Source organism: Triticum urartu, chromosome 1A (assembly GCF_056163025.1).
Source record: "Triticum urartu cultivar PI428250 chromosome 1A, HENAU_Tu73, whole genome shotgun sequence".
Taxonomy (NCBI): domain Eukaryota; kingdom Viridiplantae; phylum Streptophyta; class Magnoliopsida; order Poales; family Poaceae; genus Triticum; species Triticum urartu.
In genome coordinates, this window is record NC_141873.1 from 347,347,079 (window position 1) to 347,419,167 (window position 72,089).

At 45.0% G+C, this 72,089-nt stretch overlaps 2 protein-coding genes and 1 long non-coding RNA gene across 29 annotated transcripts; 1 reads left to right on the forward strand and 2 right to left on the reverse strand.

The window, feature by feature from the left end:
- The first annotated feature begins 3,347 nt into the window (after positions 1–3,347).
- On the forward strand, positions 3,348–31,284 carry LOC125510496 (uncharacterized). Of its 27 annotated transcripts, none has more exons than XR_015602294.1 (9): positions 3,350–3,925; positions 4,159–4,533; positions 5,660–5,778; positions 5,978–6,101; positions 6,185–6,367; positions 6,457–6,496; positions 6,774–7,808; positions 7,895–8,103; positions 29,421–30,580. It is a non-coding gene; the product is annotated as an uncharacterized LOC125510496 (long non-coding RNA). The 27 variants fall into 27 exon arrangements; XR_015602293.1 differs by having other exon boundaries at positions 6,457–6,492; XR_015602278.1 differs by having other exon boundaries at positions 3,351–3,925; positions 6,329–7,808; positions 29,421–29,799; positions 29,884–29,926; positions 30,346–30,580.
- LOC125510489 (uncharacterized) lies at positions 24,894–27,793 on the reverse strand. Its single transcript, XM_048675692.2, has 2 exons — positions 25,931–27,793; positions 24,894–25,779 (listed from the first exon to the last, which is right to left on the reverse strand). Exons 1-2 carry the CDS (start codon positions 26,108–26,110, stop codon positions 25,606–25,608), a joined length of 354 nt encoding a protein of 117 aa, XP_048531649.1. The 5' UTR covers positions 26,111–27,793; the 3' UTR covers positions 24,894–25,605.
- A 6,272-nt stretch (positions 31,285–37,556) lies between the features above and the next one.
- On the reverse strand, positions 37,557–39,908 carry LOC125533065 (uncharacterized). Its single transcript, XM_087520989.1, has 3 exons — positions 38,287–39,908; positions 38,044–38,172; positions 37,557–37,950 (listed from the first exon to the last, which is right to left on the reverse strand). The coding sequence occupies exons 1-2, from the start codon at positions 39,736–39,738 to the stop codon at positions 38,062–38,064; spliced, it is 1,563 nt and encodes a 520-aa protein (XP_087377115.1). The 5' UTR covers positions 39,739–39,908; the 3' UTR covers positions 37,557–37,950; positions 38,044–38,061.
- Between the last annotated feature and the right edge of the window lie 32,181 nt (positions 39,909–72,089).

Genomic DNA, 72,089 nt, shown 5'->3' on the forward strand with positions numbered 1-72,089 from the left:
AGAATCTTGAAGTCTAGAACAGATGCCTTCTCAGTAAATGGTTGTATAAGTTATCAGGTGAGACGGAGGCTACTTGGGCGCAGATTCTCTGTAGCAAGTACCTGCATTCTAAGACTTTGTCACAGGCGACAGTGAGACCGACTGATTCGCCATTTTGGAAGGGGCTCATGAGAGTTAAAGTTGCTTTCTTTAATAGAGCAAAGTTTATTGTCGGTAATGGTAACAACACTCGATTCTGAGAGGATACTTGGCTTGGTGATACGCCCTTGGCACTTCAGTATCCGTCCCTGTATCGTATAGTTCAGCGACGTGATGCTCTGGTTGCAACGATCATGCAGTCAATTCCCCTTTATATTTAGTTTCGAAGGGTGCTCATTGGCCACCAGTGAAAAGCATGGCTTCATCTGGTGAGTAGACTGATGGAGGTTCAGCTAACTCATCAGCCCGATCAGTTGTGTTGGAAGCTTACTAGGTCTGGAGAATTCACAGTCAAGTCGATGTATATCGATGTCATCAACTCTTGTGTTATTCCTAGGTCCAAACATGTTTGGAAAGTCAAGGTTCCTTTGAAAATTAAAGTGTTTATGTGGTTTGTGCATAAATAAGTTATTTTAACAAAGGATAATCTGGTTAAGCGCAACTGGACATGATCTACTAGGTGTAGTTTCTGTGATCGGGACGAAACTATCAAGCACCTCTTCTTTGACTGCCCGTTGGCAAGAGTGCTATGGCACACGGTACAAATTGCCTTTAACATCACTCCTCCGAATTCGATCAGTTCGTTATTTGGAACGTGGCTTGTTGGGATAGAGTCCGAAACAGCTAGACACATTCGCGTAGGAATTTGTGCGCTGTTATGGGCAATTTGGAACTGCAGAAATGATTTGGCTTTTAACAGAACAACAACTATTCATTTTTTGCAGGTTTTATTCTAAGCTACTTCGCTGATCCGTATGTGGTCCTTACTCACTCCGACGGAGGCCAGGGAGCGTTTGGTTACTGGATCTGTCCGGTGGGAGATGGTAGCGTGGGATATCTTCAACCGGTTTGAATGACGGTCATGTAATAGGATATGCAATTAGTTTATCTATCTTTATTTTGCCAGTCGGTTGTGGCTTTTGGACCTTTTGTTTCTGGCATTGTGGCTCTTGGTGAGCTAGCCATTTATTCGTTTTCAGACTTTCAGACCTTGTTGAACATACTTTTTATTTTTATATAATTATGACCGCATGCATCGTTCTGATGCAGAGACCGAGAAGTCCCCTTTCGAAAAAAAAAGCAGTACGCGTGGTCTCGCCGGCGAACAACAACACACGGCGTGAAGATCGATCGTGCCTGCAGCCTTCCAGGTACTGCACTGTTTTCTCATGTTCCCTTCGCCACGTTAGGCCTGATATGTGGAGTCCACCGGTCAGATCTGCTATTAATTAGAATCTCTCTGCCCATAAGTCAATGAAAAATATTTTATCTGTCCTTACATTTCTTCATACAGTGTTGTGAGATTTGTGCGTGCGTGTAATGTGTGTGTGTGTTGAGTGAATGTTCGTGTGTGTTAAATAAAGTATTTCTTTGTGAAGGAAGAATACTTGGGTTTTTTTTTGAGGCATAGGAAGAATACTTGGTGAGCAACCAGGAGTAGCCCGGTACTAAAAAAAAAGAGCAGCCCGCTCCGGCCTTCCCACAATCCCACGTCGCAAAAAGAAAGAAGCTACGAGTCTCACAACTTAGCTAAGCATATACGATCTCTCAAAAAGAAAACTAAGCATATAGTACTAACTTTCAGTTTGGGTCGCCATGTATGGCTTTGTATAGCCTTATGATCACATAATAGTTCCTGTAAACATTTCTGATGATCAATAAGTTTTAGCAAGTTGTTCTTAAAAAGGGAAGAAGTGAGATGGCAACAACACATACAGGCGGGACTAATGCGCCAAAATATATAGGAAGAAGGTGGTCGCTGTTCTAGGGCCTTGCCCGATCAATCGAGTTACAGGTACTAATAGCTCTGATCTTTTCTTTGCCCCTATTTTTTCTAATCTCTTTGCTACTGTTGTTATTGTTTTGTGTGACAACTATGGCTGAAGTAATATGACAGGAACAAATTGCCGTCTCAAATTTTGGGCACAATTTTTTCTTTTAGTGTGGATTTTTAGGTGATCTGTCAGACGGCCGATTTGCATGTCCCATATGCCCATTTGCGAGACATGAAAGATGTAGAAAGTGAACTACTTACCCCAAATAAAGCTCTTGAGATTGGTATCAGTATAAATAGGATTATTTAATCATATCTACAAAGAATAAGATCAAGAAATATTTCCATACAACACCACACATTTAATAAGAAAAATATAAACACAGTGATAGTACTGATCATGAAGTAACGTAGACGGATCTCACTGTCTCTCTGTCTCTCTCTTTTTTTGCGGGAGAACGTAGACTGATCAGTGTCCCTGTTCTTCTCCTTGGCACTGTTACATTAAAGATAACAGTTTGTTAATATCGTTAGGAGCTAACGGTAATGTATATTTCTCAATTACAGGTTTCTATGCCATCCCATTTCTATTCAGAAACCAACCCCTCCCCACTAATCAGCTACAAAACTAGAAATATGCTGTTTTTAGAGGGATTATAGCAAACCAAATGTCGGCCAACTTTCTATATAGCCTCTTGGTGCTTCCACCAATATAAATTATTTGAAGTTCTAGTTTCATCCAAAGTCAAACTTCATTAAGTTCGATCAAGTCTATATGACAATATTTTCCAAGATTTTCCTTGAATAAGAAGTCTGGCTGACCCAACAAACTTGTTCAGGTCCATGGCTGCATGGTTGGCGGGTGGGACATTTTTGTCAAAATCCCAAAGGGCACCATGGCTGTTGAAGTAGCGATACAAAAGGAAGCGTGACTTTGTGAAACTATTTAATTCCTTAGAAATAAACTATTTTGCTATTTTGTGAACAACAACAAAAAATGTAACTTCAAGGAATTTACTAACCATGCAACATATTAAGCGACACCGCCAATGCTGAGTATGGCGCCGAACACCCAAATGGAGACGAGTAGAAGAACACTCCTGATCCATATACGGCGCCTGTAGGTGAGGCTAGACTGGCAAATCCAGAATGCAATGAAGACCTCTACGACGCTGAAGACAAAAATGATGGCGAGGATGACATCGGAAAACATTAACGTGTGCAGAAGGGGCCATCGATGGGCTATGCCAGGTGCCCCGTTTTACTGTGCGTCGCTGATATCTCTCCAAAAGGTAGCACCTTCACAGGGTAAAACATCCCCAGTAAAACGCATGGATAGAGAGAAAAGGGACATTCCTTCTCTATGAAGGCAAGAATCCTGGCGCTGCTATCCTTCCTCCTTCCCTCGCGCTGCCATCACATACTCCGTATCCTCTCCGTTGGCTCCCTCCCCCCAACCCAACCCGCGTCCTCTTCTCCCGTATCGCTCGGACCTGTAGCGTCGCCGCCGTCACCGATGCACCTCCCTTCCCCTTCTCCCTACCACCTTCGGCTTCAGCATGGAGCATTAGCTCCTCTTGCCTCACCGGCCGTCCTGAGCAAGGGCAGGGCGCCTCGTCCTCTCCTTCCCCGAGCGCGGAGGGAGAGAAGAGATGGCGACGGCTGGATCTCGGTAAGTGGCCAGCGAGGAGGACGGCTTGGCCCCGCAGCAACGCCAACAAGGCACTTCCGTCTAGAGTCGCCTATTCTTCCTCCTCTCGCTCCAATCCTACCGTGGCCACCACCAGTAGTAGCAAGAAGTCCAACTCTTCTGTGGTATGAACTATTCCTTGTGTTGTTGTTTGATGTATTTGCTTGCATCCTTGCTAATTCGGGTTGATCTGCTATTGCCCCACACGAGATTGTCCTCCTCTCTGGTTTTGCTGATTCCGACGGCGCCGAATCCACCTACAGGTTCGCATCCCTCTCTCTCACTCTGATCTGCACTTCTATATATGAGTTCCCTTTTATTTCGTCTCTCATCATCTCCACCAGAACTTAATCTTGAGGTCAGGATTCATGCCCTTTCTCCTTGAGCTGATTTGCTGCTTAATATCTGATGGGTCATGCATTCTTTTGGTTGAAATTTATATTGTTTTATCCTGTCCTTGGCAATTCAATACCAATAACAGGAATTTACTTTGCAGGATATCTTTGACATTTGTTGTTATTGGGGTGTAAATCCTGGCGATGAAAAGATTATCAATGTTCTTGTCAAATTGGGTTGCCAATGCTGGAAGCTGCTCATGGGACATATAACTTGAAGGTCGTCTCCAGTGCTACTTTTCTTTCTACTGATTTTCGTTTTAATCAAGAACGATAGAGAGTGATTCCACGCTTGTACTTGACTTCATGTGCTTCCTTGGACTTGATATCTTCTGTTTTTATTGTGTGGTGGTGGTGCCGTCGAGGTCGGGGATGGCGCTCAGCGGCTTGGATGCCGCGTTCGTCCTCCCCATGCACTTCCCTTCTCCCTCGGCTTCTTTCGCGCCTGATTCCTCCTCGACCGCCTGGTATCCAAGGTACGGAATCAACTCCTCTTCCTCCTCCTCACCGTACCTTCATGCTCCGCTCAAGGTGGTTCATGTCATGATCATTCTTTTCTTTTGTCACATAGTAGAGGGCACTAATGATGCGTGCTATGTAGTCTGAGTCTCCCTTGAAAATAACCATGAAAATATATCCAAGTTTTTCTTTACTAAAATCCTATCCAAGTTAGATGCCGCAGTGCGGATGAACTGCAGTTTGAATTTCTTCCACGATTTAGAGTACCAAGCATGCAGTTGTATATGAAAAAGCCAATCACACAAAATTAAACTGTTTGTAACCATTCCAACTTATGAAATGTCAGAACAATCGTAACACTCACAGGGAGCACAGGAGATTTCATGAGCATGTCTTATTAATCTTTTAAGCTCAACCATCAGGCACCCTCACGCTGAGGAAAAACACCATTGAAAGATGGAATAGAGTAAGTTATAAAAACTAACTGCCAAACTATGATTACGTGGCTGATAATGTTGATGATAATTAAGAAATGATGACCTTTCGATGGATGTTGTAAAATGACTGGGATAGTGTAGTGTCATAACTAATGAGAATGATAACTTAATTGAGACTTTGCATAAGACTCCAGAGTTGATGAAGGGGCAAATCATGTATGCAGGGAGGTGTGCGAGTAGTAAGAAGTTGTATGAGTCTGTTACTGGAAATGTTGTAGGCATTGATGTGATTAGAGCTGTCCAACCTGAACACAAGTTGGTGAAGGTTCTTTGTCTCTAAGCGTACAAGCTGTTCAATTAAAGTTCAACCAGGTTGTAGGGAAATATTTTACTCTCTGTAATGTTTATGCTCTGTTGTGCACTTACAAACAACAAGAGCTGAATGCCTCACTACGCCATCCGACTTCCATGAAAAAAACTTTTTCCTATACCATGATGCTTTGTTATTCCATCAGTCACAATTGGAGATCAAGTAAATGATACTGCAGAATGATGCCAATTTAAGTTTTTGCTGTACATGAAACTTGTCAGTTTTACTGTCACCTTTCATTTTGGAGACATGACTAACTGTTTTCTTCATTATTTGTCATCTTCCAATGTTTATATTCACAATCTGATTTATGGTGATCTTGTTTTCTATTTGCAGGAGCAAATGATGTTTCAATGATACAAAGGGCTGATGTTGGTTTTGGTACATTCATAGGTTTATGTACCTCCCTAGCTTCCTTGCCTTGCTGCTCTAGCACCAGCCTCGCCGCTGTTGAGGTTTGCTCTGATTTCCATGCCCCGTTGTTTTGTTTATGCTTGATTTGCTGTGTGGAAAATGTAATGTGATACTTGCATGATTGGTGGATGAAATCCTAATGTAGAAATACATATTTGGTTTAGGTAAATCTTATATAATTGTTCCTATTAATGGTGATCTTTGGATGAGTTTTTCTTTCTAACTGATTGCATACTTTAGTTGTATAGATCATTATGAAGTAAATAATTTGGGGGAATTCTCTGCTTCACCTATAAAGAGATGGGATCCATATGGCAGGGATGAAATCCAACTTCAATTGGCATGCAATAAGATCAAATGGCAGGTAATGAGTTATATTCTTTAGTTATGAGCTTGATTCAATGTCCCGCGTTATAGAAAGTTCAAACTTGAATTGCTCTATTTCAGGATTTAAACCTTCTTGAGTTACGCAATCACAAATATCTTGCACCTAGAGAAAGAAACTTGGATGTTTTGATCACACAAAGGTGTTTTTTACAAGTATGTGCTTTCTTTTAATCTATGCATGAGCCAGGTTTCTGTGTTGTGCAGTTTGGACCATGAGCTTGCGGATGCTAAACAAAATCTTAGGTAAGTCTGAAATAGAAGCATTCAAGAAGTACACTAGGCCAGAATGCTTCGAAGCCGATCTTGATGAACCTAACTTCACGTTTACTCAGCATGCTAAAATGGCTCGAGTTATTCATCTGTATGGTGTAGGTACCCTCCAACTCCTTTTTGTTTTAATGATTTTCACTAACAAATAATTCTTACATAAGACCTTGGAGTAGCAAAGATGTTCTCATTTGTCCAACATAATTTACAAAATTTGATGGATTAGAAAAAGATTAAAATTAATGGATGCAGGTAATACACAATTTTATATGTTGGCAAGTATGTATAATGTACGAGTCTACGCAAGTGTCAGTTCTGTATTATTGTCTGTTTTCAAGTATTTGTCACTCGAGTTTCTGATAACTGAAGTGGGTGTTTGTAGTTGCAATGCAGAGCAGATCGAGTGGTGTAAGGTGTTGTTGTTGTGGGACATTGCAACTGCTGCCAGATCGATTCAAGCTTCATTTTAATGTTTTTGTTCATCTATGCTTTTGATTATATTTTTACAGAATAATGGGGGTTATACTTATTCTCGAGGGCCTTGCAGAGAGTATTCTGAATTGTATTCATTGCTTCCAAGTAGTTGTTTATATTTCTTATGAGTATTCACCTACAACTTGATGTCTTACAACACGAGGAGATTTATACCTGTTTGCTTAAGCATTTTCACTAAACTACGCATACTGTATGTTAACAAATACAACAGCATTTGCTATTCAGTCATGCACATTATGTGGCTACCTTTGTACCAATCTTGTGTATAGGACAGGGTACATACGATTTTCTTGTTCATGCCTATAAAAAAATATATGATGATGATGAATGAGGTAAGTATCGGGGTTTTCTTCTTGGGTTGTGGGTAGTGGTGTTCTCCAAAAGCTCTTTTCATCCCATACAAAGCTTTTATAAAGGTAAGGTAAAGCTTTTAGAGACTCTTGCTTCTCTCTGGAGCTATATTTATAAACTTTGTCCCAATTCTTGTCGTTATATCGTAAATCTTGCTTGTGATTCAGAACAAATGGTGGATTATTATGTAGCTTTTCTAACATGTGATGCAGTAACATATACTAGAGTTCGATGTTAATCTATCAAAACAGAGGCTAACAGAGTCCTTTTCTTTTGCTTGATTTGCATATTTTACTTGTGTTGACAGATAGATTATTTTGGTTGCTTAACTCGGTATGTTTTTGTTCAAACTTCATGTTACTTGAGCTAACTGTAGAGCATTATATGGCTTAAGTAAAAAAAACTGATAGAATTTTTTTTACTTGATGTGTAAGTTCTGTACCAAATCATTTATACATAAGTCGAGTGCTAATTGTTAGAGACTTGTTCTGAGTTACACCAACTTGCTTAATTTCAGGGTAGCATGTGGCTGAGTGGCTCTCAATTCCTTCCTTTCTCCTGTAGCATGATGGTACGTTGAAGATCAAGCTTGCCAACAACAAGGTTCATGACGAATTAGAGACTTGTTCTGAGTTACACCAACTTGCTTAATTTCAGGGCAGCATGTGGCTGAGTGGCTCTCAATTCCTTCATTTCTCCTGTAGCATGATGGTACGTTGAAGATCAAGCTTGCTAACAACAAGGTTCATGACGATTGTTGCATCATGTTAGGAATGGACAATAAAGCCGCCATCACCACGAGCTGGTCAAAGTTTCGCAGCTATGCAAACATCCACCAAGGAGACATCTACGCCTTCTGCTTCAAGGTGACTGCAAATCGGTGCCTTGCTCTCGCTGTGCATCTGACACGGATCTTGTGTCTAGGCGATAGGATTTACTCTTAGATGATCAGATCGAAGATACAAGTAGCTAGGGTTTTTCAGCAAGAAAGGGGATCGGGGAATGAGAGCCAGAGGTGGGAGAGAGGATACATCGCCCTTGCGGCGCCGTTAGGTCTGATCTATCGATGCCCTAGTTCTCCACTCGTTTCGCCTTTAAGTAGTGTCACTTGCTCCACATGGGCCCGGTCACTTGGCGGTTGGGCTGGCTCTCTCTCCTGGGCCGGTCTGGTGGTGCTGGGCCTTGGCCTTCAGTAGTTCCCGTGACATTCCTCCCCCCTTGATTTTTGGCTTGTCCCCAAGCCAAGGCTCGAGGAAAACGGGCGCGAAGGGGCACTTCGTCCTCCCAGGTGGACAGCGATCGGGGAAACCCCGATCAGTGCACCAGTACTTGCGGTACTTGCCGGACTCCACGCTGCACGTCTCGACGCTGAAGGATGGCTGCCGGCACCTGGAATGGTAGGATCTTCATCGAGGACTGGCAACTCCGGCATGACTTCTGTGTCCGGAGGCACGCCCACGCGGAGCTGCGACACATGGATGACGGGGTGGATCTTGGCGTGCTCCGGTAGCGCCAACTTGTACGCCACCTCGCCGACCCGCCCGATGACCTGAAACGGACCAAAGTATCGAAAAGCCAACTTGTGGTTAGCTCGAGTCGCGACCGATGATTGCGCATACGGCTGCAGCTTGAGATACACCCAGTCCCCAACTGCAAACACCCGGTCCGTTCTCTTCTGGTCTGCCTTTGCCTTCATCACTTGACGAGCACGGTGTAAGTGTTGCTTCAGGGATTGCAGCACTGTGGCTCGGTCTTTCGTCCAAGCTGCCAGGTCAGACACCGTATCGTCTGCGATATTGGTGATACCAAAGAATCGGGGTTTGTGTCCGTACAGCACCTCGAAGGGAGAAGATTTGAGCACTGAGTGGTAGGATGTGTTGTACCAGAATTCTGCCAGGGCTAGCCAGTCGGCCCATTTGCTCGACAGTTGTGGGCGAAGCATCTCAAGTAAAGCTCCATGCACTGGTTCACCCTTTCCGTTGTGCCATCAGTCTGCGGGTGCCGCGCCGACGAGATGTTCAGTGTGGTCCGTGTCAGCTTGGCCAGTTCTTGCCACACCCGACTCGTGAAAATCCGATCTCTATCTGAAACCATCTTGTCCGGAGGTCCGTGCAACTTGAATACATTCTCCATATATGCCTTGGCCACTTGCAGCGCAGAGAATGGGTGCCGGAGTGGGATAAAATGGGCGTACCGTGTGAGTTTATCCACGACCACTAGGATGGAGTTGTAGCCCTTCGACCTTGGCAGTCCTTCAACAAAGTCTAAGGTTACCATTTCCCAAGCCTGTTCTGGAATTGGAAGAGGTTGGAGAAGGCCAGGATACTTAACATGCTCTGGCTTGGCCTGCTTGCAAATGGCACAATTGCCCACGAACTTCTTAACGGCCTGCTTCAGTTTAGGCCATGCAAACAGTCTGATGATGCGGTTGTATGTCGCTTGGACTCCTGAGTGTCCTCCCAGTGCTCCGGAGTGTAGTTCGTGTAGCACCTTGTTCTGGGCCTCTTTGTTTTGACCCAGCCACACTCTTCCTTTGTATCGGATGAGGCCATTTGTTACCTGGAAGGGCCCTTTTAGCGCAATCCCTTGTTTTGCCTTATCCAACATGTCCCTGCAGCTTGAGTCTGCACTGTAGCCTTGCTTGACTTGAGTTAGCCACGTAGGGACGCAGACCGTGATTGAACAGTTGGTCCCAGTCGGTCTGCGAGACAAGGCGTCAGCGGCCAGATTGGTTGCCCCTTTGCGGTACTCGATCTTGTACTGTAATCCCAACAGTTTCGACAGTGCCTTGTGCTGCCAGGGTGTGGTGAGTCGTTGGTCATCCAAGCACGTTAGGCTGCGGTGGTCTGTGCGAATGGTGAACTCAGACTGCATCAGGTATGGTCGCCATCTCTCCACTGCCATGAGGATGGCGAGGCACTCCTTCTCGTAAGTGGATAACATCCGATGTCGAGGGCCAAGCGCTTGGCTCAAGAAGGCAATTGGGTGGTGCCGTTGCATGAGAACAGCGCCTATACCCATGTCAGAGGCATCGGTCTCCACCGTGAAGGGTTGTTTGAAGTCCGGCAAGGCCAACACTGGGGCTGATGTCAAGGCCTGTTTCAGAGCTTGAAACGCCTGCTCACACGTGTCCGTCCACTGGTATGTCACGCCTTTCTTCAATAAGTCCGTGAGCGTGCGACTGACCACCCCGTAGTGCTTAATGAATCTGCGGTAGTACCCAGCTAGCCCCAGAAATTGTCGCAGCTCTTTCACTGAAGTTGGTGAGCTCCAGGATTGAACTTTCTCGATGTTTTTGGGGTCTGTATGCACCCCCTCCGCGCTGATCACTGTCCTAGATACCTGAGCTGCGGCTGCGCAAAAACACACTTTTTGATCTTGAGTTTGAGTGAGTATTTTTCCAATCTCTGAAATACTTCACGCAATAACTGTATATGTTTCTGGAGTGTTTTATTGAAGACCAAGATGTCGTCGATGAACACCAATACGCCATGGCGAAGTAGTGGCCCCAGAACAATATGCATCCCGTGCTGAAAGGTAAATGGCCCTCCCGTCACTCCATATGGCATCACCTTGAACTCAAAGTGCTCGTGATGAGTTTGAAATGCAGTCTTCGGTTCATCCCCTGGTCGCATCCGAATTTGATGATATCCTGATCTCAAATCGAGGCTGGTAAACACTGTTGCCCCATGCAGTTCGTCCAGTAGTTCCTCGATGACCGGAATTGGGTATCTGTTTTTGATGGTAATCGCATTCAAATGACGGTAATCGACACAGAATCTCCATTCGTCGTCTTTCTTCTGTACCAGCAAGACGGGTGAAGAAAAAGGACTGTGACTGCACTGGATGATTCCCTGACGTAGAATTTCTCGCGCTTGCGCTTCAATCTCGTCCTTTTGAACTGGGCTGTATCTGTACGGTCTCACATTCACTGGTTGGGCTCCTGGTATAAGGTCAATGGAGTGATCGAACTCCCGTGATGGTGGCAAGCCTTGCGGTTCCTCAAACAAGCCACTGAACTCCTCAGGTAGTGCTTGTACTGCCGGCGGCACTGGAGCCGTTTCTACATCTGCCTTGATTTCTGCTACCAGCAAAACATGAGCGATGGCTGTCCGTGCTTGCAACAGATTCAATTGGGGTAGAGGAGATGGGTTCACAAACAATCTCTGAGCTGTCTATCCCCTGGAGTTGCACCCGTTTGCCTTTGTGTTGAAAAGCCATAGATTTTTCAGTCCAATTCACTGTCATCAGCCCTCGGGACTCGAGCCAGTCCATTCCCAGTATAATATCATAACAGCCGAGCGGAAAGAGTTTGAACGTGGATCGGAACTTCTCTCCTTGGATCTGATATTCACAAACTTGTTGGGGAACGTTGCAGAAAACAAAAGTTTTCCTACGGTTTCACCAAGATCCATCTAGGAGTTCATCTAGCAACGAGTGATTGGATTGCATCTACATACCTTTGTAGATCACACGCGGAAGCATTCAAAGAACGGGGATGAGGAAGGCGTACTCGACGTGATCCAAATCACCGGAGATCCTAGCGCCGAACGGACGGCACCTCCGCGTTCAACACACGTACGGTCAGCGTGACGTCTCCTTCTTCTTGATCCAGCAAGGGGGAGGAGAAGTTGAGGAAGATGGCTCCAGCAGCAGCACGACGGCGTGGTGGTGATGGAGCTGCAGTACTCCGGCAGGGCTTCGCCAAGCACTATGGAGGAGGAGGAGGTGTTGGAGAGGGAGAGGGAGGCACCAAAGGCAAAGGTAAGAAGTCCTCCATCTCCCCCACTATATATAGGGGGCCTGGGGGGGTGCCGGCCCTAGGAGATGCAATCTCCTAGGGGGGGCAAGGGAGGAATCCCTCCTCCCCAAGGCACCTAGGAGGTGCCTTCCCCTCCTAGGACTCTTCCTTTAGGGTTTCCCCCACCCTAGGCGCATGGGCACTAGGGGGAAGTGGCGCCCCAGCCCACTTTGGGCTGGATCCCTTCCCACTTCAGCCCATGGGGCCCTCCGGGATAGGTGGCCCCACCCGGTGGACCCCCGGAACCCTTCCGGTGGTCCCGGTACAATACCGGTGACCCCGAAACTTGTCCTGATGGCCGAAATAGCACTTCCTATATATAATTCTTTACCTCCGGACCATTCCGGAACTCCTCGTGACGTTCGGGATCTCATCCGGGACTCCGAACAAAATTCGGGTTACTGCATATACATATCCCTACAATCCTAGCGTCACCGAACCTTAAGTGTGTAGACCCTACGGGTTCGGGAGACATGTAGACATGACCGAGATCGCTCTCCGGTCAATAACCAACAGCGGGATCTGGATACCCATGTTGGCTCCCACATGCTCCTCGATGATCTCATCGGATGAACCACGATGTTGAGGATTCAAGCAACCCCGTATACAATTCCCTTTGTCAATCGGTATGTTACTTGCCCGAGATCTGATCGTCGGTATCCCAATACCTCGTTCAATCTCGTTACCGGCAAGTCACTTTACTCGTACCGTAATGCATGATCCCGTGACCAGACACTTGGTCACTTTGAGCTCATTATGATGATGCATTACCGAGTGGGCCCAGTGATACCTCTCCGTCATACGGAGTGACAAATCCCAGTCTCGATCTGTGTCAACCCAACAGACACTTTCGGAGATACCCGTAGTATACCTTTATAGTCACCCAGTTACGTTGTGACGTTTGGTACACCCAAAGCACTCCTACGGTATCCGGGAGTTACACGATCTCATGGTCTAAGGAAAGGATACTTGACATTGGAAAACTCTAGCAAACGAACTATACGATCTTGTGCTATGTTTAGGATTGGGTCGTGTCCATCACATCATTCTCCTAATGATGTGATCTCGTTATCAATGACATTCAATGTCCATAGTCAGGAAACCATGACTATCTGTTGATCAACGAGCTAGTCAACTAGAGGCTTACTAGGGACATGTTGGTGTCTATTATTCACACATGTATTACGATTTCCGGATAACACAATTATAGCATGAATAAAGACAATTATCATGAACAAGGAAATATAATAATAATGCTTTTATTATTGCCTCTAGGGCATATTTCCAACAGTCTCCCACTTGCACTAGAGTCAATAATCTAGTTACATTGTGATGAATCGAACACCCATGGAATTCTGGTGTTGATCATGTTTTGCTCTAGGGAGAGGTTTAGTCAACGGATCTGCTACATTCAGGTCTGTATGTACTTTACAAATATCTATGTCTCCATCTTGAACATTTTCACGAATGAAGTTGAAGCGACGCTTGATGTGCCTTGTCTTCTTGTGAAACCTGGGCTCCTTGGCAAAAGCAATAGCTCCAGTGTTGTCACAGAAGAGTTTGATCGGCCCCGACGCATTGGGTATGACTCCTAGGTCGGTGATGAACTCCTTCACCCAAATTGCTTCATGTGCTACCTCCGAGGCTGCCATGTACTCCGCTTCACATGTAGATCCCGCCACGACGCTCTGCTTGCAACTACACCAGCTTACTGCCCCACCATTCAAAATATACACGTATCCGGTTTGTGACTTTGAGTCATCCAGATCTGTGTCGAAGCTAGCGTCGACGTAACCCTTTACGACGTGCTCTTCGTCACCTCCATAAACGAGAAACATTTCCTTAGTCCTTTTCAGGTACTTCAGGATATTCTTGACCGCTGTCCAGTGTTCCTTGCCGGGATTACTTTGGTACCTTCCTACCAAACTTACGGCAAGGTTTACATCAGGTCTGGTACACAGCATGGCATACATAATAGAACCTATGGCTGAGGCATAGGGGATGACACTCATCTCTTATATATCTTCTGCCGTGGTCGGACATTGAGCTGAGCTCAATTTCACACCTTGCAACACAGGCAAGAACCCCTTCTTAGACTGATCCATATTGAACTTCTTCAATATCTTATCAAGGTATGTGCTTTGTGAAAGACCTATGAGGCGTCTTGATCTATCTCTGTAGATCTTGATGCCTAATATCTAAGCAGCTTCTCCAAGGTCCTTCATTGAAAAACTCTTATTCAAGTAGGCTTTAATGCTGTCCAAGAGTTCTATATCATTTCCCATCAAAAGTATGTCATCTACATATAATATGAGAAATGCTACAGAGCTCCCACTCACTTTCTTATAAACACAGACTTCTCCATAAGTCTGCGTAAACCCAAACGCTTTGATCATCTCATCAAAGCGAATGTTCCAACTCCGAGATGCTTGCACCAGCCCATAAATCGAGCGTTGGAGTTTGCACACCTTGTCAGCATTCTTAGGATCGACAAAACCTTCCGGCTGCATCATATACAATTCTTCCTTAAGGAAACCATTAAGGAATGTCGTTTTGACGTCCATTTGCCATATTTCATAATCATAGAATGCGGCAATCGCTAACATGATTCGGACGGACTTCAGCTTCGCTACCGGTGAGAAAGTCTCATCGTAGTCAACCCCTTGAACTTGTCGATAACCCTTAGTGACAAGCCGAGCTTTATAGACGGTCACATTACCATTCGCGTCTGTCTTCTTAAAGATCCATTTATTTTCTATGGCTTGCCGCTCTACGGGCAAGTCAGTTAAAGTCCATACTTCGTTTTCATACATGGATCCTATCTCGGATTTCATGGCTTCTAGCCATTTGTCGGAATCCGGGCCCGCCATCGCTTCTTCATAGTTCGAAGGTTCACCGTTGTCTAACAACATGATTTCCAAGACAGGGTTGCCGTACCACTCTGGTGCGGAACGTGTCCTTGTGGACCTTCGAATTTCAGTAGGAGCTTGATCAGAAGTATCTTGATCATCATCATTAACTTCCTCTCTAGTCGGTGCAGGCACCTCAGGAACATTTTCTTGAGTTGCGCCATTTTCCGGTTCAAGAGGTAATACTTCATCAAGCTCTACTTTCCTCCCACTTCTTTCGAGAGAAACTCTTTCTTTAGAAAGGACCCATTCTTGGCAACAAAGATCTTGCCTTCGGATCTGAGGTAGAAGGTATACCCAATAGTTTCTTTAGGGTATCCTATGAAGACGCATTTTTCCGATTTGGGTTCGAGCTTTTCAGGTTGAAGTTTCTTGACATAAGCATCGCATCCCCAAACTTTTAGAAACGACAGCTTAGGTTTCTTCCCAAACCATAATTCATACGGTGTCGTTTCAACGGATTTCGACGGAGCCCTATTTAAAGTGAATGTGGCAGTGTCTAAAGCATAGCCCCAAAAAGATAGCGGTAAATCGGTAAGAGACATCATAGATCGCACCATATCCAATAGAGTGCGATTACGACGTTCGGACACACTATTACGCTGAGGTGTTCCAGACGGCGTGAGTTGTGAAATTATTCCACATTTTCTTAAGTGTGTGCCAAACTCGTGACTCAAGTATTCTCCTCCACGATCTGATCGCAGGAACTTGATTTTCCTGTCACGTTGATTCTCAACCTCACTCTGAAATTCCTTGAACTTTTCAAAGGTCTCAGACTTGTGTTTCATTAAGTAGACATACCCATATCTACTCAAGTCATCAGTGAGGGTGAGAACATAACGATAGTCACCGCGAGCCTCAACACTCATTGGACCGCACACATCAGTATGTATGATTTCCAATAAGTTGGTTGCTCGCTCCATTGTTCCTGAGAACGGAGTCTTGGTCATTTTACCCATGAGGCATGGTTCGCACGTGTCAAATGATTCGTAATCAAGAGACTCTAGAAGTCCATCAGCATGGAGCTTCTTCATGCGTTTGACACCTATGTGACCAAGGCGGCAGTGCCACAAGTATGTGGGACTATCATTATCAATCTTACATCTCTTGGTACTCACACTATGAATATGTGTAGCATTACGCTCGAGATTCATTAAGAATAAACCATTCACCATCGGAGCATGACCATAAAACATATCTCTCATATAAATAGAACAACCATTATTCTCGGATTTAAATGAGTAGCCATCTCGAATTAAACGAGATCCTGATACAATGTTCATGCTCAAAGCTGGCACTAAATAACAATTATTAAGGTTTAAAACTAATCCCGAAGGTAAATGTAGAGGTAGCGTGCCGACGGCGATCACATTGACCTTGGAACCATTCCCGACGCGCATCGTCACCTCGTCCTTTACCAGTCTTCGCTTATTCCGCAGCTCCTGTTTTGAGTTACAAATGTGAGCAACCGCACCGGTATCAAATACCCAGGAGCTACTACAAATACTGGTAAGGTACACATCAATTACATGTATATCACATATACCTTTTGTTTTGCCGGCCTTCTTGTCCGCTAAGTATTTGGGACAGTTCCGCTTTCAGTGACCACTTTCCTTGCAATAAAAGCATTCAGTCTCGGGCTTGGGTCCATTCTTTGGCTTCTTCCCGGCAGCTTGCTTGCCGGGCGCGACAACTCCCTTGCCGTCCTTCTTGAAAGCTTTCTTACCCTTGCCCTTCTTGAACTTAGTGGTTTTATTCACCATCAACACTTGATGTTTTTTTTTGACTTCTACCTCTGCTGATTTCAGCATTGCAAATACTTCAAGAATGGTCTTTTTCATCCCCTGCATATTGAAGTTCATCACAAAGCTCTTGTAGCTCGGTGGAAGCGACCGAAGGATTCTGTTAATGACCGCGTCATCCGGGAGATTAACTCCCAGCTGAGTCAAGCGGTTATGCAACCCAGACATAGTGAGTATGTGCTCACTGACAGAATTGTTTTCTTCCATCTTACAGCTGAAGAACTTGTCGGAGACTTGATATCTCTCGACCCGGGCATGAGCTTGGAAAACCATTTTCAGCTCCTCGAACATCTCATATGCTCCGTGTCTCTCAAAACGCTTTTGGAGCCCCGGCTCTTAAGCTGTAAAGTATGCCGCACTGAACGAGGGAGTAGTCATCGGTACGTGCCTGCCAAGCGTTCATAACGTCTTGTTCTGCAGGGAGAATAGGTGCGTCACCTAGCGGTGCTTGTAGGACATAATCTTTCTTGGCAGCTATGAGGATGATCCTCAGGTTCCGGACCCAGTCCGTGTAGTTGCTGCCATCGTCTTTCAGCTTGGTTTTCTCTAGGAACGCGTTGAAGTTGAGGACTACGTTGGCCATTTGATCTACAAGACATATTGTAAAATTTTGGACTAAGTTCATGATAATTAAGTTCATCTAATCAAATTATTCAATGAACTCCCACTTAGATAAACATCCCTCCTGTAATCTAAGTATAACATGATCCGAGTTAACTAGGCCGTGTCCGATCATCACGTGAGACGGACTAGCCAACGTCGGTGAACATCTTCATGTTGATCGTATCTTCTATACGACTCATGCTCGACCTTTCGGTCTTCTGTGTTCCGAGGCCACGTCTGTACATGCTAGGCTCGTCAAGTCAACCTAAGTGTTTGCATGTGTAAATCTGTCTTACACCCGTTGTATGTGAACGTTAGAATCTAACACCCGATCATCACGTGGTGCTTCGAAACAACGAACTGTCGCAACGGTGCACAGTTAGGGGAAACACTTTCTTGAAATTATTATGAGGGATCATCTTATTTACTACCGTCGTTCTAAGCAAACAAGATGCAAAAACATGATAAACATCACATGCAATCAAATAATAATAGTGACATGATATGGCCATTATCGCACAGCTCCGTTGATCTCCATCTTGGGGCTCCATGATCATCTTGTCACCGGCATGACACCATGATCTCCATCATCGTGTCTCCATGAAGTTGCTCGCCAACTATTACTTCTACTAATATGGCTAACGCATTTAGCAATAAAGTAAAGTAATTTACATGGCGTTTCTCAATGACACGCATGTCATACAAAAATAAAGACAACTCCTATGGCTCCTGCCGGTTGTCATACTCATCGACATGCAAGTCGTGATTCCTATTACAATAGCATGAACATCTCATACATCACATATAGATCATTCATCATTCATCACAACTTTGGCCATATCATATCACAAAGCACTTGCTGCAAAAACAAGTTAGACGTCCTCTAATTGTTGTTGCAAGTTTTACGTGGCTGAAATAGGGTTCTAGCAAGAACGTTTTCTTACCTACGTGAAAGCCACAACGTGATTTGTCAACTTCTATTTACCCTTCATAAGGACCCTTTTCATCGAATCCGCTCCAACTAAAGTAGGAGAGACAGACACCCGCCAGCCACCTTATGCAACTTGTGCATGTTAGTCGGTGGAACCGGTCTCACGTAAGCGTATGTGTAAGGTTGGTCCGGGCCGCTTCATCCCACAATACCGTTGAAGCAAGATAAGACTAGTAGCGGCAAGAAAGTTGACAACATCAACGCCCACAACAAATTGTGTTCTACTCGTGCAAGAGAACTACGGATAGACCTAGCTCATGATGCCACTGTTGGGGAACGTTGCAGAAAACAAAAATTTTCCTACAGTTTCACCAAGATCCATCTAGGAGTTCATCTAGCAACGAGTGATTGGATTGCATCTACATACCTTTGTAGATCACGCGCGGAAGCGTACAAAGAACGGGGATGAGGAAGGCGTACTCGACGTGATCCAAATCACCAGAGATCCTAGCGCTGAACGGACGGCACCTCCGCGTTCAACACACGTATGGTCAGCGTGACATCTCCTTCTTCTTGATCCAGCAAGGGGGAGGAGAAGTTGAGGAAGATGGCTCCAGCAGCAGCACGACGGCGTGGTGGTGATGGAGCTGCAGTACTCCGGCAGGGCTTCGCCAAGCACTATGGAGGAGGAGGAGGTGTTGGAGAGGGAGAGGGAGGCACCAAAGGCAAAGGTAAGAAGTCCTCCATCTCCCCCACTATATATAGGGGGCCTGGGGGGGTGCCGGCCCTAGGAGATGCAATCTCCTAGGGGGGGGGGCAAGGGAGGAATCCCTCCTCCCCAAGGCACCTAGGAGGTGCCTTCCCCTCCTAGGACTCTTCCTTTAGGGTTTCCCCCACCCTAGGCGCATGGGCACTAGGGGGAAGTGGCGCCCCAGCCCACTTTGGGCTGGATCCCTTCCCACTTCAGCCCATGGGGCCCTCCGGGATAGGTGGCCCCACCCGGTGGACCCCCGGGACCCTTCCGGTGGTCCCGGTACAATACCGGTGACCCCGAAACTTGTCCCGATGGCCGAAATAGCACTTCCTATATATAATTCTTTACCTCCGGACCATTCCGGAACTCCTCGTGACGTTCGGGATCTCATCCGGGACTCCGAACAAAATTCGGGTTACTGCATATACATATCCCTACAATCCTAGCGTCACCGAACCTTAAGTGTGTAGACCCTACGGGTTCGGGAGACATGTAGACATGACCGAGATCGCTCTCCGGTCAATAACCAACAGCGGGATCTGGATACCCATGTTGGCTCCCACATGCTCCTCGATGATCTCATCGGATGAACCACGATGTTGAGGATTCAAGCAACCCCGTATACAATTCCCTTTGTCAATCGGTATGTTACTTGCCCGAGATCTGATCGTCGGTATCCCAATACCTCGTTCAATCTCGTTACCGGCAAGTCACTTTACTCGTACCGTAATGCATGATCCCGTGATCAGACACTTGGTCACTTTGAGCTCATTATGATGATGCATTACCGAGTGGGCCCAGTGATACCTCTCCGTCATACGGAGTGACAAATCCCAGTCTCGATCTGTGTCAACCCAACAGACACTTTCGGAGATACCCGTAGTATACCTTTATAGTCACCCAGTTACGTTGTGACGTTTGGTACACCCAAAGCACTCCTACGGTATCCGGGAGTTACACGATCTCATGGTCTAAGGAAAGGATACTTGACATTGGAAAACTCTAGCAAACGAACTATACGATCTTGTGCTATGTTTAGGATTGGGTCGTGTCCATCACATCATTCTCCTAATGATGTGATCTCGTTATCAATGACATTCAATGTCCATAGTCAGGAAACCATGACTATCTGTTGATCAACGAGCTAGTCAACTAGAGGCTTACTAGGGACATGTTGGTGTCTATTATTCACACATGTATTACGATTTCCGGTAACACAATTATAGCATGAATAAAGACAATTATCATGAACAAGGAAATATAATAATAATGCTTTTATTATTGCCTCTAGGGCATATTTCCAACAAAACTGGCATCTCCTTGTCGCATAAGGTGACAGCTCCATCCGCCACCTTCACCTTCAGGGGTTGTTTCATTGGCTGCACTCCTGGCCAATTCCGAGCCACCTCCGAATTGACAAAACTATGAGAAGAACCTGAATCGACCAGCATCAACAGCACTTGGTTCCCCACTTTGCCATGCAGCCGGAAAGCTTTAGGCGCCTCTGTACCCGTGACAGCAGCCGCCGACAGCAAACATAAGTCCTCTTCGGAACTATCAACCTGAGCACTTGGCGAGGGGTCTGGTGATGTTGGTGGCGACAGCATGCCCACCATTTCCTCCACAACGTGCAACTGCACCGTGGAAGCGTAGGTATGCCCTGGCCCCCGTCTCTCTCCGCAAGTGAAGCAGAGTCCCCGTGCTTTTCTGAAGTTGCGCAAGGCCTTGAGCTTCTCGTCCACTGACGGAGACGAGCCCGCGGGCGCCTTGGCGATGTCGAGCCCGCGGCGTGTCTCAAGTGGCGATGGTGTTGGTGAGGTACGCCCCGCAGTTGTGGGCGCCGGCAGGGTGAGGGCCAACGGGGGCCGTGAGGTGAATCGCCCCGCTCGCGTATTGCTGCTCCCCGGCTGAGGCGGCGCATTGTTCTCCTGCTCCAGGCGCACCAATTCGACCACCTCTTCCTGCAATTCAGCCAAAGAGACAGCAGTTTCCAAATCTTTGGGTCGATGAAGCATTACAGCAACCTTAATCTCATGATGTAATCCTTCTATAAATTGGGTAGTAAAGAATAGGGGATCCCACGAGCTATGATGAGCTAACAGACTGTGCATGGACAAATTTAATTGTTCAGCATATTCGAGAACCGAGCCTGTTTGCTTCAGCTTCGAAAACTTGCGCAGAAGTAATTGAAATTCAGAGCGGCCAAATTTGTCTAGCACGGCTATGCAAAACCTTTCCCAATTATCACTCTTAAGATGCATTTTGGACCACTCTAACCACAAAGCAGCCGCCCCCGTGAAGTGAACGATAGCTGTGTCCACCCACACGTGCGGATCGAGCCCATTCACACGGAAAAAGGCCTCGCAGCGGAGACGCCAACCCGTGGGGTTGTCGCCGTCAAATTCAGGACACTCCATGAGTTTGCTGCCAAAACGACCACTCATGCCTCCTTGGTGACCACCACCGCCCAACTCAGGGGAAGGGGGAGGGGGAAAAGGAGTTCGGAACATACCATTGGCCGGGACCGGCGTAGTGAGGATCGGTCCCTCACTAGCCGAAACCCGTGGAAGTAGAGCCCTGCGGTGACCAATTTGCCCGTGACCGTCGTCACTTTGCTCGAGTGTGGATGATGGCGCGTCCGCCGTACGGAGATCTGGCGCCGTCTTGTTGGCTTGTGCGCCCCCTGACGCGATTTTCTCCAACTGCGCCCGGATGTCGCCAAGATCCGTCTGGAGCTGCCCCACCGCGGCGTCCACGGTGGGCCGCCAGGTCGCGAGATCCTAGACGACCGGCTCGAGAGCAACGAGTGCGGGCTCCATCTTCGCTACCGTGGGCTCCATGCTGGCAACCGCAGGGGCTATTCGATCCAGCGTCTGCTGAATCGATAGGAGGGCCTTGGCGATGCCGCTCCGCTCCGCCGCCGCTTCCTCCAGTTGCTTCTGAACATCCGCCCCCGCCATGATCTCCTTGATGCTGCGCGTCTTCGGCGCCAGAATGCGCTACGGATGAGGAATTTTTGGTAGGATTTATGGCTCTGATACCAAATGACACGGATCTTGTGTCTAGGCGATAGGATTTACTCTCAGATGATCAGATCGAAGATACAAGTAGCTAGGGTTTTTCAGCAAGAAAGGGGATCGGGGAATGAGAGCCAGAGGTGGGAGAGAGGATACATCGCCCTTGCGGCGCCGTTAGGTTTGATCTATCGATGCCCTAGTTCTCCACTCGTTTCGCCTTTAAGTAGTGTCACTTGCTCCACATGGGCCCGGTCACTTGGCGGTTGGGCTGGCTCTCTCTCCTGGGCCGGTCTGGTGGTGCTGGGCCTTGGCCTTCAGTAGTTCCCGTGACAGCATTGCCTCTAGACGCATCATCAACAGCAACAAAAGCTTCGTATGGATATAAATCCATCAATCTTGGAACCTCCAAGTACCCTTTACGAGGTGTTGAACCATGCCTCCCCTTTTGGACGCTGCAATGTGCTGCCTTTGAACAGCTAGTGTATATGTTCTTGCTATGTAGGCTCTAAGATTGCCACCTATCAGCTGCAACTGCACATGTTTATATCTATACTAAGACTCTTATCTACTCCCTCCGTTCCTAAATACTTGTCTTTCTAGGCATTTCAACAAGTGACTACATACGGAGCAAAATGAATGAATCTACACTCTAAAATATGTCTACATACATCCGTATGTAATAGTCATTTGAAATGTCTAGAAAGACAAATATTTAGGAACGGAGGGAGTATCTCTGTTTATTTCTGTTGCTCTGTTTTGTTTCAAATATCAGCTGCTTAACAACAATCACATAAGTTAGTAAGTACATACATGAAGGAGGAAGGGGCGCACCCTACCTGGCACCGCCCAGCTCCGGCTCAAGAGGCGCCACCGGGTGGCGCCCCAACCCCTAATAGTAAGCAAGCTTGTTGTGGCCGAAGACCACTCCGCTGGGCGACTTGTGGAGCATCGTGTGCACGTCCATAACCAGGGTGTGGGAACCCACTGTTCCCAGCGCACGTGCGATTAACTGCAACGCAGACTCCTGAGTGGGTACATTCACGTGCCGGTCTATGTTGATTCTCACTTCGTGGTCGTCGCCGCCCTATACAATGAAAGAGCCTCACGTATCATCAGCAGTTCAGTAGAGCAAATATGAGGAAATAAATATATAGCTACCAACGTACAAACTATTCTTTGGATTGGACCAGCGTACAAACTAATTCGAGTGGATTGTTTTTCTTATGAGAACATGGGACCAGATGTAGACTCAATAGAGGCTGTTTTTTTGGGATCATGATACTCCCCATTTTGAAATGGACGAACATGGAATATGTGCCAGGAGGTGGTAGTGTATTCTATTGGACTGGCCATGAATTGCAATACCTTACCAATATTGCTTAACAAAATTAGCTTCATTGAGTCAAACAAGTATGCATGTCACAATTCCCTATGCGAGATCCAACGGTGATTAATTTGGGTGGGGGGGGGGGGGGGGGGGGGGGAGATATTTTCAAAGAGAAGGTGCACTTCATGTTAACTAGATTGGCTTGTTTTCCTCCTCAAACTAGTTTTCAGCTCATTTTACCTTCCATAATTAATACTACTATGTGAGAAGCATTTTAGCTCTAGCCCTTCTTGTTAGTAAAACATAACCTTTAAAGGCGTTCTTTTTGAAAAAAAAACTCACATCATGTAGCTTATATGGAGAAGTATATCTGTGGAAAGCTAAAAAAGTATATCTGAGAAAATTTTCATCTCAAAATATGCAATTTTGTAACTCGTGAAAAACATCAAGTAGCCCATTTTTTAATATTTTGTCGAGGTTTTTTTGCGGGAAATTTAGAGAGCTTTATTCAAACAAAAGAGCTCCTGAGACAATCAGCTAGAAGGCTGGTCACCAGGAAGGGAGGTTAAGAATCCAACCAACTCTTGGTGACCATCAACGAGTATAGGCACGCTTAGCGCTTAGATGGGCTAGGAAATTAGCAGACTTGTTTACATGTTGAATAACTAAAGAAATAAATGACGAAGCAAGCTCTCCAATCTCTAAGAGTATCGGTGCCAAAACAGAACGTCAGTTGCCGGCAAGTGTTCCAGAGGTTCACCACCTCCAGGCAATCTGTTTCCATTATCACATGTGAGTATTCTCTCAATTTTGCAAAGATGATGCCATCTCTCAGTGATAAGGCCTCAACGATCATCGGACCAGTAACCCCCAACATGGGGTTTGCACCAAGCACCCAACAAAGCTGTGGCAGATCGAGCCACACCACCAGCCCCTGCCGTGCTTTTCTCAGAGTTCAGTGTGCCATCCATGTTAACCTTCACCCAGCTCTGATCAGATGGACGCCATCCATGGCCAGAAAGACCAAACACTTGGGGTTCAGGTATATCAAGCAAAGGAAGATCCTTCCTAACGCACCGTTGGAGTTGCAATTCTTAAAGCTAAATGTATATGTACGTGATACTCCAACCAACCAGCCTCACATATGTATTTTTGTAGAATTTTCAACCATGTGTTCTCCCATAAACCCGGTGAAGGGTTACGGATCGAGTTAAATGTGCCCAAGAATAAATTGGGGAAGAAAGTGAATGGAATCAATAGTTTATTGGAAGAAGAGTTCATAAATTTGTATAACGTACTCAAGTGAGCTCGTTATTTTATGTAAATTTCATGATAATATATTAATCGGAAAGTTACGAGACGTTTTGATGTGTACTAGTACATGCCCATGTGTTCCTCATATCTCGGCATAATATCATATAAAATACATAGGCTAGAAAAGATAAAATTGTGAATCTGTAACAGGATTTCCAGATGTTTGTGCTGTTTACTGTATAGCTTACAAATGAGAAGCTGCCCAAACAAAAGTATTCACATGCATAGTTCACATCTACACGATGAACATTTTCTTAATTGTCTCTGAATTTATGAAAATTAAAAATCTGTTTTTGATTAACAAATAGGTGTTCACACAGTCCTGGATTATACCATGAGAAACTACCAGGAACAAACTATGTGCCGGCCGGGTGGGATTCAGGACTGTCATTCGATTTCTAGCAAATTATAATTAGATCATAATCAAGTGAAAAATGAAATAAAGAACGGTTCAAAATATTAACAATCACAAAAATTGCACGTATGCTGGAGGATCTCAAGAATCAATCAAGCCAAGAGAGGCTGAATTTCGTGTTTTGACCATTTCTGAAACCTATTCAAGATTTGACCCTAGTTTGAAAAAATTTCAAAATCTGACCCTTTTGCTACCGCCAGGGACCATGGCGGTAGGGCATAACAGCCTACCGCCAAGGTCCCTGGCGGTAGGGTTGCATGCCCTACCGCCGAAAACCTCCTAAGTATTGAACACAGTGTGTGCTCGTGCCTACCGACAAGCACCTTGATGGTAGGGTTGTGCAGGCTACCGCCACGGTAGCGATGTTTCCTACCGCCAAAGTCCCTGACGGTAGGCTGTTAGACCCTACCGCCATGGACTCTGGCGATAGCAAAAGGTTCAGATCTTAAAAAAAATTAAACTAGGATCAAATCTCGAATAAGTTCCAGAAAAGAGTCAAAACACGAAAATTTGTCGCCAAGAGAAGTACGTCACGACGAAGTAACTGGTCTCAGGTAGTACCTCTGGAGGCGCAGGCGCAGGCGCAGAGTTGATGGGAACCACGAGGCCGCCGCTCGTCTGCTCGCCGGCCTCCACGCCGGTCAGCTCAGTGGCCACGACTCCAGCAATCTGGCATGCGCAGGATGCATATGGAGGACAAAGCTAATTAAGCTAGATCTCGTCATAGCTAGCTAGGGCGCCCTTGTACTAGCTCGAGAACGTATGTTATGTTCTACACTGTATGTCGACAGAGTGGCTGTGGCATGATCTCGTCAAGTACCTCGTAAATGTCGCCGCCGAACAGGATGGAGAAGGTGTCCTTGATTGGCTGTGGCATGATCACGGCCTCCATGCGGTGGTTGCCGTGGTCTTGGGCGATGACGTCGTCCCTGTAGATGCGCTCCTCGGTCTGCCCCATCGCCACCCGCCCCATCGTCACCGTCGGGAAGCGCTCAGCCATGGGAATGGGATGGTTTCTGCGTACAGCGTATCTACGCTTGCTGCTGCTGGCGCTGGCCCAAGAACGGGACTTGATCGATTCTTTTTCGAATCAAAAAAATCCTTTTCGGACGGGACCTGATCGATTCTCTGACTTCAGTATCAACAGCTTTGGGTCGGAAAAATTTGCAAGGTGATTGAGCGATAATGAAGAGCGGGCTCGCGGTATCCTTATATAGTGTGGCTGCGGCGAGAGTGCAGGTGGTGCTTGACGCGTCGATCGCATGTGGGCCCCATCAACAGCTTTGGGTCTGGTCCCACGATCCTGACGTCCATCTGGTCCGGCGATCCGTCCGTCTGCCTATTTTTGCTTTATTATATGACGAGTGCCTGATGTTTTGCAGTTAGGTCCTTCCCTTTGTTTTACGCTGTCCAGCCACCACGTGGGCGGTGGGCCCCATTTGCTGGTTTTATGGTATTTCCCAATCTTTCTTTTCTGAACACATTACAAACAAGTATGCTCACATATACACACATACACTCACTCCTATAAGCGCACATGCACACACTCTACCTCTATAAGCATCTTCAAAAGACTAAGTCGGCATATCATTTTGAAACTAGCGAAATTGCCACATACGCCAATCTCGTGAGGGCTGACGATGGAACATCCGGTCCGGATGACTTTAAAACAAGATATTGTATAAGCGTAAATGTTCAGATACACACACGAACATACAATCATCTCTATAAAGACAGAGTTGAATATAGGGAGCGTTTACACCATTACGAAAAAGGGTTGTCCCCCGCTTTTATATTATAAAGCACCAACACCAAGCATCCGACAACAACAAGATTCGAGAATAGGAAAAAGAAAATAAAGCATAAGTCACAACAAGGAAAAGGAAGAGGTCTCACCGGGGGCACAACAGAACAAGCCCCAATACAAGCTAAGAAAACAGAATCTAATCTGGCTCCGGAGGAAGAGGCGGCGGTGGTGCCATCGCGGCTGCAGCGTTTACGCCATTACACGTACACAAGCCGACGCGAAGGTGATAACCGGAGTAGGAGACATGGGTTGCTCAGCCGGAAGCATATGCAAGCTGACTACTCAGATAACATGTTAGGTAACCCTATGGTGCCCGCCCTGGCCCACTGACGAGCGTCTTCCTGGGTCACTTGGACGAGGCGCGAGACACAAGGTCGTTGGCCATCGAAGATGCAACCATTACAATGGTTCCGTAGTCATCAGGTGGTGAGTATGATGATGGAAGACCGGTGGTGAGCAAGACGGCTCAACTCAAAAGACGGCTCAACTCAAAGGAAGTTGGGGAATCATGCTAGAGTCATATTACAAGACCGGTGGTGAGCAAGCTCAACTCAAAAGACCGATCGATCTTCAGTCCGGTGGTTGAAGACGTGAAGGGTCTGCTCCAAGCTTTTGTAGTCCAATGTTACTTAGGTTCGTAGGGAGGCTAATTTTGTCGCCCGTAGGCCGCCATAATGATTAGTACACAAAATTAGAGGACATAGACTTCGGATTTTCACAGTGTTTTGAAAAAAATATAGGGTAATGAAGATTTACCATGGCTTGACAGCTGCTTTGCTACAGTTTTTTATAGACAGATTGAGGTGAGTTTTAGAGGGTGCTTAGATACGATTTAGTCCTATGACTAAAAGTACTGGGACTAAAACTTGCTAGCCTCACCCATGCTAATACATATTTATTATCCTCCAAACCCTTCAATCTAAAATTTGCATGTGTTCAAGGAGAGGAATTAAATGACGAAAGAGAGGGTTAATACATATTTTAGTAGGTTTCCTATAACTAAAATTTTTTAGCCTCAAAACTAGTCCTAGCCTCTCTTTAATCAGGGGTACTTCAAACTTTAGCTTTTAAAATGATCCAAGCATGCTCTTAGACTGCTTTTGACCGGTCTACTCATGTTTTTCTTTCTCTTTTTTTATTTGAAAGCATACTCATGTCTGTATTTATAGGAGCAGGAAAACAGTACACATAGTATGCATTTACAAATACAGATAACACACCATACGACGAGGATACACCCAATGGCACCATCGCAGACAACTTGCACAGAAGACCCTCACACAAAAATGTTTTACACAGTAGCCCCTTGGATCCTCCGCACGAACGACGCCTGCCGTGTGTCGACGACAGGCGACGTTGTTTTTTGAGCATCAGTACAGACACAAGCGCTCATATACACGCGCATACACTCATCCTTATGAACGCACAGACGCACACCCTACCCCTATGAGCACCTCCGAAAGACTGAGCCGGCATATCATTTTGAGATTTATGAAGTTATCATAGGCGCCTCGTCGTCAACGGGAACGTCTCCTCCCACTGAAATCGCATCGCCGAAAATTTTGAAATAAATTCAGAAATAATGCGAGCACCAGGATTTAAACCCTGATGAGTTGGGAATACCACTGTCTACCTAACTATCTCAACCACAGGTTGGTTCACTACGACAAGCGGCGTTGAACGAACGCTTCCGGAAGTCTCCTAACGAAAATATCAGTAGTTGGACCGTACCACCGCCAGTCGCTCGCCGAAAATTCTTTTTTTTTTAAATGCTCGCCGAAAATTTCTATACCTATAGGAAAGAAGAAACGTACGGAAATCAACTTGCGTGCGGACGCTCCTCGCCCGCTCCTCCCTTCTTCCGTAGAGTCAGAGAGGCGACGGGAGAGAGACTGAGAGAAACGGCGCCCGCTCCTCCCTTCTTCCATAGAGTCAGAGAGGCGACGGGAGAGAGACTGAGAGAAACGGCGAGGCCGTTGCTGCCTCCACCGGTCCACCCCTCGATGCTCTGCGCCCACCGTTCGTCGCCGCCTCTCTCTCTCTCTCTCTCTCTCTCTCTCTCTCTCTCTCTCTCTCTCCTTTGGTTCATGTGGGTCAAACCCCCATATTTGAAGTGCGGCTGTACAGAAAAGATGAACTTCCCCTTTCACCGCACATAAGTTGTTTGTGTTAATGTGTACTAGGAGAAACCAAGCTGATTGTGTTTATCAACTTTATTTTTCCACGGCAATATATATTATCTATTTGAAAGGTAAGCATAATTCAATTTTTTGCATAGTTATATGTAAATTTTAAAGGTAGTCAAAATTTTGTGTAGTTAGATAACAGAGTGGAGATTTTTGTTGCTGTATTTCCCAATCGTGCACTCAGTCCCGATAAAATTCACTAGCACATATTTCTTGCACTTATGCTAAATTTGGTTTACATCCTGTTTTCTTTCCGTTTGGTGGAACCTAATGTAAAAATCTCATAAGACCTCACTTTGATCTTTTTGACATTACAGTTCACATATTGATGTCATCGAGCACTACATCCGGTTTTACTTCGGTTAAATGCTGATTTCCAGAGAGGGTGTTTGCATCTGAAAGTTGTTGCCGGTCTAGCATAAGGAAAATACAGATATGGACTTATGAACAGTATGATGTACTATTTACCTAATTCAGTTTCTTTTAACTTTTTCAGCCAAATACATCAGAGAACTATAACTATTCATTGATGGGTCTGATTTCGAGATTACTTTCAGTTTGTCAAACTAGATTAGTCAATAGTTTTACTATAATAATTTGACCCAGATTTAGGGCCTGTTCGGATTCCCTCCCCTCCGTGACTCTGCTCCTGGAGCAGCCGGAGCTGCAGTTCAGATTTATAGATCGGGGAAACAGGTGCTCCTCGGATCCTTGGATTTGGTGGAGTTGGAGGTTTCCCGAACAGCTCCTTAAACATACCCCTTTTTGTTCCGATTGCAGGTGCTCCCGCGTGTCGACACCAACTTCACCTTCTCCTGCTTTGGTAAGTGTTTTATCAACTTGGTCTCCTGTAGAAAGAGATCTATTTTTCTTGTACAGCAGAATTTGTGGGTTTTCCATGGGGTATGCAAAATTGTAATCTGAAAAATTGAGGCCTTTTGATGCTTGATGCTGAAACCAGTTATGTTCTGTGACGAGGAACTGTTTATCTCCTAGAATTTATAGTCGTTTAGATGATATAGTACATAACGTGTCTCACCATGCTGGCCAATCGTCACTTTTGAGCCATTAAATCAGCACAAAGTTTGCTTTTAAGAATATTCGTATTTCAGTTCTGCTTGTTTTCATTGTTTCTGAATCTTGATCAAAACAACGAGATTTATAGCCCCATAACATGGATAAATGGCCTTTGAGTTGCATATTTAAACCTTGCAAGTTCCCGTAAATTTGATGCTGTGTCAGGTTCCATCTACTTGTATGCTACTGGAAGCATACAAACTCTACATGTAATGGATCCTGACACGGTGAAGGGGCTGGCCAATTGCAAGTCTTTGGATCTTGGAAAGGTTGCTACTTGCAGAAAGAGCATAGAGGGGGTATGAGAATTTTGATGGCAAATGGTGACATGGGTGTACACTAACGGAAGGTCATTTCACCTGAATTATTCATGGATAAAGTTAAGGTAATTGTGTCTTCACCGGGATATTTTTCATAGTTTGCGTGGTATAGACACATTTTTTTCAGGCAGATAATTGCTTCAAACAAAACTGTTTCTCCATGATGACGTTCAACGATAATGCTTGCTTAAAAATTGCTTAGGGCATCTCCAACGTCGATTCTCAAACTGCCTGCCTACGTCCGGACTGTGGAAGCCATCCCACGCGGGCCGGGCATGTATCATCCACAAGGCGGTCTAGATGTACTTTCTCCCGCAAATCGGAGGCAAATGTGAGGGCTTTGCGGGCGTCCGGACATCTCTCACTCCCGCTTCTGACCACACTGGCCCACCCAAACCCTCTTCTCGCTCGCCCGCACACATTCCCGCCCGGCGCTAGCTGCCTGCATTAATGCCGCTCTACAGCGCGCCGCTCCACATTGAAGACGACTTAGCACGCCGCCCGTTGTCCATCGACTGCCAAAACCGAACAAATATGGCCGGAGAGCATGGGCACGTTGCCGCCCGATCTAAGTCCACCACAGTCGCCGCACCGCAAACGACGCATAGACCTTCGACGAGACGCCACCAGGCTCCCCGCCATCGCCCGGGAATGGGCCACCGTGCCGCAGCCAAGCGCCACCACTCGACCGACCGCCCTGCACCAGCCATGGAGCACGAGTGGCTGAGAAGCGAAGGCCCCGCAGCCGCCCCTGCCGGCCGGGCTTTGCCGGCGGCGGCGAGGGAGGAGGGGGAGGAGTGGCGGCGTGTTAGGGTTACGCGGGGGGGGGGGGGGGGGGGGGGGGTGGACATGTTGCAAATACACAGATAATAGAACTTTTGATCATCATTGATGCCACCTTTGCGTGATCAGACAAGCAGCAAAGGAGCTCTTTCCGATGAAGAATCAAAAGGATCAGAAAGTGTGAACAGAGACAATAAACGACTTCTCGTATGAAAGACTAAAAATGTGGTCCGCCAGGGACAGCGGCTGTTGTGTTCCTTACTGCATTCCTTAGCTTAGACTGCAGGCACCGTAGTTAAGAATCCAGTTTACTCTAGATCACCCGGGCCGTGTCAAGGTTATGTATTTTGTGCTATGTCACGGTTATGTGTTTTGTGTCTCAGACTTAACTGCCGTAAGTTCACGCTTCATGGAGTACTGAAATGATCAATATCGAACAATCTATGTATTTATGTTGTTTTCTGCATAGTTCATGTTAGCTTATACCTCCTCCGTCTCAAAATAAGTGACTCAACTTTGCACTAACTTTAGTATCTCCATCCCAAAAGCTTATACTTTCTCCGTCCCAAAATAAAGTGACTCAACTTTGTACTAACTTTAATACCTCCATCCCAAAAGCTTATACTCGCTTCGTCTCAAAATAAGTGACTTAATGTTGTACTAACTTTAGTATGAAAAATACTATATTTGAATCTTGACAGGTCAAGCGACAGGTAATTAATAAATCATCTCAAACAGATGGATACAACTCTTTGATCCAAGGCCCTGTTTGGTTCAGCTTTTATCGATGGATTCCGTTGACACGCAGCAGAATCTGAACCAAAGGGCGAACCCAGCAAAATCCGATTTCAGAAATCCGCTGCCAAAATCTGAACCAAAAGCGGAAGCAGCCCAGGACGTGCTTTCCAAAATATGATTCCGCTGTGGGCCAAAATCTGAAAAAGCTGTATCAGTTGCTTTGTCAAATGACCTACATCTTTTTCACATCAAATTTTCCACAGTTGTTTTTCCGTAGCAGATTTTTCACAGCTACTTTTAGAAATCTACAGCCGAACCGAACAGGGCCTAAGCATGACCGTTGTGGCTTTGCTGCTGTACCACCAGACCAACGTGGCAGTATAACACATATCTAAAGACAATAGAAGACACTTCCAAAAGAGCTTATAAATGAATGAACACAGACAAAATCAGCCATAAGCGCAGCCGACTAATCAACAGCCATATAATCATAAACACAACGATAAGCTCTACTGAATCCGTCACACAAATTAGCCAACGGCCAAACCAGCAACAGGCCAAACCTAAACAGCAACGGGCACAGACAAGGGCACGACGTGAGCGTGACGCCCCGCAGCCCGCACCACCAGTTTAGTCGAGGAAGGTTGCCGAAACAAGCTGTGGAAAACCTCCCGAATTATGGAAATGATAAATACCGATGACAAAATTGAACGTTTTCAATGACAATTTTAGTGACACGATGATGACAAGTTTAGTTGACATGCACGTCAATTTCTTGACAAAAAATACACTAAGCACGGATTTGCCATACATATGAACTAAACTTTCCATTCTCGCTCATTACAATTGCCATCGAAAATTGCTTTTAAAATTTTTGTCATAAAACATTTGATTTGCCATTGAAAGTTGCTTTTAAAATTTTTGTCATAAAAATGTTTGATTTGCCATGGTCAAAAAACGTCCGTCGGGGCATTATCGGGGTCCGAGAATTATTGTCGACGTTTTGAACTCAGACATGTCGCCGAGGCTATTGAACAAATAGCCAACTATTCCAAGTCGACATAGGGTCCACTGGTCAGCACACACACCTCTATATTTTTGATAAAAAAAAACAAGCGCACTCACCTCTATAATGCAATGTGTCGTGCACCTCGTGTGCGTGGATGATGCACATCGTCCACCGTCGCTCGAGCCATGCATCGAAGATCTCTATTGCATGTTGCCTCGCATGCCTGATGGCTGGCAGAGCATCTTTAACCATAGTACTTTCCTAATTTGACTTTGTATGTCCACGGATGCGTCCACAGACAACAAGGGTTCGACCCTTATTTGTTAGTCCATGCAACTGTATCCCATATCCGAACCTTCAAAGCCATACAAAAACATGCAATGTCGATTAACACACGTAAACACATAAGACATTTCGAATTCATAGACATATCAAGTTCATACACACAATTTAGGCAGGACAACTTAGGCAGGACAACTGGACATAGCAAGTTCATACACAACTAGGATAGGATGGACATAGCAAGTTCGTACATACATAGGACTAGGTTCTACTAAATACTAGGGCTAGAAAAAAATAAAACTAGGATGGGATCTTCAGCGCTTCACCTTGCCCACTTTCGGATGCTCTAATATGGCGGGTGGCGAGCTCCTATGCACCCTCATTCAACAGTACATTTGAAAAAAAAGTAAGCAGAATATAAAAAATCCAAAAGTTTTTGTTAACAAACATTGACAAATGTTGTAAGAAAAGTTGTTCCAAAATGCTCCCGTAAAAAACAAAGTTGATGCTTCAAAATGCTTTCAAAAACAGACTTTTTGGAGTATCAATTTTTTATGGAAATATTTTGGAATGTTGTTTCTTCATGAAACTTTGGAGGCGTGTTGAAAATTCGTTAATGTTTGTTCCCAAAATATTTCAGATTTCTTTTGATTTGTTTACTATTTTTTGATTTTACTGTTTATGAGGGAGCATGTTAGCTCATGAGCATAACTTCATGTCCCTATCATCCATACTGCATTAGAGCATATACATTTTTTTGGAAACGAAAGCTCAAGAGGAGCCCGACTTTGAATTAACAAAGCCAACAACCGGCCAGGAATTACAACGACACATACAACGGGAAAGAAAAAATATAGAAACTGGAAACGGCAGATACAAGGTGCTCCAAAAACATCTTACATGCACCACAACAGAAAGCACAAGGATATTCTACAGGAAGACTAGCTAAATGTTAATGGAGCTCTTTGACGTGAATGAAGCACCAAAGCAATGACAGCAAGCGTTCAAGGGGGAATCGCACGCAGCGAAGCTGAACATGCCCTGGTCTAACCCAAAAGGAGACCACCACCATCGAACCTTCCTTCTTCAATTCCGAAGGGGACCCCTGCCCCTCGCCCTGGATCGAAGGCCGCCGGACCGTCGCAAATTGAAGCAGCTCACCCTAGAGCAAGGAGCGGGAGATGCTGTAGCGCCTTGGGAGATTCTCAGCGTGACCAACCCACTATGCAAGATCACCAGGAGAAGAGCCAAACCACAGCTCAATGGTCCATACACGAAGAAATGAAGCTGTTGAAGGACGAGGGCAATGAAGAAACAATCGCAGAGTTGATAAACACCTGAAGCTGAGACAAGAATAGCTCGGATTAGGATCCATGCCCGAATCGCCTACGCCGTGCTGCTACACACAGGGGAGAGGAACCCTATCCCCTCCCCCACCATGGCAACACACAAACGACCGGCCTACGGACAACCACATGGAGCTAATCTTGCGAAAAATCCCAGTGTTATCTCCAACTGTGATGTCGTTGCACGCCGGAGAACCACATCCAAACGCCAATGCATACCCCAACTCATCCAAGACGACACCTTCAGGAAGGTGACAACGCAAGCCGCGTGGCTGGTGCCTAGACCACAACTGGCAAAGGTTTTCACCCGGGAATGAGAGGGGAGGGAGAGGGGATCGAACCTCGACGGCGCCTCTGAGAAGGGGAACGACGCCAGCTGACGTCGCCGCCGTGACAGGAAACAACCGGCCAAAAATTTCTCCCAGTCCGAGCTCGCAACTCCGGCAACCCACCTTCAACGGATCTGTCGACCGTCGCCCGCCACGACCCAGATCTAGCGGGGAAAAGGCGTGGGAAGGGGGAGGAAGAAGGCCTCCAGATCTGACGTGCAGCCAGGGGCACAAGGCCACCCACCTCGACCATCGCCTAACGCCTCCACCACTTGCCGCCCGCACGGCCAAGTGGGGAGGAGGAGCACCAGCGAACGCCACTCGCCGCAAAGCAGGCGCCGCCGCACTACCTGAGGCCGCCGCCTCGGCTACAGGGCCCCTCCTTGCGGATATGGAGCAACATGGCCTCGCCGCTACCTTCCTTGGTAGCCGCGCGGACTTCGCCGACGACCCCTCTGGCGGCGGCAAGGCGGGGAGGGGGTGGGGTGGGGAAGGTGGGTTGGCGGCTAGGGTTGCATCCTCGCCCGCGTCGCCCCAGGTGGAGCGAAGCGGGGGCCTTTTTTCGTTCGGGGCTAGTGAGAGTATCTACATCCGCGGACCAAATCCAAACCGACAGTGACATGTCACATCTCAAATTTTCCTTTGCTCAAGCGGGCACCTCAAATCCATGCAGAGACATGCAACGTAAATGTAAACTCAAATCCATCACCTAAATAAGCACATGCCATCGGAGTGCCAAAATTTGGCATGCTTTACCTACATACTACTATGGATCATCCACGGCTGACCTTGCCCTTGCTCTTCCTATCGCCCTTGTTGTCTTTCTCATGGAAGTAGCACTCGAAAGCACAAAATGGATCAAGCCAGATTTGCTCTTCGTGGGAGTTGAGCGACCTGTCGCTGTCCTCCCTCTCCTCTTGGGGGGGGGGGGGGGGGGAGTTCGCCCATGGCACAAACCGCCTGATTTTGCTCTCGGGAGAGGGCGCATGTGTTTCCTCCTGTGCCGCTTTTTTTGGATGCGGACACGGATGACTTCCTCCTCTACGGCAGCAAGCGTTGCTACATTTGCCACCTCTGCCATGTCAGGCACACCGGTCCCTGCAGCACTGATACTTCGATGGACCGGAGATGGGAGGCTAATGGACTGTGATGCTCTAGCCTTGTGGATCCGAGCGCCCATTCCGCCGACTCAATGGATGCGTGTCAAACTGATCCCGTCATCGGTTGGGCGCAATCCTCCTGGGAGCGACGAGGGAGCGACGAAGGGCAATGTGAACAACCATAGTCTCCTCCACCCTACATGAAACTTTGTAGGTGTGTTGAAAATTCGTTAATGTTTGTTCTCAAAATATTTTAGATATCTTTTGATTTGTTTACTATTTTTCGATTTTACTGTTTTTATGACGGAGCATGTTAGCTCGTGAGCATAACTTCATGTCCCTATCATCCACTGCTACTGCATTAGAGCATCTACATCAGCGGACCAAGTCTAGACCGACAGTGACCGATCACATCTCAAATTTTCCTTCGCACAGGCGGACACCTCAAATCCACACAAAAACATGCAACGTAAATGTAAACTCGAATCCACCAGCTAAATAAGCACATGCCATCGGACTGCCAAAATTTGGCATGCTTTACGTGCATACTACTATGGATCATCCACGGCTGACCTTGCCCTTGCTCTTTTTTTCGTCCTTGTCGTCTTTCTCACGGAAGTAGCGCCCGAAAACACAAAATGAATCAAGCCAGATTTGCTCTTCCTTGGAGTTGAGGGACCTGTCGCTGTCCTCCCTCTCCTCTTGGGCGGGGGGGGGGGGGGGGGGGGGGGCAGCTCGGCCATGGCACAAACCGCCTGAGTTTGCTCTCGGGAAAGGGCGCATGTTTTCATCCCGTGCCGCTTTTTAGGATGCGGGCACGGATGGCTTCCTCTACGGCAGCGATCGCTGCTACATTTGCCACCTCTGCCATGTCGGGCACACCGGTCCCTGTAGCACTTATACTATGATCGACCGGAGATGGGAGGCTAATGGACCGTGATGCTCCAGTCTGGTGGAGCTGATCGCCTGTTCCGCCGACTCAATGGATGCACGCCAAATTGATCATGTCGTTTGTTGGGCGCAGTCCTCCCGGGAGGGACGGAGGGCAATGTGAACAACCATAGCCTCCTCCACCCCGCATGGGACGACACCCAGTCGGCGGACCCGGAGTGGCCAGAGTTAGATCGATTGTTCGGCATGCCGGAGAAGACCGGAGGTCATCGAAAGTGAGCTTGGGGGCGAAGCGGAGTGGAGTGGCATCGCTAGGGTTTGGTATGGCAAAAGGATGGGGCGAATATATGTGGGGTCGAGGTGAGTCGGATCAGACCTGGCGAACGCTCCCGGCCCTCCCATATTCAACCCAGATTTGGGCTGGATATGAGAGGCGTCGGTCAGCCGGGCGTTTGAGATTGGTTTGAGGCGTCCAGGTGAGTCACGTTTTTTTGAGGCGTCCGGGCGTTTGAGATTTGTTTGAGGCGTCCGGATGAGTCCGGGTGAGTCCGGGTGAGATTGGTTTGAGGTGTCCGGCTGTAGATGCTGGTATTATCCAAGTCCTTTTGTTTTCCTCAATCAACAATTAAACACAATTGTTTCTGCTAATTCAAGCCGGCCGTGCTCCTCTGCACGATGGAACATAGCTTACACCAAAAGCACAAAGGAATCTCCCGCCACTTCCTATTTCTACACAGACGCCGTCGCATATCATCCTCACATTTCATGTACGCGCCGTCGCGGTGTGCTACTACTAGTCAGCAGTTCAGCACCCCGAGCGATCGATCGATCGATCAGCTAAGGCTAATTAACGGGCTACTTTTGTCCCGTCCTGTGAGTAACAATCTTGGCTGGGCCTTCGTTTCCCGCTCCGGCCGGGACCTATTCCGCCGCCGCTATCACCTCGCCTCCTCCCCTATTTAACCAGTCCCACTGCATGCACAAGCAACATGGCCAAAGGTCAACAAGGTACGTACGCACGTGCAGGATATGAATGAAACTAACTAAGCTGAGCAGAGCACCAACCCAATCCCGGCCAGTCAGTTAAATCTTGGCGAACTCGCCTTCTCTGCACACCCCGACGTTGATCGTCATCGACCGGTTTTCCCCCTTCTTCGGCGACGACAGCACCTTGCAGCAATTTCTCCTCGGCGACTGCGCAATGGCAGCAATGAAATTGTGAATTAACGACCAAAACTGCCGTACTATCATGTTCCAAGATGGAAAGGAAGAAGAAGAAACAGCGTGTGTGTGTGTGTGTGTGCTTACCCTTTTCCAGAGATCGGGGTCGGGCTTCTTGAGGACGACGATGTGGTCGAGGAGCGCGGCCGGGTCGGCGATGCGCCACCGGCAGGGCGGCGGCTTCACGCGGTGCCGCTCGTACTCCGTCACCGTCACGTTCCGGCGGCGGTCCATCCGCGAGTCGCGCATGTAGTACACGTTGGGCTTCTGGCACGGCTGCCGCGCCACGGGCCGCGTGTTGAAGGAGTAGGCCGTGTAGTCGGCGCGCCGGTACCAGTTGAGGAACGACCGCACCGGTATCTCCATCTCCCGCGGCGACAGCACCCCGCGCACCACCATCACCGCGAACCCCCACGACACCGACACCGTCCACTGGTGCTCCCCGTCGTAGCACACCGACTGCTGGGCCACCGCCGCCGAGTCGAGCTGCACGGGCCCGTCGTACAGCTTCCGCAGCGCCCCGGCCCGCGACGGCGTCGTCGGGAACACCGGCTCCAGGAAGTCGAGGTGGTGCAGCGTCACCAGCGGCGCCACGGGGTGCGCGCCCAGGAGGCCCAGCACGTCGCCCCACAGGTCGCACTGGTGGAACCCCGGGTGGCGCGTCAGGGGCACGCCAAGCTCCGACATGCACGCGTGGATGCGGTCGTCGCTGCCGTACAGCGCCGGGTACCGGTGCAGGCACCCGTCCTGCATCTTGGCCAGCTCCTCCGCCAGCGCGCGGCTGATGGCGAACCCGCCGCCGCCGAACGCCATGCCGTAGGAGAAGATGAGGTTCTGGATGTGGCTCTCCGACGGCGACCCGATGTAGTACGGCTGCGTGTGGTCGTACCGGGACAGCACGTGCACCAGGTTCTCCGGGAGGAACACCGTGTCGTCGTCGCCCATCACGAACCACCGGACCCCCGGGAGGCCCAGGCGGTAGCTCTCGGAGACGATGCGGGAGATCCGCAGCGCCGACCGGCTGCCGGCCCCGTGCGTGTACGGGAACTTGGACGTGTCCGAGCTCACCATGATCGCCGGGAGCCCCGTGCGCGAGCTCTTGGAGTAGAACTCCTCCACGGGCTTGTCCATCCACACGAAACCTCGCATCCTCCCCGGCCGCCACCACAGCTTGATGTACTCCTTACGGCTCTCCCACAGCGCCGACGAGGCGCCGATGCCAAACACGATGTGCCGCAGCCCGGTGGGCGCATCGTCCGCCGACACCATCGGCGGCCTCATCGAAGTGTTTGACGAGGACGCATTCGGGTTGGCCACCACGAAATGCACCATGGCGCCGGCGCCCTCCGGCGAGCACCGCGGGTTGTAGATAGGCGAGATCGCGGCGACGACCATGTACAGGAACAACACGGGTAGGACGGCGTAGAGGAGGATGCCGTAGAGGAAATAAGACCTGGGCTTGCCGGCTGAGGCACCGCCGGCGCCGCCATGCATGCCGTTGGCCGGCTGCTTATCGCCGGCCCCTCCTCCGCCCCTCATTCCAACGCCCTCGTCGTGATCGATCGCAATGGCCAGGCTTGATCGACGAGTTGCTAAAAGTGGATAGTGTGCTAACGGTGGTCAGGTCGTTTTTTGTCTGAGAAGGGCAGGTGTGCGTTGGACGGCAAAGGAGCAGTCGACACATTTGCGCCGGCGCCGTGGCCTGGTCAATGGCATGTTCGCCTTTCTTGGATCTTATGTTTCCCGGTGGCCGGTGGTGTTGTCCGGGTTCATATACCGATACCGATGCAGCGAACAGAAAGGAGATTTCATTGGGGCGTATCTATGCACTTCGTACATACTCATGCACGACACGCCTTATCATGCACGCACAAGCGATAGGACACGTTATATGTGATTTACAAACGAGTAGCACATATGCCCGTGCGTTGTAATAGAGAAAAAAATAGCGCACATTTAAATTTAATGAGAATTATATGTGCTAGCAAAATCCTGTGTGTAGGCCAAGAAGGAACATTTAGGTTCTGAGTTTCGCCGCGTGTGAAAAAATCAATCCGCTATTTTCTTGTTAATTGATCGATGGAATTTAAGGGTTTTGTTAGATCATCGCACACCAAAGAAGGCCTGTGAATTATTCATCTATTTTTTTCCATTCATTCGAGGGGGTTCTAAGGCATGAAGTTTCATAATATGAAAGTGAGGCGGGCTTCGGATATGAGGCCTTTTGGCGAAGCCAAGTCAATTTTGGGCCACCAAACCCTACAACTCTTTTTCATGTACAAGCCAGATATAGTACGATGGAGTTAATTCTACTTTGCTATTTTTTCATTAATTGATCGAGGGGGTTTAAGGTGTGAAGTTTTATAATATGAGAGTGAGCCGGGTCTTCTCTTTTCCATGCATCTAGTTCACATAGTCGGGTTTTCTCTCTTTTTTTTGAAATGAGACAAAAGACTTATCATTTGCATTGATTAAGAAGAGTGAGAATTGGCGGGTTAAATTGATGGAAAACCAGGCTAAAACCGATACAATCTAGCTCACAAAATGGGCACTACGGGCCAACCTGGCCACCGACATGGAACACAGAGTTGCAGAACAGATGCACAAGCCATGACGGCACATGCCAACAGATGGACACACGCACAAACAACCGACAACTCCGACTTTGACGATGAGCATCGCGAGGGAAATATGCAGGGCTTGCGCCGACCGCGCCCACCGCAACGACCACCGAGCGTCTGTCATCATCACCACCTGGACTCGCTCCATCGCACCTCCGACTTTACAGCAACCAGGCAACCCTCGGAAGAGCACCTCGGACACGCCGGAAAGATCCGACTACCAAAGCCCGATCCGCAACCCAAGCTCCTCTCGACGCCATGATCGTTGCCAAGCAGAAATCATCGCCCCGAAACAGCCTCCTTAGCAAACCACGCGGCGACGATGCCTCCAACCAACGTGGCGAAGATGCTGCCAACAACCGGTCTCCGGATGTAGCCGGCTCCGAGACGATGCCCCCAAGGAGGAAGAAAACGTGAAGGTGCCTTCATTGCCTGATCCTGCGGATCTGAGGTTTCTCCCCAGAGCCAAGGCCGCGGGGAGAGGGAAGAAGCAACACACTGCAGCGACGCTTCCAAGAAAGAGTGCGGCGCCCGTGGGCATCACCATCGCCGCATCCGACAAAAGGCTAGAGATAGGATCTCTCCCTGTGAAGCTCGACCACCAACTACCCGAACCGGCCGGCCACAAACCGCCGCCCACCAAACCTTCTAGAGCACCGAGCCCGCCGTCTGACTCCAACTGAATGCGAAATCCCTCGATCTGCCATGTCCACGCACGCACCGCCCCTTGGCTGAAGTTGCCACCACCAAATCCGGGGCCGCCGCCCCGGCAACCAAAGACCTCCATCGCGTGGTCGTCTCATGCTGCACAACCAGAGACGAATCCTGAGCAGGGAGGGAGGGCCGCCACCCCACCCCAACTCGCAAGACGAGCTGCTAGATCCGCAGCCCGTCAGCGGAAACACCAGCCGGCACCACCACGGCGCCAAGCAAGGGAATGCATCAAGGGCCCCTCTAGGATGCACAGTAGGGGCCCGAGCCTCCCTCCATCCCAGCACTACCATCCGCCCTAGCCGCAGCTCGCGAGGGTCTAGATCGGGCCCGTGATGTCTACTACGCAACCTTTCTTCTTGTAGATTCGTGTTGGGCCTCCAAGCGCAGAGTTTTATAGGACAGTAGCAAATTTCCCTCAAGTGGATGACCTAATGTTTATCAATCCGTGGGAGGCGTAGGATGAAGATGGTCTCTCTTAAACAACCCTGCAACCAAATACAAGAAATCTCTTGTGTCCCCAACACACCCAATACAATGGTAAATTGTATAGGTGCACTAGTTCCGCGAAGAGATGGTGATGCAGGTGTAATATGGATAGCAGATATAGGTTTTTATAATCTGAAAATATAAAACAGTAAGGTAACTAGTAACAAAAATGAGCAAAAATGGTATTGCAATGCTTGAAATCAAGGCCTATGGTTCATACTTTTACTAGTGCAAGATCTCTCAACAATGATAACGTAATTGGATCATATAACAATCCCTCAACTTGCAACAAAGAATCACTCCAAAGTTTCTATCGGAGAACGTAGGAGGAAAACATGCATTAACCCCTATGCATAGATTACCACAATGTCACCTCAGGAATCCACGAGTTGAGTGCCAAAATATACATCAAGTGAATCAATATAATACCCCATTGTCATCACGGGTATCCATATGCAAGACATACATCAAGTGTTCTCAAATCCAATATTCAATCCAACATAACGAAACCTCAAAGAGCAAGACTCAATTCATCACAAGAAGGTAGAGAGAGAAGAACACCATAAGATCCAAATATATTAACAAAGCTCGCGGTATGTCAAGATCGTGCCAAATCGAGAACAGGAGAGAGGGAGATCAAACACATAGCTACTAGTACATACACTCAGCCCAAGGGTGAACTACTCCTTCCTCATCATGGTGGACTATGGGATGATGAACAAGGCCTCTGTTGATGATTTTCCCCTCCGGCAGGGTGCCGGATGATGCGGCTTGAACTATGTCGGTATTTTCCCAAAGAGGAAGGGATGGTGCAGCACAACTACGGTAGGTATTTCCCTCAGTGATGAGAACAAGGTTATCGAACCAGTAGGAGAACTACGCAACACTACGTGAACGACATCTGCACATAAAGAACAAATACTTGCAACCCGACGTAAAAGAGGGGTTGTCAATCCCTCTCGGGTATAAGATAGGTAAAATTTGTAGTAGATTGGATAAATAGATCTCGCGGGAATGCGAGATAAAGTAAATAAATAAAAATAGAAGCAAGGTATTTTTGGGTTTTTGGATCAATAGATCTAAAAATAAAAGCAAGTAAAAGTAAATCTCGAAGGCCAATATAATAAAGAAGAGACCCGGGGGCCGTAGATTTCACTAGTGGTTTCTCTCGATAAAAATAACATACGATGGGTAAATATATTACTGTTGGGCAATTGATAGAACTTCAAATAATTATGATGATATACAGGCAATGATCATAATATAGGTATCATGTCCAAGATTAGTAGACCGACTCCTGCCTGCATCTATTACTATTACTCCACACATGGACCGCTATCCAGCATGCACCTAGTGTATTAAGTTCATGGAGAAACGGAGTAATGCAATAAGAACGATGACATGATGTAGACAAGATCTACTCATATAGGAATAGACCCCATCTTGTTATCCTTAATAGCAACGATACATACGTGTCGTTTCCCCTTCTGTCACTGGGATCGAGCACCGTAAGATCGAACCCATCACAAAGCACGTCTTCCCATGGCAAGAAAAATTGATCTAGTCGGCCTAACTAAACCAAAGATTCAAAGAAAAACACGAGGCTATAAGTAATCATGCATATAAGAGATCAAAAGACTCAAATAACTTTCATGGATAAAAACATACACTATTGCAGGATGCTGATAATGCGACACTACGATCAGAGACCCTTCAATGAAACTGTGTGCGATGCAATAATCGCAAACGGTGGTGTAAAAAACCAATCAAAGAAGGTGCAAAACGTTTGAGATCACGGATGCATCAAACACGATTCAGATTTTAGTTGTGTGTGCGATGCCGGGCATACGGTCTTGTTTAATGAACTGTTTGCGATGAGGAGGAACAAAAGAAACGGGCAACCAGATGAAGGTGTGTGCGATATATAGCATACAGTTCACTCGGATGAACTGTTTGTGATTAGACAACACAAAAGAAACGGTCAGCCAGATCAAGGTGTGTGTGATATACGGCATACGGTTCACTCGGATGAACTGTTTTCGATTAGGCAACGCAACATAAACGGTTCAACCAGATCAAGGTGTGTGCAATGGAGGGCATACAGTTCATTTCGATAAGCTGTTTGTGTTCAGCCCAGAGAACAGAAATGTTTCACATAAACAAGATGTGTGTAATGCGTTGCAAACATCCAATTACATAGGTGGCTAATACACACATGACATTTCCACACACCAAAGTAAACTATTACATGCATAATTAACTAGGATAAACAATCATCTGATTATCATCTACTTCTTGTGCTAGCTCGATGTTCCTTCTATGCTAAGTTTCCATTAATTGATGGCATTTTATGAACATGCCACTGTTTCCCGTCATTTCTTCATTCGTTTCCCGCCACCCAGCGATATTGCGCATAAACCTAGGCGGCGCGCGACGCACGGAGGCAACGAGCGCAGCATGTAGCGCATCCACCTTTTCCAAGCATGCCAACCCACCGAAGCGCTGCCTCTGCCATCAACCTCGTCGACAAGGAAAACGAGCAGGCACCACAGCCTGTCGAGGCCGAGGCACTCCCCGGCAACGCGATGGACGACGCCGTGATGCGCGTCATCGCCAGGGTTGAGCAGACCCTTGGCGCATGGTGCTTCAGCACCGTGGATCAAGATAGGCATGTCAGCTCCGACAGGCTGCAGCTCGCCGCACAACATGATCGATGGCGCGCCGCAGAGCAAGCTAGGCGTGTCCGTGCCGATAGGCTGCGGCTCACCGCATGGCGAGACCGTTGGAGGACCACAGAGCGAGAGGCGCGGCGTGCCGCATAGCAAGAATGGATCCATCGGCGCTTTCTTGCTGTTGACAGGGCATCACAGCTGGGTACACGTCCCATCAGTACCCCCATTCCTCGCCAGGAGTGGGCAGAGGCCCTCTATGCCGTACTTGCACCAGAGGCCGGACGCGCCGTACTTGCACCGGATGCCCGCTGCGCAGTTCGCATGGGTCATGCCGTTCACCTTGTCCGCGGCCAGCTCGATGCGAACGCGCTGGTCGGTAGGCTCGACAGCCTCCTTGGCCCAGGTCTCCACCTGGGTGCAGTAGAGGAACATGGTCGTCGCATCCTTGAGCTGGTGATCTCTAATGAAATAGCCAACTTGGAGCTCGAGATCGCGCTCCAGATGTACCGCGAGCGTGTTGACCGCTTGGACGAACGCCTACATGAGTTCAGGCAGAGCCAAGAGCTACCGTAGGCAAGGGCTGTTGGTCATGGTCTCATGGACGCGTTTTATTTTGTTGAGTCGTTTCGACGTGGATAGCTATGTATTCAAAGCAATTATAGTATTGCTCTGTTTCAATGTGTGTACTCTGTTTTCCGTTTTTATATGTTCTGTTTCAATGTGTGTGTATACGCTTTCCATTCTGTATATGTGGATGATAACAGCTAGATTCAAATTAGTATACACAAATAGATAGAAAATGGAATTCATAATATATATATATATATTAATTGTTCATTAGTTCATTGATAACCCACAAGTATAGGGGATCGCAACAGTTTTCGAGGGTAAAGTATTCAACCCAAATTTATTGATTCGACACAAGGGGAGCCAAAGAATATTCTCAAGTATTAGCAGCTGAGTTGTCAATTCAACCACACCTGGAAACTTAATATCCGCAGCAAAGTATTTAGTAGCAAAGTAATATGATAGTAGTGGTAACGGTAGCAAAAGTAATGTTTTTGGTATTTTGTAGTGATGATAGCAATAGCAACGGAAAAGTAAATGAGCGAAGAACAATATATGGAAAGCTTGTAGGCAACAGATCGGTGATGGAGAATTATGCCGGATGCAGTTCATCATGTAACAATCATAACCTAGGGTGACACAGAACCAGCTCCAGTTCATCAATGTAATGTAGGCATGTATTCTGAATATAGTCATACATGCTTATGGAAAAGAACTTGCATGGCATATTTTGTTCTACCCTCCCGTGGCAGCGGGGTCCTAACGGAAACTAAGGGATATTAAAGCCTCCTTTTAATAGAGTACCGGAACAAAGCATTAGCACATAATGAATACATGAACTCCTCAAACTATGGTCATCACCGGTAAGTATCCCGATTATTGTCACTTCGGGGTTAACGGATCATAACACATAATAGGTGACTATAGACTTGCAAGATAGGATCAAGAACTCTCATATATTGATGAAAACATAATAGGTTCAGATCTGAAATCATGGCACTCGGGCCCTAGTGACAAGCATTAAGCATAGCAAAGTCATAGCAACATCAATCTCAGAACATAGTGGATACTAGGGATCAAACCCTAACAAAACTAACTCGATTACATGATAGATCCCATCCAACCCATCACCGTCCAGCAAGCTTACGATGGAATTACTCACGCACGGCGGTGAGCATCATGAAATTGGTGATGGAGGATGGTTGATGATGACGATGGCGACGGATTCCCCTCTCCGGAGCCCCGAACGGACTCCAGATCAGCCCTCCCGAGAGGTTTTAGGGCTTGGCGGCGGCTCCGTATCGTAAAACGTGATGAATTCTTCTCTCTGATTTTTTTCTCCCTGAAACCAAATATATAGAGTTGGAGTTGAGGTCGGGGAAGCTCCAGGGGGCCCACGAGGTAGGGGGGCGCGCCCTAGGGGGGCAGGCGCGCCCCCACCCTCATGGACAGGTGGTGGCCCCCCTGGCCTTCATCTTTTGCAAGGATTTTTTATTATTTCCGAAAAGTTGTTTCGTGAAGTTTCAGGTCATTCCGAGAAATTTTGTTTCTGCACATAAATAACACCATGGTAATTCTGCTGAAAACAGCGTCAGTCCGGGTTAGTTCCATTCAAATCATGGAAGTTAGAGTCCAAAACAAGGGCAAAAGTGTTTGGAAAAGTAGATACGACGGAGACGTATCAACTCCCCCAAGCTTAAACCCTTTCTTGTCCTCAAGCAATTCAATTGATAAACTGAAAGTGATAAAGAAAAACTTTTACAAACTCTGTTTGCTCTTGTTGTTGTAAATATGTAAAGCCAACATTCAAGTTTTCAGCAAAGATTATGACTAACCACATTCACAATAACGCTTAGGTCTCAAGTTTACTCATATCAATGGCATAATCAACTAGCGAGCAATAATAATAAATCTCGGATGACAACACTTTCTCAAAACAATCATAATATGATATAACAAGATGGTATCTCGCTAGCCCTTTCCGAGACCGCAAAACATAAATGCAGAGCACCTTTAAAGATCAAGGACTGACTAGACATTGTAATTCATGGTAAAAGAGATCTAGTCAAGTCATACTCAATGCAAACTAACAATAATGAATGCAAATAACAGCGGTGCTCTCCAACTGGTGCTTTTTAATAAGAGGATGATGACTCAACATGAAAGTAAATAGATAGGCCGTTCGTAGAGGGAAGCAGGGATTTGTAGAGGTGCCAGGGCTCGGTTTTGAAATAGAGGTGAATAATATTTTGAGCGGTATACTTTCATTGTCAACATAACAACCAAGAGATGGCAATATCTTCCATGCTACACACATTATAGGCGGTTCCCAAACAGAATGGTAAAGTTTATACTCCCCTTCCACCAACAAGCATCAATCCATGGCTTGCTCGAAACAACGAGTGCCTCCAACTAACAAGAGTCCCAGGGGGAGTTTTGTTTGCTATTATCTTGATTTGATTTGCATAAAGCATGGGACTAGGCATCCCGGTGACCAGCCATTTTCTCGTGAGTGAGGAGCGGAGTCCACTCCTCTTGTTAATAACCCGCCTAACATGGAAGATACGGACAACCCTAGTTGATACATGAGCTATTCGAGCATACAAAACAAGATATTTATTTGAAGGTTTAGAGTTTGGCACATACAAATTTACTTGGAACGGCAGGTAGATACCGTATATAGGTAGGTATGGTGGACTCATATGGAATAACTTTGGGGTTTATGGAGTTGGATGCACAAACAGTATTCCCGCTTAGTACATGTGAAGGCTAGCAAAAGACTGGGAAGCGACCAGCTAGAGAGCGACAACAGTCATGAACATGCATTAAAATTAATCAACACCGAATGCAAGCATGAGTAGGATATAATCCACCATGAACATAAATATCGTGAAGGATATGTTGATTTTGTTTCAACTACATCCGTGAACATGCGCCAAGTCAAGTCACTTAAATCATTCAGAGGAGGATACCACCCTATCAGCACGTTGGCACGCAAGGTAAACCATTATAAGCTCCTAGCTAATCAAGCATGGCACAAGAACTATGATCTCTAGTTGTCATTGCAAACATGTTTATTCATAATAGGCTAAATCAGGAACGATGGACTAATCATATTTACAAAAACAACAGAGGTCCAGTTCATACCAGCTTTTCTCATCTCAATAAGTTCGTCATGTAATCATCATTATTGCCTTTCACTTGCACGACCGAACGATGTGGATAATAATAATAGTGCACATGCATTGGACTAAGCTGGAATCTGCAAGAATTCAATAAACAGGAGAAGACAAGGCAATATGGGCTCTTTTGTCAGATCAACAATAATGCATATAAGAGCCACTTCAACATTTTAATTATGGTCTTCTCCTACCGACCCCCAAAGAAAAGAAAAGAAATAAAACTATTTACACGGGAAAGCTCCCAACAAGCAAAAGAAGAACACGAAATCTTTTCGGGTTTTCTTTTTAATTACTACTACAAGCAGGGAAAGTAAACTAATTAAAAGCTACAACTATTTTTTTGTTTTTTCTTAAGGTTTATTAAACACACAAGAAGAAAGCATAAAAAGGGAAATAAACTAGCATGGATGATACAATGAAAAAGTATGAGCACCGACATCTGGCAATGAGTGTGTGAACATAAATGTAATGTCGGTGAGAAATACGTACTCCCCCAAGCTTAGGCTTTTGGCCTAAGTTGGTCTATGGCCACGGCTGGCCTGGCGGATATCCATAATAATAGTTAGGGTCGTACTGCGAAGAAGAAGACTCCGATTGCCACTGGTTGGCAATCATCTCCGGATCCCACTGGTAATTAGACTGTCGTGGAGGATCAACTTGTGGTTCCGGCTCTGGTTCTATGGCTGATGTAGGGTTCCGATAGGCGTGAATAGCCTCTAACAGAACAAGGTACTGGCCTGCAGATAAATCAAACAAGGAAGGAGCAGGCAGGGTAATAGTCTCAGGATGATGTTTATCAAAGAACAATTTGTATTTAAGCTCTCTTCCCTATTATTAACAATAAAATCATGTGCTACCATACTCTTATAATCCAAATAAACACGAGGCATCACTTTTTCTTCCTTCTCATAATGCCTAATAGGTATATTAAAATGTGCAGCTGGGCGTGAGGCATAGATGCCTCCAAAGATGGGGCCCTTTGTATGGTTCAGACTTAACCGTTTAGCAATAATGCCGCCCATACTAATAGAGTTATCACTGAATAAACCATGGAGCAAAATAATAATATCAGGAACACTAAGGTTTCCACAGTTTCCACGACCAATTAAGCAACGACTAGCAAATAATGCAAAATAGCGTAAAACAGGAAAATGTATGCTAGTGATTCGTGCATCGGAAACCTTCCTCGTTTCCCCTACAGTGATGATATCAATAAACCCATCCACATCGCTGCGATGTGGTTCCTCTGTTCTGCCCTCGAAAGGGACCAAACAAACCCGACAAAAATCATAAAGTGACATCTCCTTATGCTCATCATATAAATAAAACTCCACCATAGGTGGTGAGCTCCTAGAGTGGAAATGAAAGTTTTGCACAAAGATATTTGTGAGTAAGAGATACTGATCGCGTTGGTCGTGGAGGAAAGCGGTGAGGCCTGCATTCTTAGCCAATTCATAAAAATCTTCATAAATCCCGGCTGCTCTCAAGAAATCATTGGAAGGCCATTCACACGACCGAACCTCCGCGGTGCGAGGCAAATTATACTTGGGCTTCTATGCCTTTTCCTTCGAGCTTCGGCTCGATGAGCCCCTCAAAAGTCTCTTCATTATTTTCTGAAAAATTCTGAAATTTTTAGTAACTTCAAAATAAAAGTAAACCAAACTCAATAATATCGATAGCAACTACTCCTACAAGTGCCTAGGGCCTATATCATGCATCAAAACTACTTTTGACCATATAAATTTGACATTCAAGCTCAAGAACAGGGTCACCTAAGCAACAAAAATTTGCAATGAATAAATCACTAGAACAAAAACTAATTGGACCCATGGAGGAGTCACATACCAAGGAACAATATCCCAGAGCAGTTTTGTGAGAGGTGCTTTGAGCAAGGAGACCGAAAATGGCAGCAAGATGAGCTAGAACTCGTGCTTGAGTTGGATATTCGTGTTTGTGGGAGGAAGAAGGAGTGTGTGGGTGAAATGATAAGTGGAGGAGGGCCACCGTGGGCCCACGAGGCAGGGGGCGCGCCCTCCACCCTCGTGGCCAGGTGGATGACCCCCCTGCTGTGTTCTCAGTGCCAAATATTCTCAAATTTTCCAGAAAAAAATCTTATTTAAATTTCAGGGCATTTGGAGAACTTCTATTTTCGGGGTATTTTTATATTGCACGGATAATCAGATAACAGACAAAAAAAATACTATTTTTATCTTATTTAATATAAATAACAGAAAGTAAAAGGAGGGTACAGAAGGTTGTGCCTTCTAGTTTCATCCATCTCATGCTCATCAAAAGGAATCCACTAACAAGGTTGATCAGGTCTTGTTAACAAACTCATTCCGAATAACATGGAACCGGAGAAATTTCGAATAACACTATGTTAACTCAACGGGGATATGCACATCCCCAATAATAAGAATATCATATTTCTTCTTGACAGTAGGAAGAGGAAATTCAAAACCTCCAAATATAATCGATGGGATTTTTCCAATAGAGTTGATACTATGAACTTGAGGTTGTTTCCTCGGAAAGTGTACCGTATGCTCATTACCATTAACATGAAAAGTGACATTGCCTTTGTTGCAATCAATAACAGCCCCTATTGTATTCAAAAAGGGTCTTCCAAGAATAATAGACATACTATCGTCCTCGGGAATATCAAGAATAACAAAGTCCGTTAAAATAGTAACTTTTGCAACTACAACAGGCACATCCTCACAAATACCGACAGGTATAGCAGTTGATTTATCAACCATTTGCAAAGATATTTCAGTAGGTGTCAACTTATTCAAATCAAGTCTACGATATAAAGAGAGAGGCATAACACTAACACCGGCTCCAAGATCACATAAAGCAGTTTTAACATAGTTTCTTTTAATGGAGCATGGTATAGTGGGTACTCCTGGATCTCCTAACTTCTTAGGTATTCCACCTTTAAAAGTATAATTAGAAAGCATGGTGGAAATTTCAGATTCCGGTATCTTTCTTTTATTAGTGACAATTTCTTTCATATACTTAGCATAAGGATTCATTTTGACCATATCAGTTAATCGCATACGCAAAAAGATAGGTCTAATCATTTCAGCAAAGCTGTAGCGACCCGACCTCAGACAATCAAGTCTCTGTGCTTAAGTGTCATCCCCGGATCGGTATGCTGACACACACAGTACTCGAGGATTTATAACAGAGGTAAATCACATGTATAAAGTAACGTAAAATACTATTACCTCAATCCAAAATAGTGGAAGTAACAAGGTTGTGGATTCCCATCAACACCAAGGGCAAAGTTGAGTGTAGAAATCATAACCCTAACATATCACTTACTCATCGTAAGATTCCTGCAACATGAGACGTTGCAGTCATAAAGGGTCAGTACATTGAATGTACTGGCAAATTCACACTGTAGAGCAATGCTGATATTTGGCTATCACTACATGCATATTTGGCTGGTGGAAAAGCTCTATGGTTATAAGGTTTTCGCATAAAGCCAATTTTTCCCTACTGCAAAGGAATAAATTTTATTTAACTATCATGGTGGTTGTTAAACATTGAGAGTGTAGACACCCTCTCAATCCCAACTAAATATCATCGTTAAAACCCAACAAAATTAATTAAAGTAACATGATGAGATTCACATGATAATCCAAGTACTAGATACTCAAGATGTCCATAACCGGGGACACGGCTAACCATGATTAGTTTATACACTCTGGAGAGGTCTACGCACTTTTCCCCACAAGACTCGATCTCCTCCGTTGGGATTCTCGCACTTCATGGTGTTTGAGAAACGGATGACCGAGACATAGTCTTTCAGAAGTGCTAGCACCTTACGATCGGGTAGACCGTTACACCTACTTTCCCCTACATCTGCTAGTCTACCACTATAAGAGTTCGCATGACTTAATCAACTATGCTAGAGCCCATAGTAGCTTGTGGCTGCACACGGAAGTTTCTAGTATGAATAGTCTCATGATCCCTTTGAGCCTGGGTGGCGGTCCATAAAAAAATAAGCAATCACTGGAATACCCAGGTGCCTAAACATGCAATCGCTGGAATACCCAGGTGCCTCAATCCACCCAGATGTGTGTTAAAGTTGCCACCTTAAGTAAACCATTAATTAACAATCTCACATCTGTCATGAATACTCTCAAACCAAATCCACATCTACGAGCATAGCATAGCAATATAAGCAACATAATAGTAACTCCCAAGGTTTGAATGCAAGGCAATAGGTTCCTACCTCATCAACTACTTCCCAATACCCACATGTTATCAATCCTACTCATGCAATGTTTGCGGGTGAAACTAATGCATAAAAACTGGGTATGAAAGGGATATGATCAAAGTGTGAACTTGCCTGCAATGTTGATGAAGATGATTCGCACTCATAACTCTTGGTAGTTCTACTCGTCACACTCCGGTCAATCTATTGTATGCAAGCAATAGAACCACACATAAGCAATCACTCAAAAGATCAGAAAGGTCGAAGAAGACGATTCAGAAAACTTCAAAACCAAGAAAATAACTCTTGCAACATAAAACAATTTCTAACAGTACCAAAATTAGGTGAATTTGTCCTTATCAGAAAGTCTAGGTCAAGAGCTTCGATTTGCAAAAAGAATCAACTAAAACGGAGCTACGAAACTCAAGTTATGATCAAACGAAGTTTGAATCTAAATCTAATCTAATTCAAATTTTAAAATTTCAAAAAACATGTTTGAGTTGGATTAATGGATAGAGGAGATCGTAACGAAGAAGTGGGCGTTGGTTTAGTTGGATTTGGATAAACGGGTAAAAAGTTGTGATAGATTGAAGAACATGGACTAATCTGTAAAGAAAAACATCACATATAGGTCCCTAGCTGGAATTAATAGAAAAAGAAAAGGACTAAATTACGAACATTCGTTTATAAGAACTAAACAGCGGACGTTCGTTGTATAATAAGACCTAAAACAAACCAGATCTAGGGCTCAAAGAAAAAAACGTAAAGAAAACCGGGAAAACCAATCGGTTTATTTACCGGTTCGGGACGGTTTTTCCGTCGAAAACCATGGCGGCGGCTGGCTCCGGCGACGAGGCGAGACGCGGGCGGCGGCGCATGCGAGCGGCGAGGGGAAGAGGCGAGCGGCGGTTGTAGCGAAGGGCGACGGGCAACGAGCAGCGACAACAGCGGGCGGCACAGGCGGCGGCGACGGGAAGTGCGGCGCGGCACGGAGGTTGAGGGGAGGAGAAGGAGAAGAGGAACAGGTCCCGGGGCGTCGACTTATATAGGTGGGCGGGGCGGCGCGTTGCGTGGAGGAGGGGGCAAGGCGGCGTCGTGTCCGGCTCGGACACGACCGGCAGCGTGCGGCGGCGGGAGAGCTGCGGGAGGAGGAAGGCGACGCGGCTATGGGCTGCTGGGCCGTGGCTGCGGTTGGCCTTGGGACGGCCCAGTCGGCGGCGGAGATCTCTTTTTTTTTTTAAAAAAATACAGTCAATAAAATAATAAAGCAAAAGAAAATAAATTATTAAATAGGCATATAATATATTTAAATTTTCAGAAAAAGTTTTCCTACAAGATGAACATTTTCCTAGCATTAAATAAAATTCACACAAATTTAGATAATTCAAAGAGTGCTACTGGTCTAATAAAATCCAGTAAAATCATTTTAATAATACCAAAATTAATTCAAATTTATTTCTCTCCAATTTTCTTATGTAGGGATTCATATGTTACCCTATTTTTCGTATATTTTATTTTTGGAGAAAAATAATTTGAATAAAACGCAAATAACTCCAAATTGAAAATAAGTTCAACGAAACTTTGAATTTAATTCTTTTAAAACTCCCAACTCATATTTCATATAATTTGAAGAAGTCATTTTATCTTCTCTCGTGAAAATCATTGAGTTGCATAAAGTTTCAGAATTGGAAATATTTCCAAGTGAAATTCAAATATTTTCAAAAACCCTTTTCATTTATTTAAATGGAAGAAGTCATATCATCTTCACTCAAGAGTTTTGTATTTGAAAAGTATTTGAATTCACGAAGATCAAAATGCAAAAATGAAAGTTTGGGAAAGTCCTTTTATTCCCTCTCATTTAACTTTCAAAAAGTTTCAAATTCACTCACTTTCAGTCAATCAACCACACAACAAACAAACAAACAATCAGATCTATCTATTTATTATAACATTCCAAAATTTAGAATTTTGGGATGTTGCAAACCTACCACCCTTAAAATGAATCTCATCCTCGAGATTCGGAGAGGTTAGCAAGAAAAAGGTTAGGGTTTGGGGGTCTCCTCAAAATCCATCAATCATCACCGGGGTCTGGGGCGCTACCACCCTTTGAAACATCGTTACGGTCCCATCAATACTCATATACTCCATCCTTATTCTTGACAGGGCCGGTCTTCTCAGATCTTTAGGATAATTCCTCCTCTAGCTCTTCCGGTAGTGGCATAACCTTTACCACAATTCTTCTGTACTTTCATCCTGGTAAGGTTATTCCGAGACTGGGTCTTCTTAGCTGACGGGTCTGGCGCCAATACTGAAAAACTATCGATATCTCATGGTGGTCAATGATTTATGGTTTCTCCTGCAGGAAATGAGTCTGGGCTGAACCTCACCGTATAACCTATGGTTGGCAAAAGCTGCCTTGTACCAGGGAAAATTGCTATACCATTCTAAGGTTCAAACAAGGTTTAATACCGTTGTCTCTCTACTATAGGTAAGTCACTCAGATTTACCATCCCATATAGCAAGGCGAATAATAAGAGTAAGTCGGTATGGTGATCACTCCATCCCGCACCCAAATCATTACCCTGTATACGGTTTAGCGAATCTCGCATTCTAACACTCGGTCATCCTCACAAGCATTGCAGAATTTCTCTTGTCGATGAACTGGGTTCGGAAAAATCCATTGATTCTGCAAGCCAAACAAACATCTATCGTTCCTTCACAACCCTCAGGTTTCGCGTAACTCCTATAAGATCGTCGATTGATAAAGTCGTAACTCCTTCCAGGGTTTTTCCTTCAGCAGGAGTGTGCTTGCCTCTTGGCAGGTCTTGGGGCCTGTGGGTTATGGCCCATCTCATCACTTGTAGTCCTTGAACTTATCATCGGGCAACTGATCATTACTCTAACTTCCAACTTCCTAGTATTCTTAAATCCATCCCATTGTACTATCTCTTCTTCCTTCTTTTGGCACCAACTAATACGTGATTACTCAAACTCATCATGGGGTTTCAATTGCTCCATATTTCTGACATCATACCTCCTTTATATCCAATAGTAATTTATCCCTTCATCCTTGTGGGATATCCCACATACTGAGATAAAAACTTATTATTATGAAGTCCATATTCAACTTCATGGAACATCATTATCCTTTCCAGGGTCAAGCGTTCTCACAGGGTAATATTGGCCATCTCTGCATGGCACTTCTTCCACTGGGAAACGTGAAACACATCATGAACTCCTGACAGTCCTTTGGGTGACTCCAACTTGTTGGCCACTTCTCCCATACACTCCAAAACTCGGTATGGTTCTACAAATCTCGGGGCTAACTTTCCCTTAACTCCAAATCGCTTAACTCCTCGCAGAAGGGACACATGAAGACATGCTCTGTTTCCAATTTCATAGACTACCTCCTTGTGTTTTTGAGTCTGCATAACTCTTCTGCCTGGACTGAGCTACCTTCAGTCTATCTCAAATCAACTTAACATTCTCTTCTAACTCCTTGATCACATTTGGTCCAAACAACCGACGGTCTCCAACTTCATCCCACATACTCTTGGGGTATCACACATACCGAGACAAAACTTGTATTCATTTTTTCCAAAATCCACTCAGTGGGGTATCCTTATCTTTTCCAGGGGTCAAGGGTTCTTACAGGGTACTACCACCCTTAAAATGTACAAATCTTCCATAGACCATATTTATCATATCCAAAAAATGGTCAAAATCCTTCTTCATAGAGTAACAACTCATAAAATCCATATCAGTACCAACGATGCTAACTTTATTCACTCTCAATTGATTACAATCTCTCGCTTTTCCATTACATGTCTCAACTCAACACCTCAATATAAAAGAAAAAAAATGCTCTCACTACTACTACTATACTTCTCACAGACATCACTAATTATCACAAGTCTCCTTCTCCTTAGGGCATTCTCTGGAAAAATGCCCTGCTCCATTACAACGAAAACATATTACCTCTGACAAGTCTCGAGGTTTCCTTTTTGGGCAATTGCGGAGGTAGTGCCCTGACTCCTTGCACCTATAACAGGTGATATGACTCAGATCCTTCCTGGAATCCACTCTGCTTCTCTTTCTGGACTTTTCCATTCCAATTAGGACTTCTATTTCCTGTGGGTCATACTATACTTCCTCTGTCGGGAATACTACTAGATCCCCATTCAAACAATTCTGGGAGATGTGTCCTTCTTCTCCACATGAATAGCATGACTTGGTGCATGGTTTAATTGGTTCTTCTTTGGGTGTGTCCCCCACCTCTTCATTCATCAAAGTTTCTTCTAAAATTTCCATGAGGGCTCCTTTCATTACTTCTTTCTTCTGCTGTACGGTTCTTCATACCATGGGGTAAACGTGACACTGAGTAGGATAGTGGGTAGTCCCTTCACACAAGAAACAAGTAATCTGCCTAGTTGGGCATTCTTCAGCTGGGTGACTTCCTTCACAATTAGGGCATTCATCCTTGTGTTCTTTGTGGGTGTGTCCTATTTCTCCCCAAATCTTGCATGCACAAGGTTTCTTTATATCCTTTCCATAAGGCTTCAACTTCTGGGACACAAGATGAGATCTTTGTAGAGTCAACTTAAATTCTTTCCAAGTGGTTACTCCTTGCCATCCTTTCATGGTTTGGTACATCCTCCACCAAGTAGCAACACCTCTTTCAAAACATTGAAGAGCATGCTGGGTCATATCATGTCCAACTATAGGGTTATTCTCCATGTGATCCTCCATGTTCTGAATCCATCGGTCTGTCTCCAACTGACTCATCGGTCCAGAAAGTACAAGCTCATCTCCATTCATCCTCTATTAGGTCCAAGGGTTTGGGATGAGATAAGAGAGATAGAGAGGGATACACACAATGCAAACAATAGTTTTAAAAAGACAGATTTTATTGTGGATGTCGAAAATCATCAAACAAATGACAGCTCACAATCGTCGCATCTAACGTAAGCATATAACAGGGGTTGGGTATTCTAAAGGTCAATAAATCTTCGATGTCATCAAACTCTTCAAGTCTTGTTCATGTCTCCGATGGCTTCTTCTGATCATGCTTGTCCTTCTAAAATTCTTTTGCTAGATCATCTCTGTTGACGCGAAATCTCTCGTGACATCCTTTAATATTTCTGGAGTTGCATTCCAAACTTCTGGGTTTCATCAACCTCGACATGGACCATGATCCTACTGTCCTTCAGTTCATATCGAATCTCCGGTATCTCGAGGTTTTGCTCCTCCAGCTTGGCTACTTTCAACTTCTGGGTCCTGAGTTCTTCATGAAATACTTCCTTGTCAAATAAGGCCTCCTGCAAGTCCATCTTAACTTCTGCGCCAAATCCTGGGGATTCACCAGCTAAGGTTAAAACTTCATCTTTTACTGATAGGTGCTCCATCAGCCTTCTACCATCCAATCCTTCCAAATAAATGCATACTTAACTCAGCACGCTTACAATAGCATAAGCGGGCGATAACCTCATGGATAGCCGTGTTTCTGCTCTTGTCATTTCCATGAGCTATCTCTCCATAGTTGATATCTCCTGCCTTAGGGTTTTCCTTGACATAACTTTGAGTTTTTAACTCTCCATGCTCCGGTCTTTCTCCGATACACCTTGATCTCGGGTATTGACAACTTCCATAGTATGCCAAGTTCCATAAGGGTAGCCTTCCTAGGTCACACAAATCTGGAAATTCTTCGGAGCCTCCAATTCTCCTAGTCTTCACAGTCTTCAACAGTTGTAGTTTCCATTATCATAATGTATGGTAAAATCCTCTTCATTTCGAATGGTCTCGGTTGTCCGATATCTTGTACTTCTTGGAGTGGTCTCATTAGTCGAATCTTCATGTGGTCAAAAGGGAAAAGGGGGGGGTATGGTCTCACTAAAAGGGGATATTTGAATAAGCTCAGAAGAGAAGAGAGGTAAAAGATCTTTTTGAAAAGTAAAGTTTTAGAGAAAATCTTTCCTATGGGCTTGCCAGTTTCTAGGGTCACGTCCTACAGTCAAGATGTGCTCTGATACCATCTTGTAGTGACCTGACCTCAGACGGTCAAGTCTCTGTGCTTAAGTGTCATCCCTGGATCGGTATGCTGACACACACATTACTCGAGGATTTATAACAGAGGTAAATCACATGTACAAAGTAACGTAAAATACTATTACCTCAATCCAAAATAGTGGAAGTAACAAGGTTGTGGATTCCCATCAACACCAACGACAAAGTTGAGTGTAGAAATCGTAACCCTAACGTATCACTTACTCGTCGTAAGATTGCTGCAACATGAGACGTTGCGGCCACAAAGGGTCAGTATATTGAATGTACTGGCAAATTCACACTGTAGAGCAATGCTGATATTTGGCTATCACTACATGCATATTTGGCCGGTGGAAAAGCTCTATGGTTATAAGGTTTTTGCGTAAAGCCAATTTTTCCCTACTGCAAAGGAATAAATTTTATTTAACTATCATGGTGGTTGTTAAACATTGAGAGTGTAGACACCCTCTCAATCCCAATTAAATATCATCATTAAAACCCAACAAAATTAATTAAAGTAACATGATGAGATTCACATGATAATCCAAGTACTAGATACTCAAGATGTCCATAACCGAGGACACGGCTAACCTTGATTAGTTTATACACTCTGCAGAGGTTTGCGCACTTTTCCCCACAAGACTCGATCTCCTCCGTTGGGATTCTCGCACTTCATGGTGTTTGAGAAACGGATGACCGAGACATAGTCTTTCAGAAGCGCTAGCACCTTACGATCGGGTAGACCGTTACACCTACTTTCCCCTACATCTGCTAGTCTACCACTGTAAGAGTTCAACGACTTAATCAACTATGCTAGAGCCCATAGTAGCTTGTGGCTGCACACGGAAGTTTCTAGTATGAATAATCCCATGATCCCTTTAAGCCTGGGTGGTGGTCCATAAAAAACAAGAAATTGCTGGAATACCCAGGTGCCTAAACAGACAATTGCTGGAATACCCAGGTGCCTCAATCCACCCAGATGTGTGTTGAAGTTGCCACCTTAAGTAAACCATTAATTAACAATCTCACATCTGTCAGGAATACTCTCAAACCCAATCCACGTCTACGAGCATAGCATAGCAATATAAGCAACGTAATAGTAAATCCCAAGGTTTGAATGCAGGGAAATAGGTTCCTACCTCATCAACTACTTCCCAATACCCACATGTTATCAATGCTACTCATGCAATGTTTGCGGGTGAAACTAATGCATAAAAACTGGGTATGAAAGGGATATGATCAAAGTGTGAACTTTCCTACAATGTTGATGAAGATGATTCACACTCATAACTCTTGGTAGTTCTACTCATCACACTCTGGTCAATCTATTGTACGCAAGCAATAGAACCACACATAAGCAATCACTCAGAAGATCAGAAAGGTCGAAGAAGACGATTCGGAAAACTTCAAAACCAAGCAAATACCTCTTGCAACATAAAACAATTTCTAACAGTACCAAAATTAGGTGAATTTGGCCTTATCGGAAAGTCTAGGTCAAGAGCTTCGATTTGCAAAAAGAATCAACTAAAACGGAGCTACGAAACTCAAGTTATGATCAAACAAAGTTTGAATCTAAATCTGATCTAATTCAAAATTTAAAATTTCAAAAAACGTGTTTGAGTTGGATTAATGGATAGAGGAGATCGTAACGAAGAAGTGGGCATTGGATTCGTTGGATTTGGATAAACGGGTAAAAAGTTGTGATAGATTGAAGAACAGGGACTAATCTGTAAAGAAAAACATCACATATAGGTCCCTGGCCGGAATTAACAACAAACGAAAAAGACTAAATTACGAACGTTCGTTTATAAGAACTAAACAGCGGATGTTCGTTGTATAATAAAACCTAAAACAAACAAGATCTAGGGCTCGAAGAAAAAAAACGTAAAGAAAACCGGGAAAACCAATCGGTTTATTTACCGGTTCGGGACAGTTTTTCCGTCGAAAACCACGGCGGCTGGCTCTGGCGACGAGGCGAGATGCGGGCGGCGGCGCAGGCGAGCGGCGAGGGGAAGCGGCGAGCGGCGGTTGCAGGGAAGGGCGACGGGCATCGAGCAGCGACAGCAGCGGGCGGCACAGGCGGCGGCGGCGGGAAGTGCGGTGCGGCACGGAGGTTGAGGGGAGGAGAAGGAGAAGAGGAACAGGTCCCGGGGCGTCGACTTATATAGGTGGGCGGGGCGGCGCGTTGCGTGGAGGAGGGGGCAAGGCGGCGTCGTGTCCGGCTCGGACACGACCGGTGGCGTGCGGCGGCGGGAGGAGGAAGGCGACGCGGCTATGGGCTGTTGGGCCGCGGCTGCGGTTGTCCTTGGGCCGGCCCAGTCGGCGACGGAGATCTTTTTTTTAAATACAGTCAATAAAATAATAAAGCAAAAGAAAACAAATTATTAAATAGGCATATAATATATTTAAATTTTTCAGAAAAAGTTTTCCTACAAGATGAACCTTTTCCTAGCATTAAATAAAATTCACACAAATTTAGATAATTCAAAGAGTGCTACTGGTCTAATAAAATCCAGTAAAATCATTTTAATAATACCAAAATTAATTCAAATTTATTTCTCTCCAATTTTCTTATGTAGGGATTCATGTTACCCTATTTTCCGTATATTTTATTTTTGGAGAAAAATAATTTGAATAAAACCCAAATAACTCCAAATTGAAAATAAGTTCAACGAAACTTTGAATTTAATTCTTTTAAAACTCCCAACTCATATTTCATATAATTTGAAGAAGTCATTTTATCTTCTCTCATGAAAATCATTGAGTTGCATAAAGTTTCAGAATTGGAAATATTTCCAAGTGAAATTCAAATGTTTTCAAAAACCCTTTTCATTTATTTAAATGGAAGAAGTCATATCATCTTCACTCAAGAGTTTTGTATTTGAAAAGTATTTGAATTCACGGAGATCAAAATGCAAAAATGAAAGTTTGGGAAAGTCCTTTTATTCCCTCTCATTTAACTTTCAAAAAGTTTCAAATTCACTCACTTTCAGTCAATCAACCACACAACAAACAAACGAACAATCAGATCTATCTATTTATTATAACATTCCAAAATTTAGAATTTTGGGATGTTACAAAAGCGCTCAAAATCCTCATCATCCTTTTTGTTGGATGGTTTGGGAGGAAAAGGCATGGGTTTCTGAACCCATGGCTCTCTTTCTTTACCATGTTTCCTAGAAACAAAGTCTTTCTTGTCATAACGTTGATTCTTTGATTGTGGGTTATCTAGATCAACAGCAGGTTCAATTTCTATATCATTATCATTGCTAGGTTGAGCATCATCATGAACATTATCACTAGTTTCAGGTTCATTACCAGATTGTGTTTCAGCATCAGAAATAGAAATATCATTTGGATTCTTAGGTGTTTCAGCAATAGGTTCACTAGAAGCATGCAAAGTCCTATCATTTTTATTTTTCTTCCTTTTAGAAGGACTAGGTGCATCTATATTATTTCTCTGAGAATCTTGCTCAATTCTCTTAGGGTGGCCTTCAAGATACAGAGGTTCTTGAGTCATTCTACCAGTTCTAGTAGCCACTCTAATAGCAAAATCATTATTCTTACTATTCAATTCATTGAGCAAATCATTTTGAGCCTTAAGTACTGAAGGAAATATGCCCTAGAGGCAATAATAAAGTTATTATTTATTTCCTTATATCATGATAAAAGTTTATTATTCATGCTAGAATTATATTAACCGGAAACATAATACATGTGTGAATACATAGACAAACATAGTGTCACTAGTATGCCTCTACTTGACTAGCTCGTTAATCGAAGATGGTTATGTTTCCTAACCATAAACAAAAGAGTTTTTATTTGATTAACGGGATCACATCATTAGGAGAATGATGTGATAGACATGACCCATTCCATTAGCTTAGCACCCGATCGTTTAGTATGTTGCTATTGCTTTCTTCATGACTTATACATGTTCCTATGACTATGAGATTATGCAACTCCCGTTTGCCGGAGGAACACTTTGTGTGCTACCAAACGTCACAACATAACTGGGTGATTATAAAGGAGCTCTATAGGTGTCTCCAAAGGTACATGTTGGGTTGGCGTATTTCGAGATTAGGATTTGTCACTCCGATTGTCGGAGAGGTATCTTTGGGCCCTCTCGGCAATGCACATCACATAAGCCTTGCAAGCATTGCAACTAATGAGTTAGTTGTGAGATGATGTATTACGGAACGAGTAAAGAGACTTGTCGGTAACGAGATTGAACTAGGTATTGAGATACCGACGATCGAATCTCGGGCAAGTAACATACCGATGACAAAGGGAACAACGTATGTTGTTATGCGGTCTGACCGATAAAAGATCTTCGTAGAATATGTAGGAGCCAATATGAGCATCCAGGTTCCGCTATTGGTTATTGACCGGAGACATGTCTCGGTTATGTCTACATTGTTCTCGAACCCGTAGGGTCTGCACGCTTAAGGTTTCGATGACAGTTATATTATGAGTTTATGCATTTTGATGTACCGAAGTTTGTTCGGAGTCCCGGATGTGATCATGGACATGACGAGGAGTCTCGAAATGGTCGAGACATAAAGATTGATATATTGGAAGCCTGTATTTGGATATCGGAAGTGTTCCGGGTGAAATCGGGATTTTACCGGAGTACCGGGAGGTTACCGGAACCCCCCGGGAGGTATATGGGCCTTAGTGGGCTTTAGTGGAAGAGAGGAGAGGTGGCCAGGGCTGGGCCGCGCGCCCCTCCCCCCTAGTCCGAATAGGACAAGGAGAGGGGGGCGGCGCCCCCCTTTCTTCTTTCTCTCCTCTTTCCCCTCCCGAATCCTATTCCAACTAGGAAAGGGGGGGGGGGAATCCTACTCCCGGTGGGAGTAGGACTCCTCCTGGCACGCCCTCCTCCTGGCCGGCCGCACCCCCCTTTGATCCTTTATATACGGGGGCAAGGGGCACCCCTAGACACACAAGTTGATCCATGTGATCATATTCTTAACCGTATGCGGTGCCCCCTTCGACCATAGTCCTCGATAATATTGTAGCGGTGCTTAGGCGAAGCCCTGCGACGGTAGTACATCAAGATCATCACCACGCCGTCGTGCTGACGGAACTCTTCCCCGACACTTTGCTGGATTGGAGTCCGGGGATCGTCATCGAGCTGAACGTGTGCTAGAACTCGGAGGTGCCGTAGTTTCGGTGTTTGATCGGTCGGGCCGTGAAGACGTACGACTACATCAACCGCGTTGTGCTAACGCTTCAGCTGTCAGTCTACATGGGTACGTAGATCACACTCTCCCCTCTTGTTGCTATGCATCACCATGATCTTGCGTGTGCGTAGGAAATTTTTTGAAATTACTACGTTCCCCAACAGTGGCATCCGAGCCTAGGTTTTATGTGTTGATGTTATATGCATGAGTAGAACACAAGTGAGTTGTGGGCGATATAAGTCATACTGCTTACCAGCATGTCATACTTTGGTTCGGCGGTATTGTTGGACGAAGCAGCCCGGACCGACATTACGCGTACGCTTACGCGAGACCGGTTCTCCCGACGTGCTTTGCACAAAGGTGGCTAGCGGGTGACAGTTTCTCCAACTTTAGTTGAATCGAGTGTGGCTACGCCCGGTCCTTGCGAAGGTTAAAATAGCACCAACTTGACAAACTATCGTTGTGGTTTTGATGCGTAGGTAAGATTGGTTCTTGCTTAAGCCCGTAGCAGCCACGTAAAACTTGCAACAACAAAGTAGAGGACGTCTAACTTGTTTTTGCAGGGCATGTTGTGATGTGATATGGTCAAGACATGATGCTAAATTTTATTGTATGAGATGATCAGGTTTTGTAACCGAGTTATCGGCAACTGGCAGGAGCCATATGGTTGTCGCTTTATTGTATGCAATGCAATCGCGCTGTAATGCTTTACTTTATCACTAAGCGGTAGCGATAGTCATGGAAGCATAAGATTGGCGAGACGACAACGATGCTACGATGGAGATCAAGGTGTCGTGCCGGTGACGATGGTGATCATGACGGTGCTTCGAAGATGGAGATCACAAGCACAAGATGATGGTGGCCATATCATATCACTTATATTGATTGCATGTGATGTTTATCTTTTATGCATCTTATCTTGTTTTGATTGACGGTAGCATTATAAGATGATCTCTCACTAATTATCAAGAAGTGTTCTCCCTGAGTATGCACCGTTGCGAAAGTTCTTCGTGCTGAGACACCACGTGATGACCGGGTGTGATAGGCTCTACGTTCAAATACAACGGGTGCAAAACATTTGCACACGCAGAATACTCAGGTTATACTTGACGAGCCAAGCATATACAGATATGGCCTCGGAACACGGAGACCGAAAGGTCGAGCGTGAATCATATAGCAGATATGATCAACATAGTGATGTTCACCAATGAAAAAACTCCATCTCACGTGATGATCGGACATGGTTTAGTTGATTTGGATCACGTAATCACTTAGAGGATTAGAGGGATGTCTATCTAAGTGGGAGTTCTTAAGTAATATGATTAATTGAACTTAAATTTATCATGAACTTAGTCCCTGTAGTATTTTGCAAATTATGTTGTAGATCAATAGATCACATTGTTGCTTCCCTGTGTTTATTTTGATATGTTCCTAGAGAAAATTGTGTTGAAAGATGTTAGTAGCAATGATGCGGATTGGATCCGTGATCTGAGGTTTATCCTCATTGCTGCACAGAAGAATTATGTCCTTGATGCACCGCTAGGTGACGGACCTATTGCAGGAGCAGATGCAGACGTTATGAACGTTTGGCTAGCTCAATATGATGACTACTTGATAGTTTAGTGCACCATGCTTAATGGCTTAGAATTGGGACTTCAAAGACGTTTTGAAAGTCATGGAGCATATGAGATGTTCCAGGAGTTGAAGTTAATATTTCAAGCAAATACCCGAGTTGAGAGATATGAAGTCTCCAACAAGTTCTATAGCTAAAAGATGGAGGAGAATCGCTCAACTAGTGAGCATGTGCTCATATTGTCTGAGTACTAAAATCGCTTGAATCAAGTGGGAGTTAATCTTCCAGATAAGATAGTGATTGACAGAATTCTCTAGTCACCATCACCAAGTTAGTAGAACTTCGTGATGAACTATGATATGCAAGGGATAACGGAAACGATTCCCAAGCTCTTCGTAATGCGGAAATTGACAAAGGTAGAAATCGAGAAAAACATCAAGTGTTGATGGTAGACAAGACCACTAGTTTCAAGAAAAGGGCAGAGGGAAGAAGGGGAACTTCAAGAAGAACAGCAAGCAAGTTGCTGCTCAAGTGAAGAAGCCCAAGTCTGGTCCTAAACCTGAGACTAAGTGTTTCTACTGCAAAGGGACTGGTCACTGGAAGCGGAACTACCCCAAGTGATTGGCAAATAAGAAGGATGGCAAAGTGAACATAAGTATATTTGATATACATGTTATTGATGTGTACTTTACTAGTGTTTATAGCAACCCCTCAGTATTTGATACTAGTTCAGTTGCTAAGATTAGTTACTCGAAACGGGAGTTGCAGAATAAACAGAGACTAGTTAAGGGTGAAGTGACGATGTGTGTTGGAAGTGGTTCCAAGATTGATATGATCATCATCGCACACTCCCTATACTTTCGGGATTAATGTTGAACCTGAATAAGTGTTATTTGGTGTTTGCGTTGAGCATGAATATGATTTGATCATGTTTATTGTAATACGGTTATTCATTTAAGTAAGAGAATAAATTGTTGTTCTGTTTACATGAATAAAACCTTATATGGTTACACACCCAATGAAAATAGTTTGTTGGATCTCGATCGTAGTGATACACATAATCATAATATTGAAACCAAAAGATGCAAAGTTAATAATGATAGTGCAACTTATTTGTGGCACTGCCGTTTAGGTCATATTGGTGTAAAGCGCATGAAGAAACTCCATGCTAATGGGTTTTTGGAATCACTTGATTATGAATCAGTTGATGCTTGCGAACCATGCCTCATGGGCAAGATGACTAAAATGCCCTTCTCCAGAACTATGGAGTGAGCAACTGACTTATTGGAAATAATACATACTGATGTATGAGATCCGATGAGTGTTAAGGCTCGTGGCGGGTATCATTATTTTCTGACCTTCACAGATGATTTGAGCAGATATGGGTATATCTACTTAATGAAACACAAGTCTGAAATATTTGAAAAGTTCAAAGAATTTAAGAGTGAAGTGGAGAATCATCGTAACAAGAAAATAAGAGTTTCTACGATATGATCGCAGAGGTAAAATATTTGAGTTACGAGTCTGGCCTTCAGTTAAAACAATGTGAAATAGTTTCACTACTCACGCCACCTGGAACACCACAGCATAATGGTGTGTCCGAACATCATAACCGTACTTTATTAGATATGGTGCGATCTATGATGTCTCTTATCGATCTACCACTATCGTTTTGGGGTTATGCATTAAAGACAGCTGCATTCACGTTTAAAAGGGCACCATCTAAGTCCGTTGAGACGACACAATCTGAACTGTGGTTTGGCAAGAAACCAAAGTTGTCGTTTCTTAAAGTTTGGGATTATGATGCTTATATGAAAAAGTTTCATCCTGATAAGCTCAAACCCAAATCGGAGAAATATGTCTTCATAGGATACCCAAAGGAGACTATTGGGTACACCTTCTATCACAGATCCGAAGGCAAGACATTCGTTGCTAAGAATGGATCCTTTCTAGAGAAGGAGTTTCTCTTGAAAGAAGTGAGTGGGAGGAAAGTAGAACTTGATAAGGTAATTGTACCTTCTCCCTTATTGAAAAGTAGTTCATCACAAGAAATCTGTTCCTGTGACTACTACACCAATTAGTGAGGAAGACTAATGATGATGATCATGTAACTTCAGATCAAGTTAATACCGAATCTCGTAGGTAAACGAGAGTGAGATCCGCACCAAAGTGGTAGAAGTCATGTTACTAGACCATGACGAACTTGTGAACTATGAGGAAGCGATGATGAGCCTAGATTCCGCGAAATGGCTTGAGGCCATGAAATCTGAGATGAGATCCATGTATGAGAACAAAGTATGGACTTTGATTGACTTGCCCAATGATCGGCGAGCCATTGAGATTAAATGGATCTTCAAGAGGAAGATGGACGCTGATAGTAGTGTTACTATCTACAAAGCTAGAATTGTCGCAAAAAGGTTTTCGACAAGTTCAAGGTGTTGACTATGATGAGAGTTTCTCACTCGTATCTATGCTTAAGTCTGTCCGAATCATGTTAGCAATTGCCGCATTTTATGAAATCCAGCAAATGGATGTCAAAACTGCATTCCTGAATGGATTTCTGGAAGAAGAGTTGTATATGATGCAGCTAGAAGGTTTTGTCGATCCAAAAGGAGCTAACAAAGTGTGCAAGCTCCAGCGATCCATTTATGGACTGGTGCAAGCCTCTCGGAGTTGGAATAAACGCTTTGATAGTATGATCAAAGCATATAGTTTTATACATACTTGCGATGAAGCCTGTATTTACAAGAAAGTGAGTGGGAGCACTACAACATTTCTGATAAGTATATGTGAATGACATATTGTTGATCGGAAATAATGTAGAATTATTCTGCAAATCATAAAGGAGTGTTTTTAAAGAAGTTTTTCAAAGAAAGACCTCGGTGAAGCTGCTTACATATTAAGCATCAAAATCTATAGAGATAGATCAAGACGCTTGATAAGTTTTTTCAATGAGTACATACCTTGACAATATTTTGAAGTAGTTCAAAAATGGAACAGTCAAAGAAAGAGTTTTTGGCTGTGTTACAAGGTATGAAATTGAGTAAGACTCAAAAGCCCGACCACGGCAGAAGATAGAAAGAGAATGAAAGTCATTCCCTATGCCTCAGCCATAGGTTCTATAAAGTATGCCATGATGTGTACCAGATCTATTGTATACCCTACACTGTGTTAAGCAAGGGAGTACAATAGTGATCTAAGAGTAGATCACTGGACATTGGTCAAAATTATCCTTAATGGAATAAGGAAATATTTCTCGATTATGGAGGTGACAAAAGGTTCGTCGTAAAAAGTTACGTCGATGCAAGTTTTGACACAGATCTGGATGACTCTAAGTCTCGATCTAGATACATATTGAAAGTGGGAGCAATTAGCTAGAGTAGCTCCGTGCAGAGCATTGTAGACATAGAATTCGCAAAATACTTACGGATCTGTATGTGACAGACCCATTGACTAAAATTATCTCACAAGCAAAACATGATCACACCTTAGTACTCTTTGGGTGTTAATCACATAAATGATGTGAACTAGATTATTGACTCTAGTAAACCCTTTGGGTATAGGTCACATGACGATGTGAACTATGGGTGTTAATCACATGGTGATGTGAACTCTTAGTGTTGAATCACATGGCGATGTGAACTAGATTATTGACTCTAGTGCAAGTGGGTGACTGAAGGAAATATGCCCTAGAGGCAATAATAAAGTTATTATTTATTTCCTTATATCATGATAAAAGTTTATTATTCATGCTAGAATTGTATTAACCGGAAACATAATACATGTGTGAATACATAGACAAACAGAGTGTCACTAGTATGCCTCTACTTGACTAGCTCATTAATCGAAGATGGTTATGTTTCCTAACCATAAACAAAAGAGTTGTTATTTGATTAACGGGATCACATCATTAGGAGAATGATGTGATTGACATGACCCATTCCATTAGCTTAGCACCCGATCGTTTAGTATGTTGCTATTGCTTTCTTCATGACTTATACATGTTCCTATGACTATGAGATTATGCAACTCCCGTTTGTCGGAGGAACACTTTGTGTGCTACCAAACGTCACAACGTAACTGGGTGATTATAAAGGAGCTCTACAGGTGTCTCCAAAGGTACATGTTGGGTTGGCGTATTTCGAGATTAGGATTTGTCACTCTGATTGTCGGAGAGGTATCTCTGGGCCCTCTCAGTAATGCACATCACATAAGCCTTGCAAGCATTGCAACTAATGAGTTAGTTGTGAGATGATGTATTATGGAACGAGTAAAGAGACTTGCCGGTAACGAGATTGAACTAGGTATTGAGATACCGATGATCGAATCTCGGGCAAGTAACATACCGATGACAAAGGGAACAACGTATGTTGTTATGCGGTCTGACCGATAAAAGATCTTCGTAGAATATGTAGGAGCCAATATGAGCATCCAGGTTCCGCTATTGGTTATTGACCGGAGACATGTCTCGTTCATGTCTACATTGTTCTCGAACCCGTAGGGTCCGCACGCTTAAGGTTTCGATGACAGTTATATTATGAGTTTATGCATTTTGATGTACCGAAGTTTGTTCGGAGTCCCGGATGTGATCACGGACATGACGAGGAGTCTCGAAATGGTCGATACATAAAGATTGATATATTGGAAGCCTATATTTGGATATCGGAAGTGTTCCGGGTGAAATCGGGATTTTACCGGAGTACCGGGAGGTTACCGGACCCCCCCGGGAGGTATATGGGCCTTAGTGGGCTTTAGTGGAAGAGAGGAGAGGTGGCCAGGGCTGGGCCGCGCGCCCCTCCCCCCTAGTCCGAATAGGACAAGGAGAGGGGGGCGCCCCCCTTTTCTTCTCTCTCTCCTCTTTCCCCTCCCGAATCCTATTCCAACTAGGAAAGGGGGGGAATCCTACTCCCGGTGGGAGTAGGACTCCTCCTGGCGCGCCCTCCTCCTGGCCGGCCGCACCCCCCCTTTGATCCTTTATATACGGGGGCAAGGGGCACCCCTAGACACACAAGTTGATCCGTGTGATCATATTCTTAACCGTGTGCGGTGCCCCTTCCACCATAGTCCTCGATAATATTGTAGCGGTGCTTAGGCGAAGCCCTGCGACGGTAGTACATCAAGATCGTCACCACGCTGTCGTGCTGATGGAACTCTTCCCCGACACTTTGCTGGATCGGAGTCCGGGGATCGTCATCGAGCTGAACGTGTGCTAGAACTCGGAGGTGTCGTAGTTTCGGTGCTTGATCGGTCGGGCCGTGAAGACGTACGACTACATCAACCGCGTTGTGCTAATGCTTCCGCTGTCGGTCTACAAGGGTACGTAGATCACACTCTCCCCTCACGTTGCTATGCATCACCATGATCTTGCGTGTGCGTAGGAAATTTTTTGAAATTACTACGTTCCCCAACAAGTACTTGTTCTACTTGAGTGGTAACCATAGAAGCATGTTTACTAATGAATTTAAGTTCACCTTTGACATTAGCCATATAATCACCCAAGTGTTCAAGCATATTTGAATTGTATTTCAATTGTCTACCAAAATAAGCATTAAAGTCTTCTTGCTTAACCATAAATTTATCAAACTCATCTAAGCATGGGCTAGCAAACTTAGTAAATGGGATTTCAGCTTTATCATATCTATAGAGAGAATTTACCTTTACTACCTGTGTCGGGTTATCGAGACCATGAGTTTCTTCAATAGGTGAAGGATTAAGATCATATGTTTCTTCAACAGGCGGTAAATTAAGACCATGTATTTCTTCAATAGGAGGTAAATTCTTAACATCTTCAGCTTTAATACCTTTTTCTTTCATAGATTTCTTTGCCTCTTGCATATCTTCAGGACTGAGAAATAGAACACCTCTTTTCTTCGGAGTTGGTTTAGGAATAGGCTCAGGAACTGGCTCAGGAAGTGTCCAATTATTTTCATTTTTCAACATATTATTCAATAGAATTTCAGCTTCATCCGGTGTTCTTTCCCTGAAAACATAACCATCACAACTATCCAGGTAATCTCTGGAAGCATCGGTTAGTCCATTATAAAAGATATCAAGTATTTCATTTTTCTTGAGAGGATGATCAAGCAAAGCATTAAGTAACTTGAGAAGCCTCCCCCAAGCTTGTGGGAGACTCTCTTTTCTTCAATTTGCACAAAATTATATATATCCCTTAAGGCAACTTGTTTCTTATGAGCAGGGAAATATTTAGCAGAGAAGTAATAAATCATATCCTGGGGACTACGCACACAACCAGGATCTAGAGAATTAAACCATATCTTAGCATCACCCTTTAATGAGAACGGAAATATTTTAAGGATATAAAAGTCGCGAGTTCTCTCATAAGTAGTGAACAGGGTAGCTATATGATTTAATTTAGTAAGATGTGCCACAACAGTTTCAGATTCATAGCCATGAAAAGGATCAGATTCAACCAAAGTAATTATATCAGGATCAACAGAGAATTCATAATCCTTATCAGTAACAAAGATAGGTGAAGTAGAAAAGCAGGGTCAGGTTTCATTCTGGCATTAAGAGATTGCTGCTTCCATTTAGCTAATAACCTCTTGAGCTCGTATCTATCTTTGCAAGCTAAAATAGCTAAAGAAGCTTCTTTATCAAAAACATA

Coding starts and splice junctions, on each gene's coding strand:
- LOC125510489 (XM_048675692.2), bottom strand. CDS start 26,110: ATGGCTGAGCGCTTCCCGACGGTGACGATGGGGCGGGTGGCGATGGGG. Junction 25,780..25,930: donor TCGGCGGCGACATTTACGAG/GTACTTGACGAG, acceptor TGCGCATGCCAG/ATTGCTGGAGTCGTGGCCAC.
- LOC125533065 (XM_087520989.1), bottom strand. CDS start 39,738: ATGAGGGGCGGAGGAGGGGCCGGCGATAAGCAGCCGGCCAACGGCATG. Junction 38,173..38,286: donor ACCCCGATCTCTGGAAAAGG/GTAAGCACACAC, acceptor GCCATTGCGCAG/TCGCCGAGGAGAAATTGCTG.